The 72089-nt window shown below is 42.2% G+C and overlaps 1 protein-coding gene across 1 annotated transcript; it reads left to right on the top strand.

The window, feature by feature from the left end:
• Window positions 1-19240: 19240 nt before the first annotated feature.
• LOC311247840 (CD5 antigen-like) lies at window positions 19241-55444 on the top strand. The gene is made up of 9 exons (XM_084338832.1): window positions 19241-19343; window positions 21054-21107; window positions 23085-23230; window positions 35434-35515; window positions 35632-35787; window positions 37050-37132; window positions 37455-37599; window positions 45662-45970; window positions 54832-55444. Exons 3-9 carry the CDS (start codon window positions 23150-23152, stop codon window positions 55035-55037), a joined length of 1062 nt encoding a protein of 353 aa, XP_084194958.1. The 5' UTR covers window positions 19241-19343; window positions 21054-21107; window positions 23085-23149; the 3' UTR covers window positions 55038-55444.
• The last annotated feature ends 16645 nt before the right edge of the window (window positions 55445-72089 follow it).

Raw genomic sequence — 72089 nt, 5'->3', positions numbered from 1 at the left:
GTGACAAGATCTGGTACCTGCTTGGCGAATGTGATTCTGTCTTAAACTCAAAAGCGCGTTCCCGCGCGCGCAGTACTGTATATGAATGAATGAAATATAATATTATATAGCCTACGGCGTAATGAATGAACGCAGTATTGCTTGTTATTCCATTAATGACTTGTTTCATTAGGATTTGGTAGATGCTGTATGTGTGCTTTGCCCTACGTACAGTATAGGTACAGTCTGTATACATGCGGACTGTGCTTGTACTGTGCGTGGGGCAGAGCATGTGTATAGTGCTGGATCCTAATGAAACAGGTAACTGGAATATATTAAGCCTATACTGTTCATTCATTAGACACGTAGACGCACACAAGACTTGTTATGGAATATTAATGCAGTCTATTTCCACCGATTAGCTTTAGTTCTTATTTATTTATTCATCCACTGTCATTTCAGAGTAGAAGACATGGTACAGGTCATATAATTATAGTACAGTGGAGAAGTAAAAATAAAAATGTAATAAAAAGGCAGTGTAAACAATATAACAATATAATTAAATCTGGACATGCGCATATGGGCAACAAGGTTCAAGATGAGGGTATGTACAGTATGCCCTCTCAGTTATATTTGCCCTACAATAAATATAGTTACAATATAATCTAATTATCAAAATCGAATCTAATATATAATCAAAAAATGCTAAATGCTAAAATGCTAAATGCAAAAAATATGCTCTGATGAAGTATACAGTATAAGGTGCGGTATGCCTAAGGTAGTATATTGTCCTTTTAGGTTCCTAGTAGTTGGATGTCTGGCAGCAGTCCCTGCCCACTGTTGTGGAGCCTGATGGCCGCTGGTATGAAGGACTGGCCGAGGCAGTTAGTTGAGTGTCGGGGGGGTATGAGTCTGTGACTGAACATGCTTCTCATCTTGACTAGCTCGTCATAGAGGGGGTGGGAGGGATTCTCCAGGATAGCAGCCAGCTTCCTTCTCATCCCCCTCTCTGCCACCACCTCTAGTCTGACCAGCTCGACTCCCACCACGGAGCTAGCCTTCCTCACCAGCTTGTTGAGCTTGTTGGAGTCCCTTGAGTTGATGTAGCCCCCCCAGCATGCCACACCAGAGGACGCTGGCCACTACAGACTGGTAGAATGATTCCAGCAGTCTATTGCAAACGTTGAAGGACCCGAGTCTCCTCAGGAAGAACAGCCTGCTCTGTCCCTTCCTGTAGAGGGCCTCTGTGTTGTCCGACCTGTCCAGTTTATTGTTTAGGTGTACCCCAAGGAACTTATGACTCCACCACCTCCACCTCCTCCCCTCGGATGGTGTTAGGAGTCGGGGGGGGCTCTTCTTGCCCCTCCGGAAGTCCACCACCAGCTCCTTGGCTTTACTGGTGTTGAGTTTAGTTTAGTTTAGTTTATTCGGATCCCCATTAGCCATTGCCACAGGCATAGGCTACTATTACTGGGGTCCACACAAATCAATCCAATATAATAAAATCAATACCACACAATTAATACAATACAATAAAACAATACAATACACCTCAATAACACATACAAATATTATATAATAAAATATCTAAGTTCACCAATCACACATACCCATCTACTCAATCATGTTTCAAGGCATATATATTCACTTAAAGCACAACAATACATCTCAATACAATATACAAATATATTAAAAATCTAAGTTCAACCATCACTGGTTGCTGTCGCTCCACCCCACAAAACTCTCCACCAGGTCTCTATACTCCTCATCGGTGTCGGTGATGTAGCTTACGATGGAGGAGTCATCAGAGAACTTCTGCAGGTGGCACCTACTTGAATTGTGGCAGAAGTCTGAGGTATAGAGGGTGAAAAGGAAGAGTGACCACAGTTCCTTGGGGGGTGCCGGTGTTGCTCACCAGTACGTCAGCCTGACTGTCCTGTAGTCTGACGTACTGCGGTCTCTCAGTGAGGTAGTCCTTGATCCAGGCCACCAAGCCGTGCTCCAGCTGCATCACGGAGAGCTTCTCTGCCTGCAGTGATGGCTGGATGGCGTTGAAGGCACTGGAGAAGTCGAAGAACATAATCCTCACTGAGCTTATAGATGAAGGCGTCCTCCACCCCGATGTTTGCCTCGTATGCAAACTGCAGTGGGTCGAGGGGAGTCACGCACCAGGGGCTTGAGGTGTTGCAGGACTCTCTAAGGTTGCTGAAAAAGTGGTCGCTAACCAGCTGACCACTTTTCTCAACACAGGTGAGTTTGGGCTGCACCGCATGCAGTTCGGTTTCAGAGCGATCATTCTACTGAAACTGCACATTTGCACTTTATAAAACAAGTCAAATCCAGGCTTGATAAGGAAGCTGTAGCTGGCACTGTGTTTTTAGATCTGAGCAAAGCTTTAGACACAGTGAACCATGCTGTAATGCTGTCAAAATGGTCTCATTTACATTTATCTAACACAGCACTGGCATGGATGTCTTCATACTTGTCTAATAGGAGGCAATGTGTTAAAGTGGGTCAAGTCAAGAGTCAAGAGTTTGATTTGTCACGGCATACAAGTATACAATGAAATCCTTTCTAGTGTCATGAACACCACAACAACCACCTTCAACACGCTCAAGGTGTGTGTGTGCGTGTGTGTGTGTGTGTGTGTGTGTGTGTGTGTGTGTGTGTGTGTGTGTGTGTGTGTGTGTGTGTGTGTGTGTGTGTGTGTGTGTGTGTGTGTGTGTGTGTGTGTGTGTGTGTGAAAAAAAGAAAACCTTTTGTTATTAATTAAAGCATTTTTAAATGTGTTTATCTTAGGGTCAGTGGCGGCGCCAGAGAATTGGCATTGGGGGAGCTCTGGGGGGGCTGGATTGTTTATAGCAGGTGCTAATGAATTTTAATGCGACAAACAATAACAAACAAAATAACGGCTAATATAGGCTACATCATTGAAAATGCACGTTACTAAATGTTTAGCGTTATACACCAATGCAAGCACCCAATAACCCAATAAAGCTCGACATTATATCGGGGGTGGTAATCTGACGCTTGTGCGTAAAAGGTCGCTCAGTCAGTATGATTACAATTTAAAACAACGCTTGAAAGAAAAGTAACCAAAGAAAAGGTGTAATATTTAAGATTTCGTTTCAACAAAGGGTATAGCAACGAAATATATATATATATATTAGGGATGCTCGATATTGGCTTTTTTACCGATACCGATATTCCGATATTGTCCAACTCTTAATTTCGATACCGATACCGATACCGATATCAACCGATACCGATATATGCAGGGTTTCCCCCCAAAAAAACGGAATAATTTCAGGTAACTAATAATTTCACTGGATGCATTCAAAAGGCTTTCTAAATGTAAGCATTATCTGTGCAAAATATGATAATTAAAAAAGTTAAAATTAACATTACATATCTCTTGTTGTTGAATTAAACCAAAATGCATACTTTTGACAATAAATAAAATAAGAATTGGTTTTTACTTGCTTGCCTGGGTAAATAAAGGTTAAAAAAAAAAGGAAAAAAAAAAATCTTTTTTTACCGATACCGATATTTTCCGATATCACATTTTACTGCCGATATCGGCCGATAATATCGGTCGGCCGATAATATCGGACATCCCTAATATATATATATCAGATAATGACAAACCACAAGGACAACGAAAACATAGCCTATAATAATATGACTACATTTCTGACATGCACCATTCATTCACCACGGTAACAGCCACCATGAGAGCAGTAGTCAACTGGGCACGGCGACCCTATACATTAAACTAGAAAGAAGAAGAAGACCCTACATTCCAGTGTGTGTGTGTGTGTGTGTGTGTCTGTGTCTGTGTGTGTGTGTGTGTGTGTGTGTGTGTGTGTGTGTGTGTGTGTGTGTGTGTGTGTGTGTGTGTGTGTGTGTGTGTGTGTGTGTGTGTGTGTGTGTGTGTGTGTGTGTGTGTGTGTCTGTGTGTGTGTGTGTGTGTGTGTGTGTGTGTGTGTGTGTGTGTGTGTGTGTGTGTGTGTGTGTGTGTGTGTGTGTGTGTGTGTGTCTGTGTGTGTGTGTGTGTGTGTGTGTGTGTGTGTGTGTGTGTGTGTGTGTGTGTGTGTGTGTGTAATGACAACGATGTTGTCAGCGGGAGCTTGGTGCTGGATTTTGCGAGAGCATGCAGCTGCAGAGCCGCAGAGCCAGCTGTGTTTTCAGGTCCGGTCTGGGGACCGCTCAGCAGCGCCCCCCACCCAACAGCTGAATTGCCAATGGCTGAATTGGAGTATTGCACTGTGCTGCATGCTCTCGCAAAATCCAGCACCAAGCTCCCGCTGACAACATCGTTGTCATTACACACACACACACACACACACACACACACACACACACACACACACACACACACACACACACACACACACACACACACACACACACACACACACACACACACACACACACACACACACACACACACACACACACACTGAGTTCTTCGCTTGATATAATTAATACAAATGTCCAATATAACGGAATTCGTAATGTATTTTATATATAAATAAAATAAAAAACATAACTGGGAGGGGGGGCTTAGAGGGGGCTAAGCCTTTTTCAGAGGGAGCTTAAGCCCCTCCTAGCCCCTCCCCCCCGCCGCCACTGCTTAGGGTTGCAAAAACTCAAGGCCATAATTTGTTTCCATAATAAGATAATTATAAGATAATAATAATAATAACAATAATAATAATCTAAGTAATATGAATAATAATAACAAAAACCACAACATTAATAATTAGTCAAAACAATAAGCCTGTATATGAGTGATGAAATAGAAGAGCAATTTTTTATTATAGAGGGTTTTGAATTCCAAATTGTAGGAACTCTAAATCTTGAAATACTGAACTGACCTAATGTTGTGAGGAAGAAATTACGATTAATATTATTTGATTGCCTTGTTGGATATGAATGAATACTGGAGTTTGACATGAAAGAATTATGGAAAACAATAGGAAATAAATCTAAATTAAAAGTGCAGTTAAACATAACAATACATATCTGGTATACAATAATATCAAAGATTGATAGTATTTTAAGTTGCCTAAAAAGAGGAGCAGATTCATTAGAAGTAGTGGCAAGCCTTATGAATGGATTTTGCAATATAAAAAGTTTATGAAGAGAAGTAGGAAAAGTACTGGCCCAAATAATATTACAATACGATAAATATGGGTATATCAAACTATAATAAAGTGTCAAAAGACAGGAGCAATTCACAAGAGAAGAAATCCTTCTAATAATGCCATATGATTTCGTAACGTTTTTGCACATGAATGGACTCCCCACTGTAGCTGAATTATCTTAAAGAGACAGGACCATGAATAAGCCTCATACACTTCCACTGGAGAAACACACAGACACACAACTATGGGAGGTGTCAATCAACTTAGTACAGACTTATACATGAATTGGTCTGGTTTAAACACGCCCCTATTCTGAAACCATGCCCACACTCCCTTTCATATCTCAAGAGACTTGTGGGTGGCGCTATTAGACTCAGTGGGGATAGCTGCTTTCATTGGTCTATGTTTGCCCCGCCCCACGGAGATCCAGGTGTTATTTTACACTCAAGAAGTCATCCATTGTACAACACAAAATATTGAAAATGTTGCACAAAGTATTCTCTCTTATTTCAGAAGCAAAGATGCGGCCAGGTATTTTAATCTTTCAGTTTAACTTTGAGTTAAATCCCCACACAGGGTTTCCATTAAAGGAAGGAGAGGAACAGAGGCTCATACATTACCTAAAGTCTCATACATTACCTTTCTGTGAGCATACAATATTTGACATAAAATATATTTTTCTTTATCATAGTTACACAACTGAATCATCAACAGGTGATTTTCATTCAAGATGCACAATAAATGATATAGTTGTCAGAACACTTCAAACCATATAGCTTCAAATGGATGAAATACTTCTCTATGATTGTCATCATCACTGCCAATGCAGAGACACATTCAAGGAAGTCACATTAAATCAGCAAATGTTTTTTCTAACCTAATATTAATTGGAAATGCAATTGTGTGACAGGCTGCCTCCTCGTGTACCGGAGGGGACGCGTCTATTCTTTCCCCAATACATTTCCAGTTCCCCGTTCTGCGATCTGATTGGCCACGGACGTTTCTGGTGCGATCTGATTGGCCACAGACGTTTCTGGTCATGTGACATGTGCGCCCAATCGTGTGACGAGCTGTGTCTTTGCCCATTTCCGGGTTTAACAGCCTGCAAACTACCTAACGCCTAGTTTATCACTGGTTAAGCTTAGGCGACTATTTCGAAGTTGGTTAAGGTTAGAGTTTGGAATCAGGGCTGGTGTTCTATCGCCCTGCTCTAAGACAAACTCTAACCTTAACCAACTTCGAAAGAGTGCCTAAGCTTAACCGGTGAAAGAACTTGCCGTCACACGATTGGCGCGACCAGTCAGTGGCCAATCAGAGCGCAGAAGGCGAACGCGGAACTGGAAATATATTGGGGAAAGAATTCAGGTGGAGGGGACACATGATGCAAGGCTTCTATCCTCCCTACAACCAGCCAGTGGGGGGCATATGCAAGCAACATTCAAGACAGGGGAGGGAAGAATTGGCACAATGGAATTGGGATGGGAGAAAAATTGAAAAAGAGGAGAAAAGGTGGATAAAAAAAAGAATATACATTTCTACCTCCTCATACTATACTTGTCAACTGTAATTGTGCTCTCTCTCTATATATATTTATTTTTAACTAAACTTATGAATTGTCAGCAGTCCTACAGGTAGTTTTGATGTCAGTCCTACAGGTAGTTTTGACAGCAGTCCTACAGGTAGTTTTGATGTCAGTCCTACAGGTAGTTTTGACAGCAGTCCTACAGGTAGTTTTGATGTCAGTCCTACAGGTAGTTTTGACAGCAGTCCTACAGGTAGTTTTGATGTCAGTCCTACAGGTAGTTTTGACAGCAGTCCTACAGGTAGTTTTGATGTCAGTCCTACAGGTAGTTTTGACAGCAGTCCTACAGGTAGTTTTGATGTCAGTCCTACAGGTAGTTTTGATGTCAGTCCTACAGGTAGTTTTGACAGCAGTCCTACAGGTAGTTTTGACAGCAGTCCTACAGGTAGTTTTGACAGCAGTCCTACAGGTAGTTTTGTCAGCAGTCCTACAGGTAGTTTTGATGTCAGTCTTACAGGTAGTATATGTAAAGAAAATAGTTTTTATAATAGTTCTATAATACCTTCTGGCTAAATACATTGCCATGCATTTCAGTGGTAGCACATTAACATAGTCAATTGCAACAGAGTAATTAGAAAACATTCTTAAGCATTTAAAATCAATAAATCCGTTAAGACAGCTGTATGACACCAGATGGCTCATGTGAATTGCTAAAAAATATTTGCCTGCGTGTGGATTTGTCAGAATAATGAGACCGTACTAAGGTTGCCGTGGTGATGTGAAGTTTCCCATGACTAATAAACTCATGACAACACCGGTATTACCAGTGACATAGGACATTTGACATAATGACGCTCAATATGTAAAGCGGCTAAATTGATCCGCTGTGTCTAGGCTGTTTTTAATTCTGACTTTTTTTCTTCTCTCTGACTGTGTGTGTGTGTGTGTGTGTGTGTGTGTGTGTGTGTGTGTGTGTGTGTGTGTGTGTGTGTGTGTGTGTGTGTGTGTGTGTGTGTGTGTGTGTGTGTGTGTGTGTGTGTGTGTGTGTGTGTGTGTGTGTGTGTGTGTGTGTGTGTGTGTGTGTGTGTGTGTGTGTGTGTGTGTGTGTGTGTGTGTGTACAGGGTACTCGGTGAGGCTTGTGAATGGATCTGGTCTGTGTTCAGGCAGAGTGGAGATGAAGTCTGATCAGGTGTGGAAGTCACTATTTGAAGTTGACTTTGACAAGCAGGATGCAGAGGTGGTCTGTAGGCAGGTTGGCTGTGGGGCTCATTTGGCCCTTGAGGGGGCGCTCTATGGAGAAGGAGAGGGTCCAATCTGGACCAAAGAATTCAAGTGTAACGGCAACGAGTCCCGTCTCCTGGACTGTTTGACGTCAGACTCAGAAATAAACACCAACTCACCTGGCAAGACTGTTGGCCTCACCTGCTCAGGTATGTAAAACATTATGAATTATTCATTGAATTAGCTTAGTCCGCTGCGCTACCCGGCCGCCCGTGAGAAGATGCAATCTTTATCTTAGAGAGTTTTTGTATAAAGCTCACGGTACATCACCTGGCTGCCCTGGACTCATACACCAGTCTCCAGAACAAACCAGAACAAGCCTACATATCCGAGGACTTGACATGGACCACACACATTGACAGTGTTGTGAAGAAGGCACGACAACGCATCTACTTCCTCAGGCGACTAAGGAAGTTCCAAGTCAGTCAGAAGATCCTTAAGAACTTCTACTCATGTACAATAGAGAGCATCTTGACTGGCAACATCACCTCCTGGTTTGGGAATAGCACTGCACAAGACCGAAGCAGACTACAAAGAGTGACACGTTCAGCCGAACGCACAATTGGAGGGGGGCTCCCCACCCTCCAGAACATTTACAACAAGCGTTGCAGGGGCAAGGCTAAGAGAATCATTAAAGACTCCAGTCACCCGAACAACTGCCTCTTTGAACTGCTGCGGTCAGGCAAGCGATACCGGAGTCTCAAGGCGAGCACAGAAAGACTCAGAAGAAGCTTCTATCCCCAGGCCATCAGGCTGCTAAACGAACAATGAACACTACACAACAACAACCATCAAACGCACATAGCACACACATCCACACGCACACACTCACTTTAAACAAACACACTGTAGCACCCACTCCACACACTTTATAGCACACACCCACTTTAAACAAACACACTGTAGCACCCACTCCCCACACTTTATATTTATTGATGAAGGATTGCACTACAACTCGTACACCTTACTGTAAATTGTACCTAAATTGTACCTCATCCCATTTCTGCTTTGCACTATATAGTATTGTATATTAGTACACTGCATAGTATTGTATATTATATGGTAACACAGTTACGTCTATTCTGCATCGAACATTGTACATATGTCTATACTGAACACTGTGACCTCATTTTCTACTTCTAAATTACATGCTATACTATGTTATTTGATACTATCTTGTCTAGCACAGTCTCTGGAGCGTAACTGTAAGAAGCATTTTGTATGAAAGTATTCTGTACTTCTGTATGACAACTATTAAAGAAACTTGAAACTTGAAACTTGCATTGCATACTGCGGGATAAAGGCATTTCTGACAGATGGAAATGTAGGCTACATGACATAACATTTAATGGGGGCAGGGGTAATGCCTGGCACGCACTCGAAGATATTCCATGTTTATCACCTCGTGCTTCCCTCCTTGGAGACCTGCTTCAGAACCACAACCCGAGATGCTCAGGAACATGGCGTTCTGTCTGAATCTACACACAGTGGTGGCATTGTGCCGCCTTTTCTGGGTTCAGTGTAAATAAGCTAAGCCGGCAGTATTCTTTGCTGCATTATTATTTATTGCAGCATTTCTGTGTAAAAAAGATCCACCAGTGTAATCGAATGGCCTGCAGTTACACAGGGATAGACGATAGGGGGCGGTATTTTCCCATCGGAGCTCCTAGAGGGGCTGCTGTACCAACGGGAGACTCGGTTGATGAAATATGAATTCAGATCGCTAATAAAAAAATCAAACTACAATTCGCGTCATCTGCACTCAACGGGGGGCATGAAAAAACGACATAACACGTCGCATTAAAGTGTTAATGCCAAATATGGAAAAAGACAAAAGAAAATATATTAATAACATGACTCTTACATATCAAGTGCAAAGGCTTCTTTAAAGATGTGGAGTCAGGGACGGACTGGGACTCAAAAATGACACTGACAAAAATATTTCTGAACAAACCAAATTACAAAAACACCCCGTTTCTCAACCAACTGTTGTGTCAAATACATCAAGTGTCCCTGTAGCCATAGACAGTAGTAGCCTATAGACAGTTAATGTATATATATATATTTTTTTTGTAACCTTTATTTATCCAGGCAAGCAATTAAGAACAAATTCTTATATACAAAAGCAGCCTGTATACATATACATAACATACACTTATTTAGTATGTGTTAAAAACAAAGATGGACAAATACATAGGGCTTAAAAGAAGAGCTAAAATAGGGCTAAAATAGAGCTAAAAGTGGTGAATGGAAGAAAAGAAAAAGAAACAAGTCCAATCATGATGTTAAATAATTAATTGAATTGGTTACAGTCCACAACCCAGCTCCTCCAGTCCACGGCAGTTGGCCCGTCCTGGCCCTGCCTGGTTGTGGAGCCTGATTGCCACCGGCACAAAGGACTGCCCGAAGCGCTTTGTGGTATGTCGGGGGGGGATAAGTCTGTGGCTAAACGTGGACCACACACACACACACACACACACACACACACACACACACACACACACACACACACACGGAGGGAGAGAGAGATCGGCAGATCAGACCTCAGCTTAATTTTTATTCATATCTTGTTCATTACTTTCATTTGAAGACTTCACAGTAGAATGTTGTAGTCAGTGGTGCAGTCGTAATATGGGCCAAGGCCAAACGCCACGTGCACGCGCGCTCCCGCGCGCACGCGCATACATGTCTCTCTCCTCTTTCATGAGTCGGAGCGGTCTTTTGTCACATAGCACACGCCCAACACTCCACACACACGCACACACACACACGCACACACACACCACATCACCTAGACTTTGCATAATAATAGGATGCGCGCACTTGCCTCAGTGACGAAGCCCAAACGTTGTTTGACCGCGTATGCCTAGCACTGCACCCCTGGTTGTAGTCCATATAATTTATTACAGTAATCAATCGAGTCTGGACAAAACAAGCATGTACTATGGTTTCAGCATCAGACACTGTTGACAGAATCCGGCTATAGGGCGACAATAATGTGGTCAAGAGGCATGGTTTCTATCTTTAGCCTTTAACTGGCGTGGTTTATTTATTCACATGGTATGAGCAGCAGTTCTAGAGTTCTCCTCTCACTGAGAGGCTGGGGGGAAAGAGGTAGAGTAGGAGGAGACATCTCTATTTATACTCGCCACCTGGTGGTGTTCTTGAGTGGCTCCGCCTAGAGCGCCCTCTAGTGGAAACAGTTATATATGCAGTTATACAGTTAATAACAATCCTACATAGAACCTCTGACTTCAACACTCCCACTTAGGGTTGTATTAACACTGGATAACTTCTCCGAAAAACATTTTACAAAGGAAATAATATAATCCAAAACATCAGAGTATGGCAGTCAATATTTGCACATTAAACATGACCTTAGCAAATCCCTTAAATTTTTAATTTGGAACAGGTTTCCTCATAGCGTCTGCTACCCTGTTGTCCGTTGGACAGTAAACCAGTGTCATTCTTTCTTCTCTGATGACAGATCTGATGAGATGATATTTTCTATATCGACATGTTTACATCTATGTCGACACACTGGGTTCCTAGCACTCACAATGGTTCCCTGGTTGCCCTCATAAACAACAGTCTTCATATACACAGTGTCCATCATTTTAAATGATGTTGACAAAACGCCCCTTATCTTCAAAACCACCATATTCGGTATAGAGGATACATTCCAATTTCCTATTACATATTAAGCAATATACTCATAATCTTATCTCCATCACTTCGAGCAGTTGTTCTGGATAAATACACTCCTGTATGGTCATAGCTAGAGCCATATATTTGGCTTCGCAAGTTGATAGTGCCACTGTGGGCTGCTTCTTTGTTTTCCACGAAACCAGTGCCAGCTCTGAACGCCTCATAGCAGAGGCTAAAAGAGCATCACTGCTGGTGAAAGCAGCGTACTTGAAGGAGAGACAAGCTCTGGAGGATCAAGAGGAAGAGTTAAGGAGGAATAATGAGGAGCAAGAGCAAGAGTTAAGGAGGAACAATGAAGTGTTAAGGAGGAAAAAGCAGCAACTTGAAATGGATGCTGAGTTGGCTGCATCCACTGCTCAATTGGCTGTTCTGAATACTATGTCAGAGTCAGGGAGACGGTCACAAACCTCTAGCCAAAGGCATGTGGGAAATCACACTGGACCTCCTCATTCAAGCCATACTGTGCTAAATCCAACAGCACAGCAATTCAACATTCCTATGCCAGAGCCTGTTGTCAAACCAAAAGTTACACCTCACCTCTTCTACAGGCCACCACAAGGTGGAGCTGCTGCACAACCACCCCTCTTTCAAATGCCACCACAAGGTGGAGCTGCTGCACAACCACCCCTCTTTCAAATGCCACCACAAGGTGGAGCTGCTGCACAACCACCCCTCTTTCAAATGCCACCACAAGGTGGAGCTGCTGCACAACCACCCCTCTTTCAAATGCCACCACAAGGTGGAGCTGCTGCACAACCACCCCTCTTTCACATGCCACCACAAGGTGGAGCTGCTGCACAACCACCCCTCTTTCACATGCCACCACAAGGTGGAGCTGCTGCACAACCACCCCTCTTTCAAATGCCACCACAAGGTGGAGCTGCTGCACAACCACCCCTCTTTCAAATGCCACCACAAGGTGGAGCTGCTGCACAACCACCCCTCTTTCAAATGCCACCACAAGGTGGAGCTGCTGCACAACCACCCCTCTTTCAAATGCCACCACAAGGTGGAGCTGCTGCACAACCACCCCTCTTTCAAATGCCACCACAAGGTGGAGCTGCTGCGCAACCTACACAATTGTATCAACGGCAGAATGAAATCACAAATGCTCTTGTGCAACAACAGCTCACAATGTCTCTACCATCCAGAGATATCCCTCCATTTGACGGTGACCCGCTTCACTATGGGAGCTTTATAAGATCATTTGAGCATAATATTGAAGGCCAGCAAAGCTGATTGTTTATATTTTTTGGAACAATTTACAATGGGACAACCACGTGAGCTGGTAAGGAGTTGTCAGCACATGATGCCTGACCGTGGTTACGACATAGCCAAGGGTCTCCTGAAGAAACATTTCGGGAACGAATTCAAAATTGCTTCGTCATATATTGAAAAAGCCTTGGCGTGGCCCGCAGTTAAGTCTGAGGATGTAAAGGCGCTGCAGGCCTATTCTTTGTTCCTGCGCAACTGTTGCAACGTGATGGCAGAGATGCAACACATGCAGGAGCTCGACATGCCAACCAACATGCGCAGGATTATGACCAAGCTGCCCTACAGGTATAGGGAAAGATGGAGGACAACAGCTCATGATATACTGGAGCGACAAAATCGCAGAGCTGTTTTTAATGATCTTGTCACATTCGTGGAACGTCAGGTTACAATCCTTTCTGATCCACTTTTCGGCGACATCCAGGATCAACCAATTGTAAAGGCTGGGTTGAGCAACAGGAACAAGTCCCAGCCTCAGTCCAGGTTTGGCAGAGCTAAAGGCAACAGCTTTGCTACCACGGTAACACGTCTGGACTCCAAAGAACCAGACTTGAGAGCTGTCCATAGGGGGCATGATTTCAAAATAGAGAAGTCCAGATCTTGTATGTGTTGCTTTGGGGACCACTCTTTGACAGAGTGCCCGCGGCTGAAAGGCAAGAACCACAAGGACAAAATTATCTTTGTGAAGCAAAAGGGGATTTGTTTTGGATGTTTGTGTTCCGGTCACATGAGTGGTGATTGCGACAAGCGCCTAACCTGCAAGATTTGCGGAAAAAACCATCCAACCATACTTCATATCGACAGGCCATACCCCAGCACAGAGCGGCAGCCTAAGGCATCTGCTAGCGTCACAACAGCCACTCAGACATGTGGTCTTACTGGGGCCGGCGGAGGTGGTTGTAAGTTGTCCATTTTGCTAGTCCATGTCAAGTCCACAAAGGGAGACAAGATATTGCAAACGTACACCTTTCTCGACCCTGGCAGTTCTGCAACATTTTGTTCTGAACATTTAATGAATGCATTGAATATGACTGGACGACAGACCAACTTCTTTCTGCGCACCATGGGACAGGAGAAGGTGGTCGCAAGTACCTCCTTGAATGGTTTGGAGATCTCTGGTCTCAATGGAGACACCTTCTATAGCCTCCCAGAAGTCCTTTCACAAAGAAAAATGCCTGTGACCAGTGAACATATTGTCTCACAGGAAGATTTGGTGAAGTGGCCGTACCTGTCTGATGTCCAAATTCACAGCATAAAGGCGAATGTTGACTTATTGATTGGCACCAATGCACCCAGGTTATTGGAACCTTGGGAAGTGGTTAACAGCCGTGGAAATGGTCTGTATGCTGTAAGAACTGTTCTGGGCTGGGCGGTCAATGGGCCCCTTCAAGCACGCGATGGTCCTGAAAATGGGATTGCAGTTTCCAATGTCAATAGGATTTCTGTGAGCAGATTGGAGGAGATTCTAAGCAACCAATACAACCATGATTTCAATGAAAGGAATTCAGAAGAGAAGGGAATGTCAAGAGAAGATGTTAGATTTCTGAAGATCATGGAGGAATCGGCACAGCTCATGGATGGACACTATAGTATGAAGATGCCCTTCAGGAGTGACCAGATTACTCTGCCCAACAACCTCTGTGTGGTCAAGCAACGGCTACTTGGATTACAGAGGAGGTTCAAGAAAGATGAAATCTTTCACAAGGAGTACACCAGCTTCTTCACTGACGTGATCAGGAATGGTTATGCTGAGGAAGTGCCTCAACATCAGCTATATCGTGGAGTCGGACACGTTTGGTATGTCCCCCACCATAGTGTACATCACCCAAGAAAGGGCAATGGGCTCTTTGTGAAGGAGGATTGTATGTGAAGAGGAGGTGGAAGCAAGCTCAGTATATTTCTGGACTTTTCTGGAAAAGATGGGTGCAGGAGTACCTCCCTCTCCTCCAAGAACGGCAAAAGTGGAGTCAGCCCAGGAGAAATGTTGTACCTGGAGATATTGTCGTGGTAGTCGACTCTGCAGCTCCATGAGGCTCTTGGCTCTTCGGCAGAGTTTTGGAGACCTTCTCAGACAAGAACAGCTTGGTGCGCTCAGTGCGTCTGAAGACCAAAACAAGTGTTTTAGAGCGACCAGTAACCAAGCTTTGTCTTTTGCACGAGGCAATAGTCTCAAATATTTGATTTGTTTTGTGGTTATGGCACACTTTGTCTCTTTTTGTTTTTCATTTTATGTTATAATTGTTATATGTTATGACATTTAACAATTAGAGGCCGTGGTGTAAGAGCCAATTTACATAGTTTTAGTGCCATGTGTTATATTTTATGCATTTGTTTTGTTTATGTATTTTTGTTGAAGTTCTGCCTGTATACATTGTGCCTGCCAGCCTGCCCAATTGGGTTTGTGGCATCAGTTCCCGTTGCTCACCAGTAGGTGACATACGTAGCTACTTAATGGGTAACGGGACTGATGACAGGCAGGTGCGTTTGGTTACCGGCAGAGCCTAACAGTTTTTTCACGTCACTTCGACACAGCACGTTATCATTGTTTGGTGAATCGTTTTGTTTGTAGTAGAATGTTATGTTGTGCAAGATATTACCGTTGGCGTTACTTCATATCACATGCAAATTGTGCATCGATTATTGTTTCGTGTAAATAAACCCAGTTGGGGGTATTATTGCAACGGACCTTGTGGACATTCTATTTTTGGATCAGGCGAGTAGCCTTCACGAGCCACAGACGCGTCAACTATATGTTTTAGCCGGTATCAGCCTCCTCAAGGGCTTTATAGATTTATTGTTTTTGTTTAGTCAAGTTGGCCCTTATATATAGCCTACATATACACACAAATGTGTTTCCCGGTTTCTTAAATAAACATTATTTTGAAAGCAAGCACTTTTGTCATCATTGTAGCAAAAAAGACAGGACCGGAAAAGTCTTTATCGTATGTAGGGGTGCCCTGGAATATTTTATTGAACACAGGGGTGCCTTGGCAGCAGAAAGGTTGAGAACCCCTCTAGAATATTACGATCATCTACTACTGGTCTATTTGAACGTTCCAAACCACAGCCTAAAGAAAGTTGTGGACGCAGCCTTTGCAAACTATGCACCAAAGTTATGGACATTAGGGAAGCTAGATCTCTAAATATCTTCAAAAATAAGCTAAAAACGTATCTCTTCACCATAGCCTTTTAATAGACTCCACTGCTGATTGTACTGACACTATTTTACTCTGTCCATTCTATTTGACTGTTTTATTACTTTTATCACAGGTTCTAAACTGTCAGGTATCAAACCATGTGAGTATCAAGCAGGAAGAAAGACTGTCAGGTTTTTAAAACTATGTGGGGACCCAGACCTAGAACTGCGCCCTGAGGGGGAGGTTTGAAGGGTCAAAGTGGGTATCAAACAGGAAGGAAGACTGTCGGGTTCTAAACTGTGGATATCAAACAGGGAAGGTTAAGACAGTTTTAAACTGTTAAACAGTCATTCAGAACTACCTTATTGCAATGCACTATTGCATAATTTTACTCTGCCCATTCTATATTACTTTTAATTACAGGTTCTAAACTGTATGTCTGCACTTTATGTGCTCATTTTATGTCTATTATATTTTACTATTTGATTGCACTATTTAGATCCTAATGTGAAAAACTGTGATTTTATATGTCTGCACTTTATGTGCTCATTTTATGCCCATCTTTTTCTGTTGTAAAGCACTTTGAGCTGCAATTCTATGAAAGGTGCTATACAAATAAAGTGTATTATTATTATTATTATTATTATTATTATTATTATTATTATTATTATTATTATTATTATTATTATTATTATTATTATTATTATTATTATTATTATTATTATTATTATTATTATTATTATTATTATTATTGGTCATCGGCCTTGTCTAATTTTCTGTGAAGAACATGTAAAAGAACACACTGCACCCCTACACATCTATCTTACATACGTGGTGTAACTGGACCCCAGACTGTGGAGATTGTTGATGAAAACAAGTAAACATGGTAGAAATGTAACAAAAAGGTTCACTGTGTTCCTTCACTGTCTGCTTCCACCTTGTTTCATTCATATTTTTCAAGATAAACGTGATTTATTAAATTAATGTCTCGATTATCATGGATTTTCTTTTTACAGACATCACATTTGATCACAAAAAAACAAATATCACTTTTATTCATAATTGCAACACATTTAATGAAATGCCGGTTTTAATTACAGATAAACATGCCTCTAAATGTAGTCGTTTGTCTCTTGTTTCTGTGCAGAGCTTGTGAGGTTGGTAGGAGGCAGCGTCTGTGCTGGGAGACTGGAGCTCAAGTACCATGGAGTCTGGAGACCTGCAGCAGAATGGGGACAGGGATCATGGACCATGAAGGCAGCAACTGTAGTGTGCAGACAGCTGGGCTGTGGCTCTGCTGTTTCAGCAAGAAACAGGGATGGTGGTTCTAGACAACCTGTATGGATCTTTAAGCCTAACTGTCATGGCTCTGAGTCTGCACTGAGGTGGTGTATAGGGGACATGGGTGGTGATTTTGTCTCTTCCATCGCGGAGGTGACCTGCTCAGGTAACTCTAACATCACATTCAGCTGCTGATCTTTACAGGCTCCCTCCGTCACAATGACTGTCAGTGGTTTACATCTGCATTGTTCATTAGGTGACTTAGGTTGTAACCAGCTTGAAATAATAAACAAACCTGTCAGCAATAAAGAATGAGAGTACTGAGAGATATATAGTACATGATATATACAATATAATATAGTACCATAATATAATAGCATATACTGCAAATATAGTTCAATATAATATACAAATGTATTATAATATTATTTAATGTGATATGATATAGCGTACAATACAGTATCATACTTTTATTTTTTATTTTTTTTATTAATATGCAATTAAAGCTCTTCTTCCCTTCTGTACCTATCAAAAATTGATTTGTTTAGTCTAGATTTGAATTGATTTATGTTTTCACAATATTTTAGTTCATCCTCCCAGGGGTCTCAAACTCGCGGCCCGCGGGCCATTTGCGGCCCGCGGGATGATATTTTGCGGCCCCCTACTTGACGTCAAAGTGTAGTGTTAATGCGGCCCGCACGCAACTGTTTGCTGAGTCGTTGCGCGAGGTTTGGACGTTTTATGCGGCTGCAGCACTGCAGATATACCCTACTCCAATGATCCGCACGGACATTAGACGGTGTTGCACTCGCTACTCAGTCTGTAGCAGTCGCAGAGACTCTGGCTAGTAGTGACGTTCGAATGTTGTGATTTTCGATGCAAAATAAATATTCAACATTCTCTTTTGAGACTCCGCCTCAGAGACTCTTATCCTTTGGCACTTGGAACTTGCTGTACTTTGCTTGCAGGTCTGCAGCCATTATTGCTGGATAATGAATAGCACCAACTTTAGCCACGGGACCGTTGTCAAGCTAAGCTAGCTGACCTAGCTCGTCTTCCCCGCAAGGTTTTCACATTGACATTTGATAACGTTAGTCAGCTAACGCTAGTCAGTAGCTACTTGACTTAAATACGATTCACCGTGGGTGCATTATTGTTGATAGACGGACAGAGTGTCAGGTCCTGGAGAAAGGACAGGCCATCATCTGATTTGATGTAACGTAGCTAACGCTAGCTTTTCAGCTAATGCTATAATAACACCAAGCAAAACACATCCCGTCCGAGCTCCCCGTCACACGCTCTGTCGGGGACAATGGAATTTAAGAAAGTGTATCTGCTGTTAAAATGACAAACAGCATCACACTTTAAAACACGTTCATTTTATAATCCTCACTCCGCAGGAGATACATGACGTCATGGGATCGGAGGCTAGAATTGACATGTATTGATTGATTGATTGATTGAAAACTGTATTAACAGATTGCAGAATGGGTACAATACAGTACAGCTCAATACACACAATTGTTAAGGGGATGCAGACCAGAGAAAGACTTTCGTCTTGTTTACATCAGGGTCCCCCATTTTCAATTCATCAGGACATATATGACATACAGATACCAAGTCCTCACTCAGTGGCAAGAAGCCATTCTCTCTCTGATGCATACATAATAAAATAATGTATGACTGAAGTGATGGAGACCATGTTTGAAGGCAAACAAAAGCAAATCCCCCTCAGATCGCACAGCAACCAGAATAAACAGCTTTGTGATAGAATAAAAAAAATGCACAGTGCATTTCCATAGCTGTGGATGAGTCCACTGACACCACTGAGAAGCCTATGTTCTGAAGAACCGTTCATGTTCTGAAGAACTGTTCATGTTCTGAATTGTTATTGCTAAAGATTGAGACGATTGGATCAGTTGTACTTTTTTTTGGAATACTTGAAACCCTTTTTTTGTGGAATATTTGATGCGGCCCAGCCTCACCCAGACTCTACCTCCAGCGGCCCCCAGGTACATTGAGTTTGAGACCCTTCTAGCCCATTCCACAGGGTGGCTCCGTAAGAGGAGATACACATTATTTTCAGGTTGGTTTTCATCACAGGTTTTTTGAAGTTCAATGGTCCTCTGAGGTTGTATCATTGATAAGCAGTGTTGGGAAAGTTATTTACTGTTCTGTAGGTATTTTCTCTATGTATCCAAATAAAGGCAAGTCAACCGTGAAAATAGGTACCATCTCCCCTCCAATATACTCAGCAACAACCTTCTTCAGACCTTCTCCACTCACAGGGTGGTGTTGCCCTGATCTTACATTCAGTTCCTGTTGTTTTGTTTACATCCATCACTTGTTCTGGTCGAATTTTTATACGGCGGGTTTCACATTGTTGTGCTGCAGTGTCAGATGCTTCATCAAATTAGATGTCGTATCTTTCACGGTTGCAAACGTTTTGCTCCCCCCACATAGTTTACAACAGACAGCTATTGAACGTAACGTTACCTCTCTTCCTCAGCCTCTATGCTGCTTCATGGCTAGTAGCTGACGTGCTCTCACTGTGGAGGACAAAAACACATTGCATTCTGGCAACATTGATGATGAATAGTTTATTTTCAGTCTTTTTTTACAGATAAATCAAAAACACACGTGTACTGTATGGACTTTCAAAAGAAAAAAAGAAAAAAAATCACAAGTGTACACATTCAAAGTAAGCTCACACACGAAATCCAAACTCAATGACCGAAAAAAGGAATAGGCTGAATGAAGCACATGCTTATTTTTGCCTATCCTTTACAATTCTTAAAAACTAAATATACTTTAATAGTAAGTATTGTGTTACGTTGTAACACAGTAACACAGCGTTACTTGCTTTAGTAACTAACTATGATATAATTTCTATTTTGGAAATTGTAAAGTCTTACAAAGTTACTGTGAAAGTAATACAATGACTAAGTAACGTGCTACTGGCCAACACTAATGATACGTGTGAACTGGACCACTGGCAATGATGTTACTTCAGACACATTTGGGTCTCATTCTCCAACAGACTTGTGACAAAGAGGGCTTCTCTTAGGGCCATTTGAGACCTTTTCGGGCAAGACATGAATATAGACAATATATTATAATTAGGGCTGTCAGTTTATCACGTTAATTAGATTAATTAATTACACAGCAAATTATCGCGTTATGAAAATTTACTCAAAATAAAATACAAAAAAAATACATTTTTTTTCTTTTTTTATAAAAAAAAAATCGTATTCATTCCATAAGAACGTAGAATACACATTTACAGACTTTTTTTAATATGGTCCATTTGCATGTTCTTAGTGTCTGATTCTAGGGACATCTATAGTAGATCTCCAGCTCTGAAGTACAGTTGACCATGGTTGACTTGGACAAACCTCTCCTAATCGCCCTCGTTTATCGGCCCCCTAGCAGCAAGGACTTTATTTCCCAATTTTCCGAGTTTCTGTCAAATACCATGTCCATCCATGGCAGAATCCTGATTCTTGGTGACTTTAATATTCATGTGTGCTGCCCATCCAAGCCTATGGTGTCTGATTTCATGGAATTGATCGACTCATTCGACTCACTTTGCTTACTACCACCGCCACCCACAAACTAGGCCATACGCTTGATTTTTCAGTGTCAAATGTGAATATTGATGAAAATGCATGCTCCTCTGATCACTGCTGTAATGTTCACCTCCTCTCTCTCTCTCCCCCCAGGCAAATCCTCCTCCCATGGGCGTCCCTCCCGCAGCATTAACCCCTTAACAACCAGTACGTTTTCCTCCACCTTCCTAGCTGCCCCTAACATCTGTACTATTGAAGCCTCTCCCTCCAACCTTAACATAGATCAGGGGTGGCCAACCCGCGGCTCGCGAGAAAATGTAGGTCTCACCATTGTTTGTTGATAGGCTTTCACTGGTACTTGTCCAGCTCCTCGACGCTTCTGATGACTAGAACTGTTGCTTGCTCTGGGATTCCGTTTAGTTTGATGAATATTTTGCAGTTGGATGTCCATGTTGAGTCGATCTTCTTCTTGAATCTGAGTTTTCTGGCTTTGCGGGCGATATCTCCGTTCCTCTTGTCAGGTGTTCGTTCAAGTACACATTTGTTCCTTGTAGCCGTCGTCCTTGTTTCAGTAGTGCCGTTTTTAATGTTCTTTTCGTGAACCTTAAGATCACAGCTGAACTGAACAGCTGAAGATCACACTGAACTGAACTGAACTGAACAGCTGGTTTGTCCGTTTTAACTCTTCGGGGAAGAAGATGGCATGCCTCCAGGTTGTTGATGTCCAGATTGATCCCACGAGTCTGGGAAAAATCAGCCACCTGTCGCTCCACTGAATTGGAGTCCTGGTCGGTAGGACTCCATTTCCTTGTAGTGCGCGGGAGTAAGACCTCGGTTTAACATCCAAACCTGATATAATAATGTCATTTATCCTCGAGTATTGTTCAAGGTCACAAACCCGGTTTTCCAGCACCTCAATGTTCTTGTCCTTCTCTATATTCTGGGCCTTGAGGGCTCTCACCTCCTCCATTAACCCCATGATAGTTTATATTCTGGGCCTTGAGGGCTCTCACCTCCTCCATTAACCCCATGATAGTTTATATTCTGGGCCTTGAGGGCTCTCACCTCCTCCATTAACCCCATGATAGTTTTCAACTGCATACTGACAGGTGTCATCTCTGCTGTGAGGAATTCGAGCGCCTTCTTCATCTCCTCAATCTCAAAGGCAAATTCCTTTTTTGGTGGCATTTCGTCGTTCTGTATTTGTACCTCGGCACTTAATGAAACTTTGAGAATTGTTAGCCGTTTCAATTAAATACTTTAGGCAAATTAAACGTTCCCGTGTCGGGAGCTCTCTTCCCACGCTGCAACTCGGATCTCGAAACTGTCCCCCATCTTGTTCTCAACCAGTAACATTCCTTAGGAGAGGAATGGATAATTGGTGGTGGTGGTTTGATTGATTGATTGATTGAAAATGTTAACAGATTGCAGAATGGGTACAATATGGTAATTATCACTTCATCTATAGGTTTCAAGTCCAATTCATGATATTTACATATTTACATACACGGAATACGAACAGGTGTATAAACCGTTGACCCAGCTGTCTGTTCAGTCACTGCTTCACTGGTTGACGTTGCTAAACCCTTGGCTATCAGCTATTTACATGACAGGTTCATCTAATTATCAGGCAGCACCATCATTAACCCTTTCACTGCCACACGACAGAAGGTTAACCCTTTACTATCACACAACCGACGGTCGGCTGTTGTGTGGCAGTGAAAGGGTTAACCTGTGAATTGTCGCAGTTACATTTTGCATACATTTTCTTAATCAAAACTCATGGTAAGACGATTGCACTAAATTGTACTATGTACTTCTAATACATTTAGGCAAACCTTCTTATAAAAACGGACTGGTCTCAGGAGTCCCCTCTACTATATATACTTTCACCGTCGACTAAAGACGCACTTCTTCAACCATTATCTGAAATGAAGAAAAAAAAGAAAATCGAACCCTAACTACCCTCACTGTCATGCACTCGTCCTAATAAACTAACCTGCACTGTAGCTCTGTAACAAAAACAGTTGGAGAGAGAAAGAACTGGACTGTTGTTGTTTTACTGAGTGTGTGTGGTGACACTTCCTCATCACTACTATACACATTTCTAGCTCTTCCTTGTGCAAATTAGTTACATTTTGCATACATTTTCTTAATGTTATGACTGTTATGATTCATGTACAGGGGAAGAGGTTAACGAATGGAAGACGTTTAAGGACCATTCTTCTTGCTACTACCTCTCAACGGAGATGAAGACCTGGACTGAGAGCAGATTGGACTGTCAGAGCAGAGGAGCTGACCTGGTGATCATCAACAGCCAGGCGGAACAGGTACTGTGTTGAAAAACGTCACTCATTCTTAAACAGGAAGCGTGTTCGCGTACACCTGAATGTCCATACAGACACGCCCCGCCAGCTCCTTATAAGGCAAGGGCCGTGTGCAAAACAGTGAGAGGCTCAGCGTTGCATCTGCTCCGTGCTGACCCCCGTATTCAACAGGTGGCACGGAAGCCATTTGCAACTGATCAAAATGATCAATTGCAAATGTGATCATTCTGCTCCCGGCTGCCCGAGGACGACGGGATCGGGATGGGTCAAGTGCAGATTTAATTTCATCTGCGAAAGATCCTGTGTGTGTTTCCTGTGTGTATCCTGTGTGTGTCTCAGACCATTGTTGTTTATTTACTACATTTACATTTACATTTAGTCATTTAGCTGACGCTTTTATCCAAAGCGACTTACAAGTTCTGTACGACAAGCCATCAGGAAGAGCACAACTCTATCAGCTGAGTAACAATGTTCATCAAAGTGTTGAGTGCTACAGTGTAGGTTAGTTTATTAGGACAAGTGCATGACAGTATGGTTAGTTAGGGTTAGATTTTTTTTTTTTTTTTTCTTTTTTCAGATAATGGTTGAAGAAGTGCGTCTTTAGTCGACGGCGAAAGATTGGACGTGTTTCGGCTGTCCTAACTGGGGTGGGTAGTTCATTCCACCATTGTGGGGCAAGGACTGAGAATAGGCGACTTCTCTTTGATGACCCTCCCGGAGCTTGGATAGGAGTAGGTCTGAGGCGGCCAGAAGATGCAGAGCGTAGGGGTCTTGAGGGTGTGTAGTTAGAGACCATTGACCGGAGGTAGGCGGGAGCAGTTCCCTTTGCCGCACGGTATGCTAGGTCGAGGGCCTTGAAGCGGATTCGTGCAGCAATGGGGAGCCAGTGCAGGTCCCTAAGAAGTGGGGTGACATGGGCCGACTTCGGTAGGTTTGAGATCAGGCGGGCCGCTGCGTTCTGAATGAGTTGAAGAGGCTTAGTGGCAGTGGCCGGGAGGCCAGCGAGCAGTGCGTTGCAGTAGTCGAGGCGGGAGATGACTGTTGATTGGACGAGGAGTTGGGTGGCTTCTTTTGTCAGGAAGGGGCGTATCCTTCTGACGTTGCTCAGGAGGAATCGGCAGGTTCTGGTTGTCGCTGCGATGTGAGCAGAGAAGTTCAACTGGTCGTCGAGGACAACACCAAGGTTCTTGGCGGTCGGGGACGCGGTAGCGATCTAATTTTGCAAACGGCCATCGCATTATAATGAGCTGGACAGGTGTGTAATGTGTGTGTGGTGACGTGAAAGCGTATCTGCCATGCCGAGACTAGGCGAGAGGCTCTCGTGAAATCGGCAGTGTCCGCCCTTTTAACTCCTCCCCCGGCTTCACTCGGCTACTCTCGTCTACTAGTCGAGGCGAACCGAAATCCATCTTGAACAAGCCTAATATCATAACAATAGCCGCTAGGCCGGTGTCTTCAACCACGTCTGGACTCTTTGTGATGTAAATATGGAATGTCCCAAGTTGCTGCTGTTTACAGAGTGTATTGTTGTCCAAAGGTGAATGATGTATGAGGACGTGTCTCACCGTTTGGAATTGACAACTGTTTTGATTTAACCCTTCATTCACCATCATTCACCTTTGGACAACAATACACTCTGTAAACAGCAGCAACTTGGGACATTCCATATTTACATCACAAACTTTGGGACTGAGTAGATAATTAATTAATCTTCTCTTTATTTTTATTATTTATATTAAAACTGAATCAAACCATAAACAAGGTTGCCTGTTGGGATGTTAGATCCTAATGTGAAAAACTGATTTTATATGTCTGCACTTTATGTGCTCATTTTATGCCTGTCTTTCTTCTGTTGTGAAGCACTTTGAGCTGCAGTTGTTGATGAGTTCGAATCCCATCAAGAATACAAAACATGTATTCTTTCGCCGGTTAAGGTTAGGCATGGTTAAGGTTAAGGTTCTAGAATGTTCGATTATGAAATCATACTGTGACATACTCCTCATGTAGTGTGAAAAAACATGCATTCTCATAAATATTACGATCAAATCTATTTTGTACTTGATGATACATTTGAAATTGGTTTGGTTATGATCATGTTATTAGTGTGTGTGTGTGTGTGTGTGTGTGTGTGTGTGTGTGTGTGTGTGTGTGTGTGTGTGTGTGTGTGTGTGTGTGTGTGTGTGTGTGTGTGTGTGTGTGTGTGTGTGTACAAAACTAATTAATAATATAATTATTATAAATGTCTCTCTCTGTATATGTGTCACCTCACAGCGCTTTATGCCAGATCTCTACATTTTCATTTTTCAGATTATTCCAGATTGCTAAAGTACAGAATCTAAGCTTTCAAATGATGTGTCATATGTTGAAATCTGAGAATGTTTTGAAACGATGTGTTTTGAAACGATAACTTTTCACACAGTTATCATATCACTCCTAGCTACACATACACACAGACCTCATATCCCTCCTAGCTACACATACACAGTTATCATATCACTCCTAGCTACACATACACACAGTCCTCATATCCCTCCTAGCTACACATACACACAGTTATCATATCAATCCTAGCTACACATACACACAGACCTCATATCCCTCCTAGCTACACATACACACAGTTATCATATCACTCCTAGCTACACATACACACAGTTATCATATCACTCCTAGCTACACATACACACAGACCTCATATCCCTCCTAGCTACACATACACACAGTTATCATATCACTCCTAGCTACACATACACACAGACCTCATATCCCTCCTAGCTACACATACACACAGTTATCATATCACTTCTAGCTACACATACACACAGTCCTCCTAGTTACACATGCGCGCAGTCCTCATGTCCCTCCTAGTTGCACATACGCACGGTCCTCATGTCATGAGGTGATGAGCATCTTAAACTATCTGGACTCAGTGGTTAAGAGGTGATGCAGCATCTTAAACTAGCTGGACTCAGTGGTTAAGAGGTGATGCAGCATCTTAAACTAGCTGGACTCAGTGGTTAAGAGGTGATGCAGCATCTTAAACTAGCTGGACTCAGTGGCTAAGAGGTGATGATGCAGCATCTTAAACTATCTGGACTCAGTGGTTAAGAGGTGATGCAGCATCTTAAACTAGCTGGACTCAGTGGTTAAGAGGTGATGCAGCATCTTAAACTAGCTGGACTCAGTGGCTAAGCGGTGATGCAGCATCTTAAACTACACACACACACACAGTGCTCATATCCCTCCTAGTTACACACACACACAGTGCTCATATCCCTCCTAGTTACACACACACACAGTGCTCATATCCCTCCTAGTTACACACACACACAGTGCTCATATCCCTCCTAGTTACACACACACACAGTGCTCATATCCCTCCTAGTTACACACACACACAGTGCTCATATCCCTCCTAGTTACACACACACACAGTGCTCATATCCCTCCTAGTTACACACACACACACACAGTTCTCATATCCCTCCTAGCCACCACAACCTAATGTTATGTAGCTCTCCACCTTGCTATCTGATGCTCATCACCTCTCTTAGACACTGATGTAGCAGTACTGTCTACCTGTATGTCATGTATGTCAATGTTATGATGAATTGAAAATGGGGGACCCTGATGTAAACAAGACGAAAGTCTTTCTCTGGTCTGCATCCCCTGGCCTTAACAATTGTATGTATTGAGCTGTACTACTGTGATTGATTGATTGATTGAAAAGTTTATTAACAGATTGCAGAATGGGTACAGTACAGTACAGCTCAATACATACAATTGTTAAGGGGATGCAGACCAGAGAAAGACTTTCGTCTTGTTTACATCAGGGTCCCCCATTTTCAATTCATCATAACATATATGACATACATGACATACAGATAGACAGTACTGCTACATCTATACATTTATGACATATCAGATTTGCAAAATGTATAGATGTAGCAGTACTGTCTATCTGTATGTCATGTATGTCATATATCTCCGCGTCTGCCCTCCATGCTCCGTGACTTTCCTTATTGAAGCGTTCTTATTAATGTCCGTGTTGCGCACACGTGGGAGGAGGGAGGGATGTCCCGGTGCCGGGTCAGGTGGTGTGGGGCATTCGCCTCAGGGCCCGTGGGGCATTCCAACCGTCACTGGTCTGGCCACAACGTGCTTCTTCTGCCAGCTCCAATACAAACTTGGCAGCAGGGTTAAAACAGAAAATTTATTTAAAGTAAAGTCTTCAATGTTAAACAGTGCCAGGCATGAAAGCCCAAATGCAGTCATTGAAACTGCTCAGTTTTGCTGCCCATATGGTCTGGCCACAACGTGCTTCTTGCAGCTCCTTGAATACAAACTTGGCAGCAGGGTTAAAACAGAACATTTATTTAAAGTGAATTATTCAATGTTAAACAGTGCCAGGCATGAAAGCCCAAATGCAGTCATTGATTGAATATTGTGAAATACTTGCTTTTTATATATTCTAATTCTTGACATGCCAGGACTGCACTTTTTTACTATTTAATTAAACTTGATTGTAAAAAATATTATCTGAAATTCATACTATTACAGAAACAGTGCTTGCATGAAAATGAAACGTACTGTAATAATGTTCTGCCGTTGTGTGTGTCACTGTTAGCTGGGGGTGTGTTTCCGCCCGGGAGAGATAGGGGGTGGCACCGGAAGTTAGTTTGTTGTCGTGGAATACACGTGTAAGCATGCATAGATATATATAGAACACTAGATAGCTTAAGGCGGAGTCACCAGCGTTGCTGAACCGCCGCCATCTTGCTCCAGTCAGCCTTGAGTGAGGGTTATCAGTAGCTGAGCTGCCTGGAGCAAGATGGCCGCCCTACGACAACGTCGCTCTCCATTGGCCGGCAGCGCGGGCTATCTAGTGTTCTATATCTATGTAAGCATGTGTAGCTGTGTGTGATGACGAGCGAGGTATTCACCTGTATGTAACCGATATCAATGGAATTAAACAACCCCAAAGAAGCACAAACCCCTCCTCATTCTTAACAATTAGTATGACAGAACGATACAGTACATACAGACGGACTCGTTCCATGTTAGTAAAATAGTTATTTCACCGTCACCAATTCTGAGCCTTGGTTTGTGCTCGCCTGGACAGAAAACCCCACTCGCCTGGTTTGGAGGCTCTTGATAATGGCATTCCTCAACTTGTATTTTGTTCAGTTCTCAGCGGAGGCAAATGTATACGTTGCTGTGCACGAAACTGGCTGAAATCAAACAGTTGTTTTTAAACGGTAAGGCTAACATATTGTGTTTCACAGAAACAAAATTAGACTCATCTGTACAGGATCCAGAGATTGAAATTGAAAACTACTCAATAGTCAGGAGGGATAGGAACCAGTATGGAGGTGGCGTCTGTGTGTATATACACAAGGATACCAAATACATCAACCGTACTGACCTTAACCATGATGAAATTGAAACTGTTTGGATTGAAATCTTATTAGACAGGGCGAAACCGGTACTAGTAGGCACAATCTATAGACCACCAGAACAGAGTGGGTTTTATGACACACTTGATGGGTGTTTAGCTGGGGTGGAGGGGGTAGAAAAAATTCTTATTGGGGACTGGAACACGGATATGCTGCGTAAATCAGCACCCGTCTTCAAGGCCTTCAGTAGATTTTCTGACCTGCACGGTTTCAGCCAGCTAATCACACAACCCACAAGGGTATGCGATTCGACACAAACCACCATTGACCTCATTTTGACCTCTGACAAGTCCATGATCTCCAGTAAAGGGGTGATAGCATGCGGGTTAAGTGATCATTATATGATTTTCTGTACCCGCAAAAAGCTAAAACAGAAGGCCGGCTGTCACAAAACAGTCACATCTAGAGACCTCAAAACTTACTCTAGAGAGGCCTTTAACCTAGAACTGGGGAGCTTGGACTGGTCAGATGAGCTCAGTGGTACACAGGTTGAAGAAACATGGCTTGGATTCAAAACCAAATTCACAGCAATACTCAACAACATGGCACCGATAAGAACCACCAGGGTTAAAAATCGCGCTGAGGCATGGATGCACACTGAAATACTGGCCGCTATGAAAACCAGAGACAAAAAATGCTCTGAACTTCATAAAAGTCAGACAAAGCTTTCCAAAAGCTCAAACAGTGAACTCCAAGCCCACGTGGTTGAACTAAAAATCCAAAGAAACAGACTAAGAAATGACGTAAACACCATGATCAGAACCGCAAAAAGAAATTTCATCAACGACAAAACTGAGGAAAACAAAAACAAACCCCGCGAACTTTGGAAATTACTCAATAATCAACTAGGCTGCAGTAAAAAACTTAAAACCAGATTCTCAAACATAAACATAAAGACGGACAACACGCTCATCACAGACAAGCTGGATGTAGCCAATTACTTAAACATCTTCTTCACAAACATAGCCACAACACTGGTAAACAAACTACCCTCCCACTCAGGGCATTATGGGGTAGAACACATAGTAGCATACTACAAAAACCTAGGGGTCCACAAAGACGACTTCAAACTTGAAATGGTAACAACCGATGAGGTACTCAAAAAATTGAGCGCCCTCCAACCTAACAAGGCCACTGGCCATGACAACATCCCCTCCAAATTCCTCAGAGACGCAGCAGCCGCCATCACCCCAGTCATCACACACATAATAAACCTCTCTATAAAACAGGGGCACGTCCCCAAGGACTTCAAAATTGCGAGAGTGACCCCTCTACACAAAAAGGGCAGCAAATTAGACCCAGGCAACTACCGCCCTGTTTCTATTCTTACCTCCATCTCGAAAGTCATGGAGAAAATAGTCTACGAACAGGTCGAAAAGTACCTGGCGGAAAAAAACCTAATCTACGAATTCCAATCTGGCTTCAGAACGTCCCACTCCACTGACACATGCCTCCTCTATTTGAACGACCACATCAAACAAGAGGTGGACGCTGGCAAATACTGCGGCATGGTCATGCTGGACCTACAAAAGGCCTTCGACACTGTCAATCACTCCATTCTAATGGACAAGCTAAAAGCAATTGGTTTTGATAGCCTATCAGTGAGCTGGATGCAATCCTACCTGGAGGGGAGAGAACAGATGGTAGAGGTAAACGGTACTCTATCCCCCCCCCTCACAGTGAGCTGTGGTGTTCCACAAGGAAGCATACTAGGACCGCTACTCTTCCTAATTTATGCAAATGACATGTCGTCAGCCTGTGACTGCAACTTGTTCCTGTTTGCGGACGACTCAGCCCTGCTGGTCTCTGACAAGAACAAATTGCAGGTTGAAAAAACCCTCAGCACGGAACTAGGCAAAATCTGCATATGGCTCGCTGATAACAAACTATCATTACACATGGGCAAAACAGAGTCCATTCTCTTCGGTTCAAATAACAAACTCAGCAAGACCGACGGCTTCTCAGTTACAGTGGGTGACAATATTGTCACAAGGAAAGACGAAATTACCTACCTGGGTTCCATCCTAGAGGCAAATCTTTCCTGTGACAAAATGGCATCCAATGTAATAAAAAAAGTCAACCAACGAACTAGATTCTTGTACCGGATCTCCTCTCTGGTAAACAAGAATACCCTGAGGACTCTGGCAGGAGCACTCATTCAAGGGTACTATGACTATGCGTGCACCTCATGGTACCAAAGCACCTCAAAGGCGCTTAAAACAAAATTACAAACATCACAAAACAAACTGGTCAGACTACTACTTGACCTGAACCCCAGAACCCACCTCACCCCTGCCCACTTTGCCAACCTAGGATGGCTTAGAGTAGACGACAGAGTACAGCAACTTGCAATGGGCCTGGTCTACAAGATACACTATACGACCGGGGTGCCCATGTACATGTCAAAATACTTCCCAAAGGTCAGTGAATACCACAACCACTACACCAGAGGAAGCTCAACAAATCATGTTAAACCCAGATTCGGCTCAAACAAGGGACTAAACACGTTTCGCAATTATGCCACAACAATGTGGAACGCCCTACCCAAAGCTGTAAAGGAATGTGAATCCCTGCCCACATTCAAAACCGCCCTTAAAGAGCACCTACGGGAGGCTGCAATTCGAAACTGGCCACCGTAAATGCCCAAAACCCCCACCACCTCCTAATAGACAGTCTCCTCCCCACCGCATGTATATATTCCCTCCCCGCCGTATGTATATTCCCCTCCCACCCACCCACCCCCTCCTAATGTACAGTCCCCTCCCCATCATATGTATATACTCTGTCAGGATCTAGGGGTAACAGTACTGTATATTTGAATACCGCCTATGTCACAAATGTATCAGTACTAAATACCTATATGTCCCTATGCCATAAATGTCATGTATGTTATGTATGTCATAAATGTCTATATGAATTGAAAATGGGGGACCCTGATGGAAACAAGACAAACGTCTTTCTCAGGTCTGCATCCCCTTAACAATTGTATGTATTGAGCCGTACTGTATTGTACCCATTCTGCAATCTGTTAAATAAAGTTTTCATTCATTCATTCATTCAAACGGCAAGTCGAAGGCAGACTGGCTTGTGGAGGGTACAGGTTCTGGCGTTGGAGCCTTGCACTTCAGTGCTAAGTACTTGAATTGAAATAAGCTTAACACGGCGCCGGCATGGGACCCAAGCTGGGTGGTGGTTGACAATACATCGTTGGCAATGTCTGTCCATTTGTCCGCTCTATCCACTTTTCCAGCTGCTGATATAAAGCAACAAGTGCACTGTTTTACCTCTAGGACAGGGGTGGGCAACTTTGTATATGGTGAGGGCCACAAAATGTCCACAATCAATCTGGGGGGCCGCATTGTTTATCGGCAGTCCCGCCAGTAGTACCCCATCACTCAAATAGCCCTAATAGTCACAAGGTATATAAACAATTATAATTTGTTGTAACTTTGTTTTTATTCCATTTCAAATGCATTTAGTAATGCAATTTCAACTTTATGAATTTATAAACAGCTGAATTTAAACGTATTGCTGTGTAACCCCAAATATATACAATAATAAAATAAATGTATGAACTTAAAGCCCACTGCTCAATAAACACAAAGCAGCATTCCTGCTGCATTTCACTACAACAGTAAATCAAAAGTGCAATAATAAATGATTTTGTTAAATGTATAAACTTTTATCCTGCTACTAAACAAAACATTATAACACTGAAATGCATGTTATGGATATGACGCACTCAGGAATGTTTTGTTTAGTAGCAGGATAAAAGTGTATACATTTAACTAAATCATTTATTATTGCACTTTTGATTTACTGTTGTAGTGAAATGCAGCAGGAATGCTGGTTTGTGTTTGTGTTATTAGTGTTATCTGAACACTACAAAAGTAAACAAGTAAAGTGCAAGTAAAGTAAAGTGCAATACTACATGCCTCCCATTGACCCTTTATCAAACTGGCATGACATTCACCCTCGCCCCACAGTGGGTCAATAATGGTTATAATAATAATAATAATAATGGTCCCCTCTCTACACCTCTCCATCATCTCCCCCCCCTCTCTACACCTCTTCATCATCTCTTCCCCCCTCTCTACACTTCTTAATCATCTCCTCCCCCCCCCCCCTCTACACCTCTTCATCATCTCCTCCCCCCCCCCTCTACACCATCTCCTCCTCCCCCCTGTCTTTAATGAGACACTTGTGGTCTCTCTTGTTGGCGCACAATGGCAGGAATGTCAACTTCAATGTTTGTGCATGCAATCTGCATCAGATGAAATAATGTTTCATCCGACAGCCTGTTTCTCTCCTTTGACTTGATGTGCTTCATGTTTGAGAAATTGCTCTCACATATGTATGTGCTCCCAAACATACTGGCCATAGAGAGGGCAAAGTCCCTGAGGAGTGGGAAGCGGGGCTCAGGTAGCAGTTTCCAAAACGAAATTCCCCTCTCATTTCTCTTTGCTTGAAAAAAAGGATCTGACTGTAGCTCGCACAGTTCAAGCTGCAACGGTGGGGGCTGCTCTGACACCGTAGCGGTGAGGGGGCCGGCAAACAGCGCTATCCGTGACTGCATGCCGTTGAAATCTTCAAAACCGACCATTGAATTGCATTTGCAGTGTTTCAATGTCGCTCCTGTACTTTCCGACGGCTCAGCCATCGGATTTCTGTGTGTAGCTGCAAGTCGCCATAATCAGTGTCCATCTCTTCCAAAAAGGAGACAAACTTTCTATGGTTTAGTGACCTGTTGCCTCCACGAATTAGATTGGTAACCTTGGTAACCAAATCCATAACATGGCTGTAGTAGTCAAGCTTCTTGGCACAGAGAGCCTCCTATATCAGATAAAAAAAAATAAAAACGATTTAACGACTCTTGCATATAATTTGACTACACTCGACTCGCATTGGTCATTATAGTGACCCACAATAGATGGAAATTATGTTAGCGAACTTACCTGATGTATAATGCAGTGCAGCATTGGACACTCAATGCCACTCTGCCTTAGAAGCCCGGCGAATCCTGTGCGTTTTCCTTTCATTGCCGGTGCTCCATCGGTAACAACAGCCGACAGTTTATCAAAAACCCCATATTGCTGCACGGCACTTTCAACAGCGTTTCATATGTCCACACTAGGGCTGACCCCTATTAGTCAAATAGTCGACTAATCGATCGAAAGGAGCCATAGTCGACTGCCAACTCTTCTTAGTCGAATACAATACAAAAAAAATAAATAAAAAAAAATAATAAAAAAAAAAAATAAATAAAAAAAATATTATATATGTATATTTTTTTTTTTAATATTGGCCTGGGGCCGCATGGAACGTCGGTGAGGGCCGCATGCGGCCCGCGGGCCGCCAGTTGCCCCTCCCTGCTCTAGGAGCACGTCTTCAAATGTTTTTGCACCCACTCTGACTATTTTAGGAGGCACACCGCACAAACAAACAATGGTTACGGTGCACACATCCATGTTGACACTGTAGCTCGCGGCCATTTGCTGGAGTCTGGCGCTCTCTACTTGAACAAAGGGCGCTCTACAAAATGCGTATTTTTTTCCGCCAATAGAAACTCATAAAATAAATTGGGTCGCACATAAATCTGCAGGGTCGGTCGGCGACCGGAAACCAACCATTATTTTTGTTAGGCCCTAGCTTTCCACTGAATGCAGTGATCTTGTTTGCCAGGTCAGGTAGGTATTTATCTTTGCATTGAATTGAATAGAATACTTTATTTATATGTTTGCAGAAAAAAAATCACATGACAGTAAGTACAAGGTCAACTAAATAGGATTAAAAAACCCAAGAAAGCCAATGGCTTGTTTCAATTGGGGTCCTTTTGTAATCAATATCAATTCATATTACATTTAGTGACAAACAGACAGACACTAGTCTACTCTAGTTTAGAGTAGACATGACAGATACTAGAAGACAAAAAATATCAACATACCTTGAAGCTGAAGGTTTAATTCATTCAGCTTTCCAAAGACATCGCTGAGATAGGCCAGTTTCATCAGAAATTGTTCATCATTGAACTTGCTTGCAGCTTCTTGCATGCTCTTCTCCTCCAAGAACACCCGAATCTCCTCTCGTAGTTCAAAGACTCGCGACAACACCTTCCCTCGCGAGAGCCACCTTGCCTCGCTGTGAAACAGCACTGCAGAATGGTCAGCTCCCATCTCCTCGCTCTGTCTTTGACATATTTGCAAAACAGCAGATCTTCACTCAGTGACTGGGAATTTACAAAGCGAACATAGGAAATAAGCAAACAGTCTTTATTGCTGTCAGTCTTTGACAAGGCAACACGCATGTCATCCTCAAGGCTCAACTTGGCCCTATATTTTGTTTTCAGAGCTGTCATGGATGAAAAGCCAGCTTCACACAGATATGTGGTTCTGAAGGGTATCAACACCTTAACTGCTGCATCATGAGATACTTGGTACTCAGCACCACACTCTGAAATTAGCTCTCCAGGTGGTATCAGATGAGATTTCAATTAGTTCTTCCAAGAGTTTGGATGGAGATGTGTCAGGAAGCTTTGTCTCAATGTTGTCTGTAAAGGTTTTTTTTATCCAGAGTAACTTGGTGATCCTTTTCTGTGTTTTATTAAATAATGATTTTCAGATTTTGAGAAATGGTCAAACTTATCCAAATATGGTATTTTCACGGAGAACAGTGCAGATGCAACAGATGGCACTTTAGTGAAAATTTTCTGTAATAAATTTTTATTTTATTTTACTTTCTATTACACTGCAGGAAGGAATGGCAGCCTTGAGGAAATGGTGGATTGCTGTTGTCTTTCTGATGAGCAATGTGACTGGAGCTGTCCCAACAACCAGTAAGTCAACCTTTTTGTTTAATCAATATCATCATGATAGCTTTGATATTTGTTGTTTGTCATTATATGAGCATCAAGGTCAACCTGGTCACACATGCTGTGCTTGCGTGTTCCAGATTCCCTCTGTGACACAGGATACAAGTTGAACGGAAATTATTGCTATCAGTTTGGAGAGGATCTGAAAACCTGGCAGGAGGCCGAAGACAACTGCACCAGCCAGCACGGACACCTGGCCAGCATCCACTCTCGGGGGGAGCTGGACTTCATCAAAGGTGAGTGAAGGATTTTAGAATGAACTGATACAAGATATGAGATATTCCTTTATTGATCCCCTTGGAGACATTCAGGAGTCATAGCAGCATAAAGGGAGGGGTGAGGGCAGGTAATAGTAGAAAGACATAAATATAGGTAATGCAGTTTCTTCTGAATATGAGAAACTGTGTAAACAATATTATTAACTCTGAATATAAAAGTATGAGTGCACATGCGGGTCTGTATGCCATATTGGTTATATTATTTGTTACAATAAATATAGGCAATATTATTTTTTTTATCTCATCTGTTTAGCTGCAAGGGCCCACATGTGGACCCTTTTTAGGATGATTTGCCCACCGACCCCTAACAAGTAACATGTTTTTCTACAACTCCAGTTCAGACCTATGTTACTCTATTTCATTAGCACTAAAAAAGTGAATTTTCTTTCTGGACTCAGAAACGTCAGAATGTCATCTTTCAAGGCGGTCAGGTGGCGTAGCGGAGATTGCGCTTGTCACCAATGCAAGAGGCTGCGGTCTTGACTCCCGGAGTCAGCATTGCTCGAGGCTTGGGCTGATCGTCATACTAACTCGTTTGGCTGGGTTAGGGGGAGGGCAAGTCGGGGGTGGTAATCTGGCGCTGTGGACAGCGACGCCTACAGGTCAGGTATGGGCGAAAGGCAGGAATTGATGAAGGCAGCGTGACCTCCCACACGTTACACTTCACCAATGAGAGACCTCGCTGCCAGGTGAAAAAAGAGTCACTGGCTGTCGCCGCATGTGTCGGAGGAAGCGTGCGGATGACTTCAGGGTTCCCTTGCACCGACCAGTAGGAGAACATGCGCACAACAACCAGGTAGGGGAGGGGGGGAATCGGCACAACGACTAAATTGGGACGGGGAGAAAAACAGAGACAAATCTAAGAAAGAGAGGATTCAAAAATTATAAAAAAAATTTAAAAAATAATGTCATCTTTCAAAAGAGACCAGGCTCATGCAGGTGCTATAAGTAGTATGTTGTTTTGGTTTGCAAAAAAAGTATGCAGTCCACAAAAATGAAAACTAAAATGGCCACTTTTGGGGGCGCAGGTTAAGAGGTTATATACTATGAGTATGAGTAAAAGTAAACAGTATACACAAAGTACCCTAACTGGTGATGATGTACGTCATACGTTGTAGTCCGTGCAGGTTTTGGTGGTTAAGAGTCAGACACACTTAGTGGTCAGACGTTCCTAATAGTGCTGTAGTAGATTTCCTAACAGTGGTCTTTTGTATCTGCAGATCACATGAAAGTTACCAGCTGGATCGGTTTGAATGACATAGCAAAGGAAGAAGACTTTGTTTATACAGACGGATCTCCTAATGTAAGTGACACCACATCACTGTATAATACGGTGTGGAGTTAGACAAGAAGATACATACCGTTTTCTTCTCTGTGCATGCAGTAGTAGGAAGACGTTGGGAACTAGGCTAATGGAGGAACCTACTTCCAGTGACTGACACTAAGCTAGGCTAACGGTGCGTGTCTTCCTACTCCTACTGCACGCACAGAGAAGAAAACGGTATGCATCTTCGTGTCTAACTCCAGGGTAGATGCCAAATAAGCTAATTTCCCAAAATGTTCTGTTCTTCAGACATCAGATTAGAGACGTCACTGTGAGACGATGTCCTCTCTGTGTCCCTCAGGACTTCGCTGCATGGAATCTTGGCCAGCCGGACAACTGGAAGGACAACGACCTGGGCAAGGAGGACTGCGTCCACATCAAATCAGAAGTTGGGGAGTTCAACGATAATTGCTGTACCGAGTCCATGGGATTTATCTGCAAAAAAGGTTGGATTTCTTTTGTCTTTGTCTTCCTGTGCCATTTTTTTAATATATTTCTATCCTCTTTGCTCCTCCATAGGCGGGGGGTCAGCAACCTTTACTATCAAAAGAGCCATGTTCCCCCCTCCCACAAAATAAAATTCACCTGGAGCCGCAAAACCAATTTACTTTAACTTATGAATACATGACAATTTGCAGATGATGAATTCAGTTACATATATTTCAAAGCTCAACAAGTCACATGGTTAAAAGTACTCTGAGTCAGATCATTATTCTGTCTGGTAATTCAATTGGTTCTCATGGTGCTTTTTTCATTATGAGCAAAGTTTTAAAGGGGACATGCATTATAAATGGCTTTTTCCAGTATTTAGCATTGTATTATAGCAATAGGGGTTAGTATCAATGGGTCTGTGTCTCTAATTACCATATTGACTCATCAGTCTAGTCTCGAGTTCACGAGATCTTCCCTCACTCAACTAAGCCGTTTTGATTTGACTGTATTGCCGACGTGAATAGGGTACTTGTAACTGAGGGGTTACAAAACCCTGACTGTATTAAAGATTGTGATAGATTAAACCACTACTACATATTATTATTACTTGCCAGACAGTACAGTTAATTATGGCAGACACTCAATAGACGGCACGGTGACAAAGAGATATCATTTACAGTATTTTATTATTAATAGCAGATATACAACTGATAATTACTGGGTCGCTCTTTTATGGCAAATGATATTAGAACGTCAGAGTATCAAAGTCAGTGGGAATGAATAATTCCTAGGCTAAGTATACTAGACCGGGACGCTGCATGGCGTGAGATGGCGATATAGGGGGGCAAACGAGGGTATAGCTGGAGACTGGTGATTTCCTCCCACAGAGTAGTAAGCTCCAGAGGAATGAAGAATAGACTGATACTCCGGCTGGTCACTTGAAAAAAGGGGGTCTCATACGGATCCGGTCCTTGTAATCCAAGTGCTCGGTAGCAGGGTAATAGCTGTAATCCAATGCCCGATAGCAATGATGATAGCAAGCCAGCTTCGTCCGCGAAGCTAGCCCGATGTAGATCTTCAGGGTAGTTAAATCCAAACGACAATGGTATTAACGATGCTCTTCTCCACGGTACTACGTTTCCACAAGTCACTATAATCCACCAACAATGGTTCTACAATATCAAGGTAGTATCTAAGGAGCTACTAGTTATCCGTAACGATACGCCGCGGTAGGTTCCAATGCTCACATGTCCAATAGTTCTGCTGCTAGGTTCACCTCGTGTTCTGATCCTAATTACGTTAAGTCCACACACACTTGCTAAGGTTCACACTAGTTACTAAACGAACAAACTGCTTGTTACTGCTGCACACCGAACGAACTGCTGTAACGTTAGATTCACACTAAAATGACGAACTGCACAATACGTTAGATTCACACTAAAATGACGAACTGCTGCTGTTTGCGCCTTCCACAATATATATACTTAGAGTGCTTTCTAGGGCGCAACCGAACCACTTGCCCGGAATCAATGCGCCCGCTACGGGCATGTCCGAACTTGTCTGAACACGTCTTTGAACTTGTCTGGGGGCGCGAATGCCTGGCGCCGCCAATGCCAAGGGCGTTGTCCAATGAGGAGAGCGAATAATGCTATGATTCAAACGGAGGCTTAAAGGGATATAGCTTATATATATAAATAATATACAAGTTATATAAAACAATAAAATGTAGATTCTCAGTGTTAATCTGGCCCTTCACAACAGTACTGATTTGCATAACTAACCCCTCTATGGTTGACAGCGACAGCAGAGCGAGTGGAAATATCTTCACTTCCTCAAACAGAGCGAGGCAGAGAGAACGAGAGAGAGGGAGAGAGGGGAGCTTCTGTCGGGGAAACAAACACACACATTCATACATTGTTTTAACACATCCAGTGCCAAGAACGGCGAAAGTCGTTATTGCCCGCCATGCGTTGAACGCCAGGAACGATCAATATTTAATTTTTTCTACCATGGCATTCATAATTCATCCAGCCTCCCTCCGGGAGCCAGCTGGACCCTGTTCTGGTATTTCAACTCCTCAATACCGCTGCCTGGTGGCTGGTCGGGCGAGTTACATTCACGTAAAAACCGGAAGTGGCGGTCGGTACGTCAAGGAAATCCCTCCGGCAGTCAAATCTTGTTACGTGGGTCCAGACAAACACTGTAGTGCATTTGGATCGCTTCCATAACTCAATAATCGATATGATTTCAGCGTTTATTGCGCCATACAAACCGGAAATGGATCTAGGAGATCGGCGTAGAATAATTGGGATCTTTTTCCTCCAGTATCATCGGTGAATGGTAAGAGGACACTAACGTTATTTTCAACCCGATTGTGTATTTCTTTGTTTGCAAACAGTCTGATCAATATATCAACCCATACTAAATAAAGCTGTTACTGACGATCAAGTTATTATAAACGACCCCCCCCCTCTTTCCTTCACGCATGATGAAGCATAATTTATACCGATCATATACATTACTTTTTTTAATATAGCGTGTATAGGAAAGAAACGCCAATCGATTATCTATCATATGCGTCAGGGCCTATAACTCGCCTTTTTTTGGAATTACTGCAGAAAAGCTTAAAAACATACTTATATACTAGACGCTATTAAAGCAGGCCTGAAAACCTACTTATTTCAAAAGGCCTTTGATTGCTACTTTTTCTTGTGATTTTTTTTCTTTCTTGTGCTGTTGATTTTCATTTTCTGTTTATACTATGTTTTTAACTATGTTCTATTTTTATTTTATTTTTATTCTGTATTTTATTTTATTATTATTAACCCATTCTCTGCCACCACTTTGATCATCCTAAACCATCCTCTGCCAGCACTATTTGTCTATGGAGATGTTCACCTTCTTTGCAGGGCTATAACTTTTTAAATTGTATTGCTAAATTGACATTACTATGGCCCATTCAACATCAATTATCTATCGTTCAGGATGTAGGAACGTTTTACTTTTTCATTCATAGATTCATACGAAAATACCGTCTAAATAAATATGTTTTTATCGTTTTCTGCAGTATTTCATAGAACGTGAGATATAGGCATAAATGCATTATATTAGATTATCAAATGCAGTTTGATACCGATCCATGCTATATAAAAAATGTCAACTGTACATGGTCCTAAACGTCATGACTGATCATCTGCGGGTTAAGGGAGGGGGGAGGGGTCATTTATAATTCAATGACCGACGTTAAATAATTTATGTAGTATGGGTGATATATTGATCAGAGCAGTTTGTATCGAAAATGATAAAGAAAAACGCTGAAACTCATGTCAGTCTCCTCGTAGCGTTGGACGATGAGAGTGGAGCAAACAGATCCCAATTATGGGATGTTGATCGATGCGATCCATTTCCGGTTTGTATATTACTAATACACGTCCAAATCATGTTGATTATTGAGTTATGGCAAAGATCCATATCCACGGTGTCTGTATTGAGCCCCGGGACGATAAACAAGTGGCCAGACGAAAATAGGGGACGGACCGAGCTCTGACGGGCACTTCCGGTTTGGCAACTCGCCGATCGGCCACCAGGTGGCGGTATTGAAGCGTTGCAGAGTTGTGATGGCTCAGACAGCATCAGCCAAGACTCCGTGGGTGAAATATGAATACCATGACGAAAATATGAAATATTGATCTCAAACACGCCTTACGGCGTGATTGGCAGACAACGCATGGTGGAGAAACCCGCCTTAAAGGGGAGATGAAGCAGTGAACAATGTGGTCCTAGTTTGTTTGTTGTGTACCTTGTGTAAGACAGGGTCCTATAATAAAATTTGAAATCCTGCTTATTTGTCTAAAAAATCAAATATAATTTCCCTGTTTTTGCCATGGGCGGCGCCATTTTGTTGCTGACGTCACAGTGTTGGTTTGGTGTATACACTGCTGGGTAGCTGCATAGTAAACATGGATTGTTGGGTCAGTCAGTAAATAAAATGTGGCCTACAAAACAACAGGACCGCATGGTTCTTTTTGTATTGCTCCTGGCTGTTCAAACTTTTTTTACCATGTGAAAGAGAGGAAAGTTGGTTCATTTCCACAAACTACCAGTGAAAAAAACAGTGGAGATCTTCATTTCCTGTCCAACAGGCTGATCACGCCGCCTGAGTGCAGCCAGCCAACGTGCAAACAACACTGTTTTTTTCACTGGTAGTTTGTGGAAATGAACCAACTTTCCTCTCTCTTTCACACGGTAAAATTAGTTTGAACAGCCAGGAGCAATACAAAAAGAACCACCGCGGTCCCGTTGTTTGGTAGGCAACATTTGACTGACCCGCCAGTCAATGTTTACTATGCAGCTACCCAGCAGTGTATACACTAAACCAACACCGTGACGTCAGCAACAAAATGGCGGCGCACATGTTCATAAATGCTACATAAATGGACATTACAAATAGTTTTTTCTTAGAAACGCCTTATTTTTATAACGTGATTTTTTTCTGTGGTTTATCTAAATACTAATTTGATGCTATGACTATGTGGTTATCGCTATGCTTCATCTCCACTTTAACACGTGATTGGCGGAGAATGGGTTAATAATTATTTAATTTTTTTATTTTATTTTTAACTGTTTTAACCCTGTAGCACTTTGTGATCCTAGTGAACAAAAAGTTCATTACAAATACAATCTATTATTATTATTATTATTATTATTATTATTATTATTATTATTATTATTATTATTATTATTATTATTATTATTATTATTATTATTATTATTATTATTATTATTATTATTATTATTATTATTATTATTATTATTATTATTATTATTATTATTCCACACCATTTCGGGACAAAGTATGGATGCCATCGGGCTATCAAGTCGAGGCACCCCGTCCTTTAGCCCCTGGACCAAACCCACCACCCGCGTGACTGGCACGTAGGCGGGGGTAAGGCCAACAATGCGGGAGATTACCTGTCCCTGTGTCACGTAGGACTCCATTGCTGGGAAGAATGGGCAGACACTGCCCGTCTCTCTCACAGGACGCCACGTCATTAGCGGCTGCGGCGGCCGCCATGAGCTCGGGGAACAAGGCAAGCAACTCCCCTTGCCTACCTCCCTCCACGTCACTCGCGTCCCTCACGTACGGGAGGCTGCCTCGGGCGCCACCATCCAACGCGGCAGATAGCTGGGCATCTTGTCTCGGGGTCGGAGGTTCTAACCCAACCCTGGAGTACAAGGGACCCCAAGGAGACGCAACACTCCCTGCCACTCCCCGAGGGGGAGAGTGATACGTCTCTATTGGGCCTTCGAACAAGAGAGCTCTCGCCCCCTCCATGTAATCCTCAGTCTCCATCGGAAATGGAGACGAGGCAGGAGAACTCTCGTCCGGCTCCAGCGCAACATCAAAGCCAGGCCGTTCGCCCTGCTGCTCGCCGCCTTACGACGAGAGCGAGCCGAGGCTGATCACCATAGAGATACAACTGTTTTCTGCCTAAGCTGATGATCACCACACAGTCCATAACACACACACACACACACACACACACACACACACACACACACACACACACACACACACACACACACACACACACACACACACACACACACACACACACATACACACACACACACACACACACACACACACACGGAGGGAGAGAGAGATCGGCAGACCAGACCTCAGCTTAATTTTTATTCATATCTTGCTCATTACTTTCATTCTCATATTTGTATTGACATTTATATTACCCTGCCTGTGCCTCCCTCTGCTGCTATGACCCCTGGATTTCCTACGGTGATTAATACATGTGTGTGTGTGTGTGTGTGTGTGTGTGTGTGTGTGTGTGTGTGTGTGTGTGTGTGTGTGTGTGTGTGTGTGTGTGTGTGTGTGTGTGTGTGTGTGTGTGTGTGTGTGTGTGTGTGTGTGTGTGTGTGTGTGTGTGTGTGTGTGTGTGTGTGTGTGTGTGTTATGGACTGTGGTTTTGATAATGATTCTAGCAGCTGCATTTCTTATGAGTTGAAGACTTTTCACAGTAGAATGTTGTAGTCCATATCATTTATTACAGTAATCGAGTCTGGACAAAACAAGCATGTACTATGGTTTCAGCATCAGACACTGTTGACAGAATCCGGCTATAGGGCGACAATAATGTGGTCAAGAGGCATGGTTTCTATCTTTAGCCTTTAACTGGCGTGGTTTATTTATTCACATGGTATGAGCAGCAGTTCTAGAGTTCTCCTCTCACTGAGAGGCTGGGGGGAAAGAGGTAGAGTAGGAGGAGACATCTCTATTTATACTCGCCACCTGGTGGTGTTCTTGAGTGGCTCCGCCTAGAGCGCCCTCTAGTGGAAACAGTTATATATGCAGTTATACAGTTAATAACAATCCTACATAGAACCTCTGACTTCAACAGACACAGTTAACCCTTGTGTGGTGTTCTGGTTTGAGGGATGTTTAACTACGATAAATGATACAATGAGTCATATCTAGTCAACTATGTGCCTTCTAGAATATTACGATCATCTACTACTGGTCTATTTGAAGGTTCCAAACCACAGCCTAAAGAAAATCGTGGACGCAGCCTTCGCAAACTATGCACCAAAGTTATGGACATTAGGGAAGCTAGATCTCTAAATATCTTCAAAAATAAGCTAAAAACGTATCTCTTCACCATAGCCTTTTAATAGACTCCACTGCTGATTGTACTGACACTATTTTACTCTGTCCATTCTATTTGACTGTTTTATTACTTTTATCACAGGTTCTAAACTGTCAGGTATCAAACTATGTGAGTATCAAGCAGGAAGAAAGACTGTCAGGTTTTTAAAACTATGTGGACCCAGACCTAGAACTGCGCCCTGAGGGGGAGGTTTGAAGGGTCAAAGTGGGTATCAAACAGGAAGGAAGACTGTCGGCTTCTAAACTGTGGATATCAAACAGGGAAGGTTAAGACGGTTTTAAACTGTTAAACAGTCATTCAGAACTACCTTATTGCAATGCACTATTGCATAATTTTACTCTGCCCATTCTATATTACTTTTTATTACAGGTTCCAAACTGTATGTCTGCACTTTATGTGCTCATTTTATGTCTATTATATTTTACTATTTGATTGCACTATTTAGATCCTAATGTGAAAAACTGTGATTTTATATGTCTGCACTTTATGTGCTCATTTTATGCCTATCTTTTTCTGTTGTAAAGTACTTTGAGCTGCAATTCTATGAAAGGTGCTATACAAATAAAGTGTATTATTATTATTATTATTATTATTATTATTATTATTATTATTATTGGTCATCAGCCTTGTCTCATTTTCTGTGAAGAACATGTAAAGAACACACTGCACCCCTACACATCTATCTTACATACGTGGTGTAACTGGACCCCAGACTGTGGAGATTGTTGATGAAAACAAGTAAACATGGTAGAAATGTAACAAAAAGGTTCACTGTGTTCCTTCACTGTCTGCTTCCACCTTGTTTCATTCATATTTTTCAAGATAAACGTGATTTATTAAATTAATGTCTCGATTATCATGGATTTTCTTTTTACAGACATCACATTTGATCACAAAAAAACAAATATCACTTTTATTCATAATTTAGTATATGCCGTTTAAATTGCTTGAAATTTGAGATAAAGTTAACATATGTCATCATTTTTACATACATTGTTATGGATTTATTGTTTTAAAATCCCAATAATAATTTATGTCCACCAGAGTAACATAAATGCAAACACCCTACAAGGGTTAATACTATAGAGATCAGATGTTTTAAATATTACGAAGATGAAATAAGGCCATTCTGGTCATATCTTTGACGTGTCAATCAAATGAGAGAGAAGGATGAAAAAGCATGCAGAGGTTTTTAATGGTGGAGCTTTCTGTGAAATAAGACAATTCTCACATTTCAGGGAGGTGGCCTTAAACATACACCTCAGTCTAGGAGGCCAACAATTATCACCTCAGTTTTATTAGTATTTAGGAGCAACACATGTAATGACAGGCTGTTTTAATTACAGATAAACCTGCCTCTAAATGTAGTCGTTTCTCTCTTGTTTCTGTGCAGAACGTGATGTGAGGTTGGTAGGAGGCAGTGGCTGTGCTGGGACACTGGAGCTCAACCACCAGGGAGTCTGGAGACCTGGATCCATGTGGAGGAGATGGACCATGAAGACAACAGCTGTAGTGTGCAGACAGCTGGACTGTGGCTCTGCTGTTTCAACAGAACGGAGGCTTGGTTCTGTTTCTAAACAACCTGTGTGGAGGGTTCCTCTTGATCATCTTACCTGTTCTGGCTCTGAGTCTGCACTGAGGGAGTGTAGCGGACCGTGGGAGTCTGGTTCTTACTATAACACCCTGCAGGTGACCTGCTCAGGTAACTCTAAACACTAACATCACATTCAGCTGCTGATCTTTACAGGCTCACATCTCTGTCTAAAAACTAAATATACTTTATTAGTAAGTATTGTGTTACGTTGTAACACAGTAACACAGCGTTACTTGGATTAGTAACCAACTATAATATAATTTCTATTTTGGAAATTGTAAAGTCTTACAAAGTTACTGGGAAAGTAATACAATGACTAAGTAACGTGCTACTGGCCAACACTAATGATACGTGTGAACTGGACCACTGGCAATGATGTTACTTCAGACACATTTGGGTCTCATTCTCCAACAGACTTGTGACAAAAAGGGCTTCTCTTAGGGCCATTTGAGACCTTTTCGGGCAAGACATGAATATAGACAATATATTATAATTAGGGCTGTCAGTTTATCGTGTTAATTGGATTAATTAATTACACAGCAAATTATCGCGTTATGAAAATTAACTCAAAATTGAATACATTTTTTTTTTATAATAATAAAAAAATAATCGTATTCATTCCATAAGAACGTAGAATACTCATTTACAGACTTTTTTTAATATGGCCATTTGCATGTTCTTGGTATCTGATTCTAGGGACATCTATGGATCTCAGGGAATGTATTCCCAGTGTCAGAAATACTGTGTCTGTTACTAGGCTTGAGTAAATTGTAATGAACCAAATGAGAATATCAATTACATTTGTTTTTCTCTTTGACTGTGAATAACACCATGCTAAAATTGACCAGACCTGAACAATTTAAGCAAATTAATAAATGGATGATGATTAAACAGAAGGTTTTGTAGATACAGTACTGAATTCTGCCATCCGGACACATGCAATTTGTAATATGATTATAGAATATAGAATATCAGGCATAAAATAGTTATGCGATTAAAATGGGATTAATTAGATTAATTAATTACAAATCCTGTAATTAATTAGATACATTTTTGTAATCGCCTGACAGCACTAATTATAATATAATATTAATTATATATGTTTTATTGGGATGGTTGGTGAATCCCCAAATCGCCCCGAAAAAGTCTGAAATGGCCCTAAGAGAAAGCCCTTTTTGTCGTAAGTCCTTGGAGAATGAAACACAATGGGTCTCATTCTCGAAAATTTTCCAGAATTATTTTGGAAGACTTATCTTGGAACCACTGAGACGGAATCAATGACAAGTTCACACTGAGTCCTGAACGTGCTGGGAATATGTATTAAGTGGCTGAAACGGTCGCACCTGTGACAAGATCTGGTACCTGCTTGGCGAATGTGATTCTGTCTTAAACTCAAAAGCGCGTTCCCGTGCGCGCAGTACTGTATATGAATGAATGAAATATAATATTATATAGCCTACGGCGTAATGAATGAACGCAGTATTGCTTGTTATTCCATTAATGACTTGTTTCATTAGGATTTGGTAGATGCTGTATGTGTGCTTTGCCCTACGTACAGTATAGGTACAGTCTGTATACATGCGGACTGTGCTTGTACTGTGCGTGGGGCAGAGCATGTGTATAGTGCTGGATCCTAATGAAACAGGTAACTGGAATATATTAAGCCTATACTGTTCATTCATTAGACACGTAGGCGCACACAAGACTTGTTATGGAATATTAATGCAGTCTATTTCCACCGATTAGCTTTAGTTCTTATTTATTTATTCATCCACTGTCATTTCAGAGTAGAAGACATGGTACAGGTCATATAATTATAGTACAGTGGAGAAGTAAAAATAAAAATGTAATAAAAAGGCAGTGTAAACAATATAACAATATAATTAAATCTGGACATGCGCATATGGGCAACAAGGTTCAAGATGAGGGTATGTACAGTATGCCCTCTCAGTTATATTTGCCCTACAATAAATATAGTTACAATATAATCTAATTATCAAAATCGAATCTAATATATAATCAAAAAATGCTAAATGCTAAAATGCTAAATGCAAAAAATATGCTCTGATGAAGTATACAGTATAAGGTGCGGTATGCGTAAGGTAGTATATTGTCCTTTTAGGTTCCTAGTAGTTGGATGTCTGGCAGCAGTCCCTGCCCACTGTTGTGGAGCCTGATGGCCGCTGGTATGAAGGACTGGCCGAGGCGGTTAGTTGAGTGTCGGGGGGGTATGAGTCTGTGACTGAACATGCTTCTCATCTTGACTAGCTCGTCATAGAGGGGGTGGGAGGGATTCTCCAGGATAGCAGCCAGCTTCCTTCTCATCCCTCTCTCTGCCACCACCTCTAGTCTGACCAGCTCGACTCCCACCACGGAGCTAGCCTTCCTCACCAGCTTGTTGAGCTTGTTGGAGTCCCTTGAGTTGATGTAGCCCCCCCCCAGCATGCCACACCAGAGGACGCTGGCCACTACAGACTGGTAGAATGATTCCAGCAGTCTATTGCAAACGTTGAAGGACCCGAGTCTCCTCAGGAAGAACAGCCTGCTCTGTCCCTTCCTGTAGAGGGCCTCTGTGTTGTCCGACCTGTCCAGTTTATTGTTTAGGTGTACCCCAAGGAACTTATGACTCCACCACCTCCACCTCCTCCCCTCGGATGGTGTTAGGAGTCGGGGGGGGCTCTTCTTGCCCCTCCGGAAGTCCACCACCAGCTCCTTGGCTTTACTGGTGTTGAGTTTAGTTTAGTTTAGTTTATTCGGATCCCCATTAGCCATTGCCACAGGCATAGGCTACTATTACTGGGGTCCACACAAATCAATCCAATATAATAAAATCAATACCACACAATTAATACAATACAATAAAACAATACAATACACCTCAATAACACATACAAATATTATATAATAAAATATCTAAGTTCACCAATCACACATACCCATCTACTCAATCATGTTTCAAGGCATATATATTCACTTAAAGCACAACAATACATCTCAATACAATATACAAATATATTAAAAATCTAAGTTCAACCATCACTGGTTGCTGTCGCTCCACCCCACAAAACTCTCCACCAGGTCTCTATACTCCTCATCGGTGTCGGTGATGTAGCTTACGATGGAGGAGTCATCAGAGAACTTCTGCAGGTGGCACCTACTTGAATTGTGGCAGAAGTCTGAGGTATAGAGGGTGAAAAGGAAGAGTGACCACAGTTCCTTGGGGGGTGCCGGTGTTGCTCACCAGTACGTCAGCCTGACTGTCCTGTAGTCTGACGTACTGCGGTCTCTCAGTGAGGTAGTCCTTGATCCAGGCCACCAAGCCGTGCTCCAGCTGCATCACGGAGAGCTTCTCTGCCTGCAGTGATGGCTGGATGGCGTTGAAGGCACTAGAGAAGTCGAAGAACATAATCCTCACTGAGCTTATAGATGAAGGCGTCCTCCACCCCGATGTTTGCCTGGAGAGCAAACTGCAGAGGGTCGAGGGGAGTCACGCACCAGGGGCTTGAGGTGTTGCAGGACTCTCTAAGGTTGCTGAAAAAGTGGTCGCTAACCAGCTGACCACTTTTCTCAACACAGGTGAGTTTGGGCTGCACCGCATGCAGTTCGGTTTCAGAGCGAATCATTCAACTGAAACTGCACATTTGCACTTTATAAAACAAGTCAAACCCAGGCTTGATAAGGAAGCTGTAGCTGGCACTGTGTTTTTAGATCTGAGCAAAGCTTTAGACACAGTGAACCATGCTGTAATGCTGTCAAAATGGTCTCATTTACATTTATCTAACACAGCACTGGCATGGATGTCTTCATACTTGTCTAATAGGAGGCAATGTGTTAAAGTGGGTCAAGTCAAGAGTCAAGAGTTTGATTTGTCACGGCATACAAGTATACAATGAAATCCTACTCTTTCTAGTGTCATGAACACCACAACAACCACCTTCAACACGCTCAAGGTGTGTGTGTGTGCGTGTGTGTGTGTGTGTGTGTGTGTGTGTGTGTGTGTGTGTGTGTGTGTGTGTGTGTGTGTGTGTGTGTGTGTGTGTGTGTGTGTGTGTGTGTGTGTGTGTGTGTGTGTGTGTGTGTGTGTGTGTGTGTGTGTGAAAAAAAGAAAACCTTTTGTTATTAATTAAAGCATTTTTAAATGTGTTTATCTTAGGGTCAGTGGCGGCGCCAGAGAATTGGCATTGGGGGAGCTCTGGGGGGGCTGGATTGTTTATAGCAGGTGCTAATGAATTTTAATGCGACAAACAATAACAAACAAAATAACGGCTAATATAGGCTACATCATTGAAAATGCACGTTACTAAATGTTTAGCGTTATACACCAATGCAAGCACCCAATAACCCAATAAAGCTCGACATTATATCGGGGGTGGTAATCTGACGCTTGTGCGTAAAAGGTCGCTCAGTCAGTATGATTACAATTTAAAACAACGCTTGAAAGAAAAGTAACCAAAGAAAAGGTGTAATATTTAAGATTTCGTTTCTACAAAGGGTATAGCAACGAAATATATATATATATATTAGGGATGCTCGATATTGGCTTTTTTACCGATACCGATATTCCGATATTGTCCAACTCTTAATTTCGATACCGATACCGATATCAACCGATACCGATATATGCAGGGTTTCCCCCCAAAAAAACGGAATAATTTCAGGTAACTAATAATTTCACTGGATGCATTCAAAAGGCTTTCTAAATGTAAGCATTATCTGTGCAAAATATGATAATTAAAAAAGTTAAAATTAACATTACATATCTCTTGTTGTTGAATTAAACCAAAATGCATACTTTTGACAATAAATAAAATAAGAATTGGTTTTTACTTGCTTGCCTGGGTAAATAAAGGTTAAAAAAAAAAAAAAAAAAAAAAAAAATCTTTTTTTACCGATACCGATATTTTCCGATATCACATTTTACTGCCGATATCGGCCGATAATATCGGTCGGCCGATAATATCGGACATCCCTAATATATATATATCAGATAATGACAAACCACAAGGACAACGAAAACATAGCCTATAATAATATGACTACATTTCTGACTTGCACCATTCATTCACCACGGTAACAGCCACCATGAGAGCAGTAGTCAACTGGGCACGGCGACCCTATACATTAAACTAGAAAGAAGAAGAAGACCCTACATTCCAGTGTGTGTGTGTGTGTGTGTGTGTGTGTGTGTGTGTGTGTGTGTGTGTGTGTGTGTGTGTGTGTGTGTGTGTGTGTGTGTGTGTGTGTGTGTGTGTGTGTCTGTGTGTGTGTGTGTGTGTGCGTGTGTGTGTGTGTGTGTGTGTGTGTGTGTGTGTGTGTGTGTGTGTGTGTGTGTGTGTGTGTGTGTGTGTGTGTGTGTGTGTGTGTGTAATGACAACGATGTTGTCAGCGGGAGCTTGGTGCTGGATTTTGCGAGAGCATGCAGCTGCAGAGCCGCAGAGCCAGCTGTGTTTTCAGGTCCGGTCTGGGGACCGCTCAGCAGCGCCCCCCACCCAACAGCTGAATTGCCAATGGCTGAATTGGAGTATTGCACTGTGCTGCATGCTCTCGCAAAATCCAGCACCAAGCTCCCGCTGACAACATCGTTGTCATTACACACACACACACACACACACACACACACACACACACCACACACACACACACACACACACACACACACACACACACACACACACACACACACACACACACACACACACACACACTGAGTTCTTCGCTTGATATAATTAATACAAATGTCCAATATAACGGAATTCGTAATGTATTTTATATATAAATAAAATAAAAAACATAACTGGGAGGGGGGGCTTAGAGGGGGCTAAGCCTTTTTCAGAGGGAGCTTAAGCCCCTCCTAGCCCCTCCCCCCCGCCGCCACTGCTTAGGGTTGCAAAAACTCAAGGCCATAATGGCCATAATTTGTTTCCATAATAAGATAATTATAAGATAATAATAATAATAACAATAATAATAATCTAAGTAATATGAATAATAATAACAAAAACCACAACATTAATAATTAGTCAAAACAATAAGCCTGTATTTGAGTGATGAAATAGATGAGCAATTTTTTATTATAGAGGGTTTTGAATTCCAAATTGTAGGAACTCTAAATCTTGAAATACTGAACTGACCTAATGTTGTGAGGAAGAAATTACGATTAATATTATTTGATTGCCTTGTTGGATATGAATGAATACTGGAGTTTGACATGAAAGAATTATGGAAAACAATAGGAAATAAATCTAAATTAAAAGTGCAGTTAAACATAACAATACATATCTGGTATACAATAATATCAAAGATTGATAGTATTTTAAGTTGCCTAAAAAGAGGAGCAGATTCATTAGAAGTAGTGGCAAGCCTTATGAATGGATTTTGCAATATAAAAAGTTTATGAAGAGAAGTAGGAAAAGTACTGGCCCAAATAATATTACAATACGATAAATATGGGTATATCAAACTATAATAAAGTGTCAAAAGACAGGAGCAATTCACAAGAGAAGAAATCCTTCTAATAATGCCATATGATTTCGTAACGTTTTTGCACATGAATGGACTCCCCACTGTAGCTGAATTATCTTAAAGAGACAGGACCATGAATAAGCCTCATACACTTCCACTGGAGAAACACACAGACACACAACTATGGGAGGTGTCAATCAACTTAGTACAGACTTATACATGAATTGGTCTGGTTTAAACACGCCCCTATTCTGAAACCATGCCCACACTCCCTTTCATATCTCAAGAGACTTGTGGGTGGCGCTATTAGACTCAGTGGGGATAGCTGCTTTCATTGGTCTATGTTTGCCCCGCCCCACGGAGATCCAGGTGTTATTTTACACTCAAGAAGTCATCCATTGTACAACACAAAATATTGAAAATGTTGCACAAAGTATTCTCTCTTATTTCAGAAGCAAAGATGCGGCCAGGTATTTTAATCTTTCAGTTTAACTTTGAGTTAAATCCCCACACAGGGTTTCCATTAAAGGAAGGAGAGGAACAGAGGCTCATACATTACCTAAAGTCTCATACATTACCTTTCTGTGAGCATACAATATTTGACATAAAATATATTTTTCTTTATCATAGTTACACAACTGAATCATCAACAGGTGATTTTCATTCAAGATGCACAATAAATGATATAGTTGTCAGAACACTTCAAACCATATAGCTTCAAATGGATGAAATACTTCTCTATGATTGTCATCATCACTGCCAATGCAGAGACACATTCAAGGAAGTCACATTAAATCAGCAAATGTTTTTTCTAACCTAATATTAATTGGAAATGCAATTGTGTGACAGGCTGCCTCCTCGTGTACCGGAGGGGACGCGTCTATTCTTTCCCCAATACATTTCCAGTTCCCCGTTCTGCGATCTGATTGGCCACGGACGTTTCTGGTGCGATCTGATTGGCCACAGACGTTTCTGGTCATGTGACATGTGCGCCCAATCGTGTGACGAGCTGTGTCTTTGCCCATTTCCGGGTTTAACAGCCTGCAAACTACCTAACGCCTAGTTTATCACTGGTTAAGCTTAGGCGACTATTTCGAAGTTGGTTAAGGTTAGAGTTTGGAATCAGGGCTGGTGTTCTATCGCCCTGCTCTAAGACAAACTCTAACCTTAACCAACTTCGAAAGAGTGCCTAAGCTTAACCGGTGAAAGAACTTGCCGTCACACGATTGGCGCGACCAGTCAGTGGCCAATCAGAGCGCAGAAGGCGAACGCGGAACTGGAAATATATTGGGGAAAGAATTCAGGTGGAGGGGACACATGATGCAAGGCTTCTATCCTCCCTACAACCAGCCAGTGGGGGGCATATGCAAGCAACATTCAAGACAGGGGAGGGAAGAATTGGCACAATGGAATTGGGATGGGAGAAAAATTGAAAAAGAGGAGAAAAGGTGGATAAAAAAAAAAGAATATACATTTCTACCTCCTCATACTATACTTGTCAACTGTAATTGTGCTCTCTCTCTATATATATTTATTTTTAACTAAACTTATGAATTGTCAGCAGTCCTACAGGTAGTTTTGATGTCAGTCCTACAGGTAGTTTTGACAGCAGTCCTACAGGTAGTTTTGATGTCAGTCCTACAGGTAGTTTTGATGTCAGTCCTACAGGTAGTTTTGACAGCAGTCCTACAGGTAGTTTTGACAGCAGTCCTACAGGTAGTTTTGACAGCAGTCCTACAGGTAGTTTTGTCAGCAGTCCTACAGGTAGTTTTGATGTCAGTCTTACAGGTAGTATATGTAAAGAAAATAGTTTTTATAATAGTTCTATAATACCTTCTGGCTAAATACATTGCCATGCATTTCAGTGGTAGCACATTAACATAGTCAATTGCAACAGAGTAATTAGAAAACATTCTTAAGCATTTAAAATCAATAAATCCGTTAAGACAGCTGTATGACACCAGATGGCTCATGTGAATTGCTAAAAAATATTTGCCTGCGTGTGGATTTGTCAGAATAATGAGACCGTACTAAGGTTGCCGCGGTGATGTGAAGTTTCCCATGACTAATAAACTCATGACAACACCGGTATTACCAGTGACATAGGACATTTGACATAATGACGCTCAATATGTAAAGCGGCTAAATTGATCCGCTGTGTCTAGGCTGTTTTTAATTCTGACTTTTTTTCTTCTCTCTGACTGTGTGTGTGTGTGTGTGTGTGTGTGTGTGTGTGTGTGTGTGTGTGTGTGTGTGTGTGTGTGTGTGTGTGTGTGTGTGTGTGTGTGTGTGTGTGTGTGTGTGTGTGTGTGTGTGTGTGTGTGTGTGTGTGTGTGTGTGTGTGTGTGTGTGTGTGTGTGTGTGTGTGTGTGTGTGTGTGTGTGTGTGTGTGTGTGTGTGTGTGTGTGTGTGTGTGTGTGTGTGTGTGTGTGTGTGTGTGTGTGTGTGTGTGTGTGTGTGTGTGTGTGTGTGTGTGTGTGTGTGTGTGTGTGTGTGTGTGTGTACAGGGTACTCGGTGAGGCTTGTGAATGGATCTGGTCTGTGTTCAGGCAGAGTGGAGATGAAGTCTGATCAGGTGTGGAAGTCACTATTTGAAGTTGACTTTGACAAGCAGGATGCAGAGGTGGTCTGTAGGCAGGTTGGCTGTGGGGCTCATTTGGCCCTTGAGGGGGCGCTCTATGGAGAAGGAGAGGGTCCAATCTGGACCAAATAATTCAAGTGTAACGGCAACGAGTCCCGTCTCCTGGACTGTTTGACGTCAGACTCAGAAATAAACACCAACTCACCTGGCAAGACTGTTGGCCTCACCTGCTCAGGTATGTAAAACATTATGAATTATTCATTGAATTAGCTTAGTCCGCTGCGCTACCCGGCCGCCCGTGAGAAGATGCAATCTTTATCTTAGAGAGTTTTTGTATAAAGCTCACGGTACATCACCTGGCTGCCCTGGACTCATACACCAGTCTCCAGAACAAACCAGAACAAGCCTACATATCCGAGGACTTGACATGGACCACACACATTGACAGTGTTGTGAAGAAGGCACGACAACGCCTCTACTTCCTCAGGCGACTAAGGAAGTTCCAAGTCAGTCAGAAGATCCTTAAGAACTTCTACTCATGTACAATAGAGAGCATCTTGACTGGCAACATCACCTCCTGGTTTGGGAATAGCACTGCACAAGACCGAAGCAGACTACAAAGAGTGACACGTTCAGCCGAACGCACAATTGGAGGGGGGCTCTCCACCCTCCAGAACATTTACATTTACATTTACATTTAGTCATTTAGCTGACGCTTTTATCCAAAGCGACTTACAAGTTCTGTACGACAAGCCATCAGGAAGAGCACAACTCTATCAGCTGAGTAACAATGTTCATCAAAGTGTTGAGTGCTACAGTGTAGGTTAGTTTCGTCTATTCTGCATCGAACATTGTACATATGTCTATACTGAACACTGTGACCTCATTTTCTACTTCTAAATTACATGCTATACTATGTTATTTGATACTATCTTGTCTAGCACAGTCTCTGGAGTGTAACAGTAAGAAGCATTTTGTATGAAAGTATTCTGTACTTCTGTATGACAACTATTAAAGAAACTTGAAACTTGAAACTTGCATTGCATACTGCGGGATAAAGGCATTTCTGACAGATGGAAATGTAGGCTACATGACATAACATTTAATGGGGGCAGGGGTAATGCCTGGCACGCACTCGAAGATATTCCATGTTTATCACCTCGTGCTTCCCTCCTTGGAGACCTGCTTCAGAACCACAACCCGAGATGCTCAGGAACATGGCGTTCTGTCTGAATCTACACACAGTGGTGGCATTGTGCCGCCTTTTCTGTGTTCAGTGTAAATAAGCTAAGCCGGCAGTATTCTTTGCTGCATTATTATTTATTGCAGCATTTCTGTGTAAAAAAGATCCACCAGTGTAATCGAATGGCCTGCAGTTACACAGGGATAGACAATAGGGGGCGGTATTTTCCCATCGGAGCTCCTAGAGGGGCTGCTGTACCAACGGGAGACTCGGTTGATGAAATATGAATTCAGATCGCTAATAAAAAAATCAAACTACAATTCGCGTCATCTGCACTCAACGGGGGGCATGAAAAAACGACATAACACGTCGCATTAAAGTGTTAATGCCAAATATGGAAAAAGACAAAAGAAAATATATTAATAACATGACTCTTACATATCAAGTGCAAAGGCTTCTTTAAAGATGTGGAGTCAGGGACGGACTGGGACTCAAAAATGACACTGACAAAAATATTTCTGAACAAACCAAATTACAAAAACACCCCGTTTCTCAACCAACTGTTGTGTCAAATACATCAAGTGTCCCTGTAGCCATAGACAGTAGTAGCCTATAGACAGTTAATGTATATATATATATTTTTTTGTAACCTTTATTTATCCAGGCAAGCAATTAAGAACAAATTCTTATATACAAAAGCAGCCTGTATACATATACATAACATACACTTATTTAGTATGTGTTAAAAACAAAGATGGACAAATACATAGGGCTTAAAAGAAGAGCTAAAATAGGGCTAAAATAGAGCTAAAAGTGGTGAATGGAAGAAAAGAAAAAGAAACAAGTCCAATCATGATGTTAAATAATTAATTGAATTGGTTACAGTCCACAACCCAGCTCCTCCAGTCCACGGCAGTTGGCCCGTCCTGGCCCTGCCTGGTTGTGGAGCCTGATTGCCACCGGCACAAAGGACTGCCTGAAGCGCTTTGTGGTATGTCGGGGGGGGATAAGTCTGTGGCTAAACGTGGACCACACACACACACACACACACACACACACACACACACACACACACACACACGGAGGGAGAGAGAGATCGGCAGATCAGACCTCAGCTTAATTTTTATTCATATCTTGTTCATTACTTTCATTTGAAGACTTCACAGTAGAATGTTGTAGTCAGTGGTGCAGTCGTAATATGGGCCAAGGCCAAACGCCACGTGCACGCGCGCTCCCGCGCGCACGCGCATACATGTCTCTCTCCTCTTTCATGAGTCGGAGCGGTCTTTTGTCACATAGCACACGCCCAACACTCCACACACACGCACACACACACACGCACACACACACCACATCACCTAGACTTTGCATAATAATAGGATGCGCGCACTTGCCTCAGTGACGAAGCCCAAACGTTGTTTGACCGCGTATGCCTAGCACTGCACCCCTGGTTGTAGTCCATATAATTTATTACAGTAATCGAGTCTGGACAAAACAAAAGCATGTACTATGGTTTCAGCATCAGACACTGTTGACAGAATCCGGCTATAGGGCGACAATAATGTGGTCAAGAGGCATGGTTTCTATCTTTAGCCTTTAACTGGCGTGGTTTATTTATTCACATGGTATGAGCAGCAGTTCTAGAGTTCTCCTCTCACTGAGAGGCTGGGGGGAAAGAGGTAGAGTAGGAGGAGACATCTCTATTTATACTCGCCACCTGGTGGTGTTCTTGAGTGGCTCCGCCTAGAGCGCCCTCTAGTGGAAACAGTTATATATGCAGTTATACAGTTAATAACAATCCTACATAGAACCTCTAACTTCAACACTCCCACTTAGGGTTGTATTAACACTGGATAACTTCTCCGAAAAACATTTTACAAAGGAAATAATATAATCCAAAACATCAGAGTATGGCAGTCAATATTTGCACATTAAACATGACCTTAGCAAATCCCTTAAATTTTTAATTTGGAACAGGTTTCCTCATAGCGTCTGCTACCCTGTTGTCCGTTGGACAGTAAACCAGTGTCATTCTTTCTTCTCTGATGACAGATCTGATGAGATGATATTTTCTATATCGACATGTTTACATCTATGTCGACACACTGGGTTCCTAGCACTCACAATGGTTCCCTGGTTGCCCTCATAAACAACAGTCTTCATATACACAGTGTCCATCATTTTAAATGATGTTGACAAAACGCCCCTCATCTTCAAAACCACCATATTCGGTATAGAGGATACATTCCAATTTCCTATTACATATTAAGCAATATACTCATAATCTTATCTCCATCACTTCGAGCAGTTGTTCTGGATAAATACACTCCTGTATGGTCATAGCTAGAGCCATATATTTGGCTTCGCAAGTTGATAGTGCCACTGTGGGCTGCTTCTTTGTTTTCCACGAAACCAGTGCCAGCTCTGAACGCCTCATAGCAGAGGCTAAAAGAGCATCACTGCTGGTGAAAGCAGCGTACTTGAAGGAGAGACAAGCTCTGGAGGATCAAGAGGAAGAGTTAAGGAGGAATAATGAGGAGCAAGAGCAAGAGTTAAGGAGGAACAATGAAGTGTTAAGGAGGAAAAAGCAGCAACTTGAAATGGATGCTGAGTTGGCTGCATCCACTGCTCAATTGGCTGTTCTGAATACTATGTCAGAGTCAGGGAGACGGTCACAAACCTCTAGCCAAAGGCATGTGGGAAATCACACTGGACCTCCTCATTCAAGCCATACTGTGCTAAATAACATTCCTATGCCAGAGCCTGTTGTCAAACCAAAAGTTACACCTCACCTCTTCTACAGGCCACCACAAGGTGGAGCTGCTGCACAACCACCCCTCTTTCAAATGCCACCACAAGGTGGAGCTGCTGCACAACCACCCCTCTTTCAAATGCCACCACAAGGTGGAGCTGCTGCACAACCACCCCTCTTTCAAATGCCACCACAAGGTGGAGCTGCTGCGCAACCTACACAATTGTATCAACGGCAGAATGAAATCACAAATGCTCTTGTGCAACAACAGCTCACAATGTCTCTACCATCCAGAGATATCCCTCCATTTGACGGTGACCCGCTTCACTATGGGAGCTTTATAAGATCATTTGAGCATAATATTGAAGGCCAGCAAAGCTGATTGTTTATATTTTTTGGAACAATTTACAATGGGACAACCACGTGAGCTGGTAAGGAGTTGTCAGCACATGATGCCTGACCGTGGTTACGACATAGCCAAGGGTCTCCTGAAGAAACATTTCGGGAACGAATTCAAAATTGCTTCGTCATATATTGAAAAAGCCTTGGCGTGGCCCGCAGTTAAGTCTGAGGATGTAAAGGCGCTGCAGGCCTATTCTTTGTTCCTGCGCAACTGTTGCAACGTGATGGCAGAGATACAACACATGCAGGAGCTCGACATGCCAACCAACATGCGCAGGATTATGACCAAGCTGCCCTACAGGTATAGGGAAAGATGGAGGACAACAGCTCATGATATACTGGAGCGACAAAATCGCAGAGCTGTTTTTAATGATCTTGTCACATTCGTGGAACGTCAGGTTACAATCCTTTCTGATCCACTTTTCGGCGATATCCAGGATCAACCAATTGTAAAGGCTGGGTTGAGCAACAGGAACAAGTCCCAGCCTCAGTCCAGGTTTGGCAGAGCTAAAGGCAACAGCTTTGCTACCACGGTAACACGTCTGGACTCCAAAGAACCAGACTTGAGAGCTGTCCATAGGGGGCATGATTTCAAAATAGAGAAGTCCAGATCTTGTATGTGTTGCTTTGGGGACCACTCTTTGACAGAGTGCCCGCGGCTGAAAGGCAAGAACCACAAGGACAAAATTATCTTTGTGAAGCAAAAGGGGATTTGTTTTGGATGTTTGTGTTCCGGTCACATGAGTGGTGATTGCGACAAGCGCCTAACCTGCAAGATTTGCGGAAAAAACCATCCAACCATACTTCATATCGACAGGCCATACCCCAGCACAGAGCGGCAGCCTAAGGCATCTGCTAGCGTCACAACAGCCACTCAGACATGTGGTCTTACTGGGGCCGGCGGAGGTGGTTGTAAGTTGTCCATTTTGCTAGTCCATGTCAAGTCCACAAAGGGAGACAAGATATTGCAAACGTACACCTTTCTCGACCCTGGCAGTTCTGCAATATTTTGTTCTGAACATTTAATGAATGCATTGAATATGACTGGACGACAGACCAACTTCTTTCTGCGCACCATGGGACAGGAGAAGGTGGTCGCAAGTACCTCCTTGAATGGTTTGGAGATCTCTGGTCTCAATGGAGACACCTTCTATAGCCTCCCAGAAGTCCTTTCACAAAGAAAAATGCCTGTGACCAGTGAACATATTGTCTCACAGGAAGATTTGGTGAAGTGGCCGTACCTGTCTGATGTCCAAATTCACAGCATAAAGGCGAATGTTGACTTATTGATTGGCACCAATGCACCCAGGTTATTGGAACCTTGGGAAGTGGTTAACAGCCGTGGAAATGGTCTGTATGCTGTAAGAACTGTTCTGGGCTGGGCGGTCAATGGGCCCCTTCAAGCACGCGATGGTCCTGAAAATGGGATTGCAGTTTCCAATGTCAATAGGATTTCTGTGAGCAGATTGGAGGAGATTCTAAGCAACCAATACAACCATGATTTCAATGAAAGGAATTCAGAAGAGAAGGGAATGTCAAGAGAAGATGTTAGATTTCTGAAGATCATGGAGGAATCGGCACAGCTCATGGATGGACACTATAGTATGAAGATGCCCTTCAGGAGTGACCAGATTACTCTGCCCAACAACCTCTGTGTGGTCAAGCAACGGCTACTTGGATTACAGAGGAGGTTCAAGAAAGATGAAATCTTTCACAAGGAGTACACCAGCTTCTTCACTGACGTGATCAGGAATGGTTATGCTGAGGAAGTGCCTCAACATCAGCTATATCGTGGAGTCGGACACGTTTGGTATGTCCCCCACCATAGTGTACATCACCCAAGAAAGGGCAATGGGCTCTTTGTGAAGGAGGATTGTATGTGAAGAGGAGGTGGAAGCAAGCTCAGTATATTTCTGGACTTTTCTGGAAAAGATGGGTGCAGGAGTACCTCCCTCTCCTCCAAGAACGGCAAAAGTGGAGTCAGCCCAGGAGAAATGTTGTACCTGGAGATATTGTCGTGGTAGTCGACTCTGCAGCTCCATGAGGCTCTTGGCTCTTCGGCAGAGTTTTGGAGACCTTCTCAGACAAGAACAGCTTGGTGCGCTCAGTGCGTCTGAAGACCAAAACAAGTGTTTTAGAGCGACCAGTAACCAAGCTTTGTCTTTTGCACGAGGCAATAGTCTCAAATATTTGATTTGTTTTGTGGTTATGGCACACTTTGTCTCTTTTTGTTTTTCATTTTATGTTATAATTGTTATATGTTATGACATTTAACAATTAGAGGCCGTGGTGTAAGAGCCAATTTACATAGTTTTAGTGCCATGTGTTATATTTTATGCATTTGTTTTGTTTATGTATTTTTGTTGAAGTTCTGCCTGTATACATTGTGCCTGCCAGCCTGCCCAATTGGGTTTGTGGCATCAGTTCCCATTGCTCACCAGTAGGTGACATACGTAGCTACTTAATGGGTAACGGGACTGATGACAGGCAGGTGCGTTTGGTTACCGGCAGAGCCTAACAGTTTTTTCACGTCACTTCGACACGGCACGTTATCATTGTTTGGTGAATCGTTTTGTTTGTAGTAGAATGTTATGTTGTGCAAGATATTACCGTTGGCGTTACTTCATATCACATGCAAATTGTGCATCGATTATTGTTTCGTGTAAATAAACCCAGTTGGGGGTATTATTGCAACGGACCTTGTGGACATTCTATTTTTGGATCAGGCGAGTAGCCTTCACGAGCCACAGACGCGTCAACTATATGTTTTAGCCGGTATCAGCCTCCTCAAGGGCTTTATAGATTTTTTATTTTTGTTTAGTCAAGTTGGCCCTTATATATAGCCTACATATACACACAAATGTGTTTCCCGGTTTCTTAAATAAACATTATTTTGAAAGCAAGCACTTTTGTCATCATTGTAGCAAAAAAGACAGGACCGGAAAAGTCTTTATCGTATGTAGGGGTGCCCTGGAATATTTTATTGAACACAGGGGTGCCTTGGCAGCAGAAAGGTTGAGAACCCCTCTAGAATATTACGATCATCTACTACTGGTCTATTTGAACGTTCCAAACCACAGCCTAAAGAAAGTTGTGGACGCAGCCTTTGCAAACTATGCACCAAAGTTATGGACATTAGGGAAGCTAGATCTCTAAATATCTTCAAAAATAAGCTAAAAACGTATCTCTTCACCATAGCCTTTTAATAGACTCCACTGCTGATTGTACTGACACTATTTTACTCTGTCCATTCTATTTGACTGTTTTATTACTTTTATCACAGGTTCTAAAACTGTCAGGTATCAAACCATGTGAGTATCAAGCAGGAAGAAAGACTGTCAGGTTTTTAAAACTATGTGGGGACCCAGACCTAGAACTGCGCCCTGAGGGGGAGGTTTGAAGGGTCAAAGTGGGTATCAAACAGGAAGGAAGACTGTCGGGTTCTAAACTGTGGATATCAAACAGGGAAGGTTAAGACAGTTTTAAACTGTTAAACAGTCATTCAGAACTACCTTATTGCAATGCACTATTGCATAATTTTACTCTGCCCATTCTATATTACTTTTAATTACAGGTTCTAAACTGTATGTCTGCACTTTATGTGCTCATTTTATGTCTATTATATTTTACTATTTGATTGCACTATTTAGATCCTAATGTGAAAAACTGTGATTTTATATGTCTGCACTTTATGTGCTCATTTTATGCCCATCTTTTTCTGTTGTAAAGCACTTTGAGCTGCAATTCTATGAAAGGTGCTATACAAATAAAGTGTATTATTATTATTATTATTATTATTATTATTATTATTATTATTATTATTATTATTATTATTATTATTATTATTATTGGTCATCGGCCTTGTCTAATTTTCTGTGAAGAACATGTAAAAGAACACACTGCACCCCTACACATCTATCTTACATACGTGGTGTAACTGGACCCCAGACTGTGGAGATTGTTGATGAAAACAAGTAAACATGGTAGAAATGTAACAAAAAGGTTCACTGTGTTCCTTCACTGTCTGCTTCCACCTTGTTTCATTCATATTTTTCAAGATAAACGTGATTTATTAAATTAATGTCTCGATTATCATGGATTTTCTTTTTACAGACATCACATTTGATCACAAAAAAACAAATATCACTTTTATTCATAATTGCAACACATTTAATGAAATGCCGGTTTTAATTACAGATAAACATGCCTCTAAATGTAGTCGTTTGTCTCTTGTTTCTGTGCACTGCACTGAGGTGGTGTATAGGGGACGTGGGTGGTGATTTTGTCTCTTCCATCGCGGAGGTGACCTGCTCAGGTAACTCTAACATCACATTCAGCTGCTGATCTTTACAGGCTCCCTCCGTCACAATGACTGTCAGTGGTTTACATCTGCATTGTTCATTAGGTGACTTAGGTTGTAACCAGCTTGAAATAATAAACAAACCTGTCAGCAATAAAGAATGAGAGTACTGAGAGATATATAGTACATGATATATACAATATAATATAGTACCATAATATAATAGCATATACTGCAAATATAGTTCAATATAATATACAAATGTATTATAATATTATTTAATGTGATATGATATAGCGTACAATACAGTATCATACTTTTATTTTTATTTTTTTTTATTAATATGCAATTAAAGCTCTTCTTCCCTTCTGTACCTATCAAAAATTGATTTGTTTAGTCTAGATTTGAATTGACTTATGTTTTCACAATATTTTAGTTCATCCTCCCAGGGGTCTCAAACTCGCGGCCCGCGGGCCATTTGCGGCCCGCGGGATGATATTTTGCGGCCCCCTACTTGACGTCAAAGTGTAGTGTTAATGCGGCCCGCACGCAACTGTTTGCTGAGTCGTTGCGCGAGGTTTGGACGTTTTATGGGGCTGCAGCACTGCAGATATACCCTACTCCAATGATCCGCACGGACATTAGACGGTGTTGCACTCGCTACTCAGTCTGTAGCAGTCGCAGAGACTCTGGCTAGTAGTGACGTTCGAATGTTGTGATTTTCGATGCAAAATAAATATTCAACATTCTCTTTTGAGACTCCGCCTCAGAGACTCTTATCCTTTGGCACTTGGAACTTGCTGTACTTTGCTTGCAGGTCTGCAGCCATTATTGCTGGATAATGAATAGCACCAACTTTAGCCACGGGACCGTTGTCAAGCTAAGCTGCGTCTCTACAATTCGTAGCCGCATTTCTGCAGACCCCTCTCTGATTGGTTGAACTCCATTTTTGCAGACCCCTCCCATTTCTGCAGACCCCTCTCTGATTGGTTGAGCGAAGCCCCTCTCTGATTGGCCCCCCGCATGAGCCGAGACAGGCTCCTCTAGCCAGGAGTCGAAACTCCGTTAACTCCAGAGAGAGAGGCTGAACGCAATTTATACGCATGGAAGTATTGATTACGCCATAACGAATCATTAAAAGATATATACCGTTAACTGGAATATGTTGTGTGTGCCTTTACACATGTTGGATAGGATTATGTAATTGGTTTGTATAGCGTCGCGTATAACGTTATTTCGCGTGACTTCACGGTTTATTCACATTTCACAATTCATCGTCTTGTTTACATCAGGGTCCCCCATGTTCAATTCATGATAACATATATGACATACAGGTAGACAGATGGACAGTACTGCTACATCTAGACATTTATGATATACCAGATTTTGAACTTGTGGTAGGCCTAGACATTTTCAATTCATCGTCTTGTTTACATCAGGGTCCCCCATGTTCAATTCATGATAACATATATGACATACAGGTAGACAGATAGACAGTACTGCTACATCTAGACATTTATGACATACCAGATTTACAAATACAGTACTGTTTGTGATACAAAAAGAGTCCAGAAAAGAAAGGCTATACATTTGACGTAGAAACTGTACATTGGAGGAGGTTGGGTGGGTGGGGGGGACTATACATTGCTTCTTCTAAGTGTCTATGCTTTTTTTTGTCAGTATTTACTGGCTTTCAAAAAAATAACATCTTGTTGCTTGTGTGTTGAAGGACTTTTACCGAAGGGTTACACATATCATGTCTGCACGTACAGACGTGCGGTGAACCCATCCTGGACCTGCGTTGACCATACCTCTTTTGAGGCCACTGTGCGAATGACTCACCAGTCTGAGGAGGAGATCCTGGTGTGGGCAAGGTCGATGCAGGTCACCTGGAGAGTGGCCCATACATATATGTCATATATGTTATCATGAATTGAACATGGGGGACCCTGATGTAAACAAGACGATGAATTGAAAATGTCTAGGCCTACCACAAGTTCAAAATCTGGTATGTCATAAATGTCTAGATGTAGCAGTACTGTCCATCTGTCTACCTGTATGTCATATATGTTATCATGAATTGAACATGGGGGACCCTGATGTAAACAAGACGATGAATTGAAAATGTCTAGGCCTACCACAAGTTCAAAATCTGGTATGTCATAAATGTCTAGATGTAGCAGTACTGTCCATCTGTCTACCTGTATGTCATATATGTTATCATGAATTGAACATGGGGGACCCTGATGTAAACAAGACGATGAATTGAAAATGTCTAGGCCTACCACAAGTTCAAAATCTGGTATGTCATAAATGTCTAAATGTAGCAGTACTGTCCATCTGTCTACCTGTATGTCATATATGTTATCATGAATTGAACATGGGGGACCCTGATGTAAACAAGATGATGAATTGAAAATGTCTAGGCTAATAAACAACTTGTGACAAATAACTCTTGACTTGACCACCAGCCTCTCTCTCTTAAGGCATTAACTGGGTTAATTAATCTAAATGTTATATTGTAACTGTCTAGTTATTGATTGATTGAATTGATTGAAAACTTTATTAACAGATTGCAGAATGGGTATACAGTACACAGTACAGCTCAATACATAAATTGTTAAGGGAATGCAGACCCCAGAGAAAGACTTTCGTCTTGTTTACATCAGGGTCCCCCATTTTCAATTCATCGTAACATATGACATACAGATAGACAACTGGGTTAATGTAAATGTTACATTGTACAGTAAGTGGGGAGTGTAAACAAGTTGACCGCTGGCTGTGTTGTGAAATGTGAATAAACCGTGAAGTCACGCGAAATAACGTTATACGCGACGCTATACAAACCAATTACATAATCCTATCCAACATGTGTAAAGGCACACACAACATATTCCAGTTAACGGTATATTTTTTTAATGATTCGTTATGGCGTAATCAATACTTCCATCCGTATAAATTGCGTTCAGCCTCTCTCTCTGGAGTTAACGGAGTTTCGACTCCTGGCTAGAGGAGCTTGTCTCGGCTCATGCGGGGGGCCAATCAGAGAGGGGCTTCGCTCAACCAATCAGAGAGGGGTCTGCAGAAATGGGAGGGGTCTGCAAAAATAGAGTTCAACCAATCAGAGAGGGGTCTGCAGAAATGCGGCTACGAATTGTAGAGACGCAGCTAAGCTAGCTGACCTAGCTCGTCTTCCCCGCAAGGTTTTCACATTGACATTTGATAACGTTAGTCAGCTAACGCTAGTCAGTAGCTACTTGACTTAAATACGATTCACCGTGGGTGCATTATTGTTGATAGACGGACAGAGTGTCAGGTCCTGGAGAAAGGACAGGCCATCATCTGATTTGATGTAACGTAGCTAACGCTAGCTTTTCAGCTAATGCTATAATAACACCAAGCAAAACACATCCCGTCCGAGCTCCCCGTCACACGCTCTGTCGGGGACAATGGAATTTAAGAAAGTGTATCTGCTGTTAAAATGACAAACAGCATCACACTTTAAAACACGTTCATTTTATAATCCTCACTCCGCAGGAGATACATGACGTCATGGGATCGGAGGCTAGAATTGACATGTATTGATTGATTGATTGATTGATTGAAAACTGTATTAACAGATTGCAGAATGGGTACAATACAGTACAGCTCAATACACACAATTGTTAAGGGGATGCAGACCAGAGAAAGACTTTCGTCTTGTTTACATCAGGGTCCCCCATTTTCAATTCATCAGGACATATATGACATACAAATACCAAGTCCTCACTCAGTGGCAAGAAGCCATTCTCTCTCTGATGCATACATAATAAAATAATGTATGACTGAAGTGATGGAGACCATGTTTGAAGGCAAACAAAAGCAAATCCCCCTCAGATCGCACAGCAACCAGAATAAACAGCTTTGTGATAGAATAAAAAAAATGCACAGTGCATTTCCATAGCTGTGGATGAGTCCACTGACACCACTGAGAAGCCTATGTTCTGAAGAACCGTTCATGTTCTGAAGAACTGTTCATGTTCTGAATTGTTATTGCTAAAGATTGAGACGATTGGATCAGTTGTACTTTTTTTTGGAATACTTGAAACCCTTTTTTTGTGGAATATTTGATGCGGCCCAGCCTCACCCAGACTCTACCTCCAGCGGCCCCCAGGTACATTGAGTTTGAGACCCTTCTAGCCCATTCCACAGGGTGGCTCCGTAAGAGGAGATACACATTATTTTCAGGTTGGTTTTCATCACAGGTTTTTTGAAGTTCAATGGTCCTCTGAGGTTGTATCATTGATAAGCAGTGTTGGGAAAGTTATTTACTGTTCTGTAGGTATTTTCTCTATGTATCCAAATAAAGGCAAGTCAACCGTGAAAATAGGTACCATCTCCCCTACAATATACTCAGCAACAACCTTCTTCAGACCTTCTCCACTCACAGGGTGGTGTTGCCCTGATCTTACATTCAGTTCCTGTTGTTTTGTTTACATCCATCACTGGCTCTGGTCGAATTTTTATACGGCGGGTTTCACATTGTTGTGCTGCAGTGTCAGATGCTTCATCAAATTAGATGTCGTATCTTTCACGGTTGCAAACGTTTTGCTCCCCCCACATAGTTTACAACAGACAGCTATTGAACGTAACGTTACCTCTCTTCCTCAGCCTCTATGCTGCTTCATGGCTAGTAGCTGACGTGCTCTCACTGTGGAGGACAAAAACACATTGCATTCTGGCAACATTGATGATGAATAGTTTATTTTCAGTCTTTTTTTACAGATAAATCAAAAACACACATGTACTGTATGGACTTTCAAAAGAAAAAAAGAAAAAAAATCACAAGTGTACACATTCAAAGTAAGCTCACACACGAAATCCAAACTCAATGACCGAAAAAAGGAAGAGGCTGAATGAAGCACATGCTTATTTTTGCCTATCCTTTACAATTCTTAAAAACTAAATATACTTTAATAGTAAGTATTGTGTTACGTTGTAACACAGTAACACAGCGTTACTTGGATTAGTAACTAACTATAATATAATTTCTATTTTTGAAATTGTAAAGTCTTACAAAGTTACTGTGAAAGTAATACAATGACTAAGTAACGTGCTACTGGCCAACACTAATGATACGTGTGAACTGGACCACTGGCAATGATGTTACTTCAGACACATTTGGGTCTCATTCTCCAACAGACTTGTGACAAAAAGGGCTTCTCTTAGGGCCATTTGAGACCTTTTCGGGCAAGACATGAATATAGACAATATATTATAATTAGGGCTGTCAGTTTATCACGTTAATTAGATTAATTAATTACACAGCAAATTATCGCGTTATGAAAATTAACTCAAAATAAAATACAAAAAAAATATTTGTTTTTTCTTTTTTTATAAAAAAAAAATCGTATTCATTCCATAAGAACGTAGAATACACATTTACAGACTTTTTTTAATATGGTCCATTTGCATGTTCTTAGTGTCTGATTCTAGGGACATCTATGGTAGATCTCCAGCTCTGAAGTACAGTTGACCATGGTTGACTTGGACAAACCTCTCCTAATCGCCCTCGTTTATCGGCCCCCTAGCAGCAAGGACTTTATTTCCCAATTTTCCGAGTTTCTGTCAAATACCATGTCCATCCATGACAGAATCCTGATTCTTGGTGACTTTAATATTCATGTGTGCTGCCCATCCAAGCCTATGGTGTCTGATTTCATGGAATTGATCGACTCATTCGACTCACTTTGCTTACTACCACCGCCACCCACAAACTAGGCCATACGCTTGATTTTTCAGTGTCAAATGTGAATATTGATGAAAATGCATGCTCCTCTGATCACTGCTGTAATGTTCACCTCCTCTCTCTCTCTCCCCCCAGGCAAATCCTCCTCCCATGGGCGTCCCTCCCGCAGCATTAACCCCTTAACAACCAGTAAGTTTTCCTCCGCCTTCCTAGCTGCCCCTAACATCTGTACTATTGAAGCCTCTCCCTCCAACCTTAACATAGATCAGGGGTGGCCAACCCGCGGCTCGCGAGAAAATGTAGGTCTCACCATTGTTTGTTGATAGGCTTTCACTGGTACTTGTCCAGCTCCTCGACGCTTCTGATGACTAGAACTGTTGCTTGCTCTGGGATTCCGTTTAGTTTGATGAATATTTTGCAGTTGGATGTCCATGTTGAGTCGATCTTCTTCTTGAATCTGAGTTTTCTGGCTTTGCGGGCGATATCTTCGTTCCTCTTGTCAGGTGTTCGTTCAAGTACACATTTGTTCCTTGTAGCCGTCGTCCTTGTTTCAGTAGTGCCGTTTTTAATGTTCTTTTCGTGAACCTTAAGATCACAGCTGAACTGAACAGCTGAAGATCACACTGAACTGAACTGAACTGAACAGCTGGTTTGTCCGTTTTAACTCTTCGGGGAAGAAGATGGCATGCCTCCAGGTTGTTGATGTCCAGATTGATCCCACGAGTCTGGGAAAAATCAGCCACCTGTCGCTCCACTGAATTGGAGTCCTGGTCGGTAGGACTCCATTTCCTTGTAGTGCGCGGGAGTAAGACCTCGGTTTAACATCCAAACCTGATATAATAATGTCATTTATCCTCGAGTATTGTTCAAGGTCACAAACCCGGTTTTCCAGCACCTCAATGTTCTTGTCCTTCTCTATATTCTGGGCCTTGAGGGCTCTCACCTCCTCCATTAACCCCATGATAGTTTATATTCTGGGCCTTGAGGGCTCTCACCTCCTCCATTAACCCCATGATAGTTTATATTCTGGGCCTTGAGGGCTCTCACCTCCTCCATTAACCCCATGATAGTTTTCAACTGCATACTGACAGGTGTCATCTCTGCTGTGAGGAATTCGAGCGCCTTCTTCATCTCCTCAATCTCAAAGGCAAATTCCTTTTTTGGTGGCATTTCGTCGTTCTGTATTTGTACCTCGGCACTTAATGAAACTTTGAGAATTGTTAGCCGTTTCAATTAAATACTTTAGGCAAATTAAACGTTCCCGTGTCGGGAGCTCTCTTCCCACGCTGCAACTCGGATCTCGAAACTGTCCCCCATCTTGTTCTCAACCAGTAACATTCCTTAGGAGAGGAATGGATAATTGGTGGTGGTGGTTTGATTGATTGATTGATTGAAAATGTTAACAGATTGCAGAATGGGTACAATATGGTAATTATCACTTCATCTATAGGTTTCAAGTCCAATTCATGATATTTACATATTTACATACACGGAATACGAACAGGTGTATAAACCGTTGACCCAGCTGTCTGTTCAGTCACTGCTTCACTGGTTGACGTTGCTAAACCCTTGGCTATCAGCTATTTACATGACAGGTTCATCTAATTATCAGGCAGCACCATCATTAACCCTTTCACTGCCACACGACAGAAGGTTAACCCTTTACTATCACACAACCGACGGTCGGCTGTTGTGTGGCAGTGAAAGGGTTAACCTGTGAATTGTCGCAGTTACATTTTGCATACATTTTCTTAATCAAAACTCATGGTAAGACGATTGCACTAAATTGTACTATGTACTTCTAATACATTTAGGCAAACCTTCTTATAAAAACGGACTGGTCTCAGGAGTCCCCTCTACTATATATACTTTCACCGTCGACTAAAGACGCACTTCTTCAACCATTATCTGAAATGAAGAAAAAAAAGAAAATCGAACCCTAACTACCCTCACTGTCATGCACTCGTCCTAATAAACTAACCTACGCTGTAGCTCTGTAACAAAAACAGTTGGAGAGAGAAAGAACTGGACTGTTGTTGTTTTACTGAGTGTGTGTGGTGACACTTCCTCATCACTACTATACACATTTCTAGCTCTTCCTTGTGCAAATTAGTTACATTTTGCATACATTTTCTTAATGTTATGACTGTTATGATTCATGTACAGGGGAAGAGGTTAACGAATGGAAGACGTTTAAGGACCATTCTTCTTGCTACTACCTCTCTACGGAGATGAAGACCTGGACTGAGAGCAGATTGGACTGTCAGAGCAGAGGAGCTGACCTGGTGATCATCAACAGCCAGGCGGAACAGGTACTGTGTTGAAAAACGTCACTCATTCTTAAACAGGAAGCGTGTTCGCGTACACCTGAATGTCCATACAGACACGCCCCGCCAGCTCCTTATAAGGCAAGGGCCGTGTGCAAAACAGTGAGAGGCTCAGCGTTACATCTGCTCCGTGCTGACCCCCGTATTCAACAGGTGGCACGGAAGCCATTTGCAACTGATCAAAATGATCAATTGCAAATGTGATCATTCTGCTCCCGGCTGCCCGAGGACGACGGGATCGGGATGGGTCAAGTGCAGATTTAATTTCATCTGCGAAAGATCCTGTGTGTGTTTCCTGTGTGTATCCTGTGTGTGTCTCAGACCATTGTTGTTTATTTACTACATTGTCAGGACGTCATCGCAGACTATGTGAAGAACCACCAGAAGACGGAGATACAGAAGGCGGATGAACAGGAGGCGGAGGAGGATGATGAGGATGAGGAGGGGGATGAGGTGGTGCAGGTGGTGGAGAACAAGAAGCCGCCGACGATG

Source organism: Notolepis coatsorum (assembly GCF_963971535.1).
Source record: "Notolepis coatsorum genome assembly, contig: SCAFFOLD_392, whole genome shotgun sequence".
NCBI lineage: Eukaryota > Metazoa > Chordata > Actinopteri > Aulopiformes > Paralepididae > Notolepis > Notolepis coatsorum.
The sequence above is the reverse complement of the archived record's forward strand: the minus strand, read 5'-3'. Positions and strand labels throughout refer to the sequence as shown.

What these genes read in the sequence shown, in the direction of transcription:
- LOC311247840 (XM_084338832.1), top strand. Translation starts at nt 23,150, where the DNA reads ATGAAGACCTGGACTGAGAGCAGATTGGACTGTCAGAGCAGAGGAGCT. An exon ending in TCAACAGCCAGGCGGAACAG is followed by an intron (nt 23,231 to 35,433) that starts GTACTGTGTTGA and finishes ATTACACTGCAG; the next exon opens with GAAGGAATGGCAGCCTTGAG. An exon ending in CCTGCAGGTGACCTGCTCAG is followed by an intron (nt 45,971 to 54,831) that starts GTAACTCTAAAC and finishes GTGTGTGTACAG; the next exon opens with GGTACTCGGTGAGGCTTGTG.